General features: G+C 37.6%; 1 pseudogene; it reads right to left on the bottom strand.

The window, feature by feature from the left end:
- Positions 1-9,070: 9,070 nt before the first annotated feature.
- On the bottom strand, positions 9,071-33,166 carry LOC125838314 (uncharacterized; annotated as a pseudogene).
- Positions 33,167-56,317: the final 23,151 nt, after the last annotated feature.

Genomic DNA, 56,317 nt, shown 5'->3' with positions numbered 1-56,317 from the left:
TTTTCGAAAAACGAAACGGATTTTTTTTTATATAGCTAAACAAGTTTCCGGTAACTTCCGAAGCACATTTTTAAGAACTTTTTGGGTCATTTCAATATCTCCCCCTTGGGAACATTCGTCCCCGAATGTGGAAGAGACGTACAAGGCAAGACTTAGTAAGAACATATCAGCCCCAACATGAATGCAAAAATTTTATTTAAACATCACTTCAAGATTTCAAAACTTAGTGTAAAGCATCCATAACTCATCAATTTAAACATATATGCACATTAATGATTCAGGGGCTGAAATGTAAGACTCAATGGAGTACAAAGGACTTGATTTAATACCTTAGGCTTGAGTGGAGTTGAATAGATAAGGATAACGTCTTTGCATGTCCGCTTCGGCCTCCCAAGTAGCACTCTCCACTTGTTGATTTCTCCAAAGCACCTTAACGGACGCCACTTCTTTGTTCCTCAACCTTTTAACTTGTCTATCTAAGATCTGAACCGGGACTTCTTCATACGTCAAATTATCTTCTACAACACCCACAACCTCAAGAGGTACAATAGCGTTAGGATCACCAACACATTTCCTCAACATCGATACATGGAATACCGGATGAACTAATTCCATCTCCTTGGGCAACCCCAACTCATAGGCTACTTTACCAACCCTTCTTATTATCTCATAAGGACCGACATACCTAGGACTTAATTTCCCCTTCTTACCAAAACGAACCACACCTTTCATTGGAGAAACTTTCAAATAAACCCAATCACCCACTTTGAATTCAAGATCCCGTCTCCTCACATCGGCATAAGACTTTTGACGACTTTGGGCTGTTTTCAACCTCTCCCTAATCATCCTTACCTTCTCAAGATCCATGACCAGATCCGGACCCAACAAGGCCACCTCTCCAACTTCAAACCACCCAACCGGTGACCTACACCGTCTACCATAAAGTGCCTCAAAAGGAGCCATACCGATACTAGAATGATAACTATTGTTGTATGCAAATTCAATCAAAGGAAGATGATCATCCCAACTACCTTTCAACTCCAATACACAAGCTCTAAGCATATCCTCCAAGGTTTGAATTGTTCTTTCGGCTTGGCCATCCGTTTGAGGGTGGAAGGCCGTGCTAAGCTTTACCTTTGTACCAAGACCCCTTTGGAATGACTTCCAAAAGTGAGAAGTGAATTGGGCACCACGATCCGAGATGATAGACAAAGGAATCCCATGCAACCTTACCAATTCATGAATGTACAACTTGGCATACTCTTCAGCCCCGTAAGTAGTTTTAACCGGTAGGAAATGAGCCGACTTTGTCATCCGATCAACCACCACCCAAACCGAATCAAAGCCTCTTCTAGCCTTGGGTAAGCCCACTACAAAATCCATGTTGATTTCTTCCCACTTCCAAGTAGGTATCTCAATGTCTTGAGTTAGGCCACCCGGCCTTTGATGTTCGGCCTTGACTTGTTGACAACTATGGCAACCCGAAACAAATTTTGCAATGTCCTTCTTCATACCGCCCCACCAATACACATCCCTCAAGTCTCTATACATCTTTGTTGACCCCGGATGAATAGAATAAAAAGAATTATGAGCCTCATCAAGGATTCTTTCCCTCACACCATCCACACAAGGAACACATAATCTACCTTGGTACCTAAGGGCACCATCTCCCCCTTGGGAGAAAACCTCCACCTTACCACTACTCACCGAAGCCTTTAATTCTACCAAAGAAGGATCAAGATCTTGCTTGACTATCACCTCATCAACCAAGGAAGACCTTGAACCATCAACAACAACTACTCCTCCACTATCCACCCCTTCTAACCTAACTCCCAATTTGGCCAACCGATGGACCTCCTTAGCCAACTCTTTACTACCTTCCTCCACATGAGCCAAGCTACCCATGGACACTCTACTCAATGCATCCGCCACCACATTAGCTTTCCCCGGATGATAGTGAACACTCATATCATAATCCTTAAGGAATTCTAACCACCTCCTTTGTCTCAAGTTAAGATCTTTTTGCGTGAACACATATTGGAGATTCTTATGGTCGGTGAAGATATCAACATGCACCCCATACAAATAATGACGCCAAATCTTTAAAGCAAAAACCACGGCGGCCAATTCAAGATCATGGGTTGGGTAATTTTTTTCATGAACCTTAAGTTGCCTAGAAGCATAGGCTATAACCTTACCACTTTGCATCAACACACAACCCAAACCAATACGGGAAGCATCACAATAAACAACAAAACCTTCTAACCCATCCGGAAGTGACAAAATAGGAGCGGACACAAGCCTTTCTTTCAAAGTTTGGAAGCTTTCCTCACACTCATCCGACCACACAAATTTAGCCTTCTTTTGAGTCAACTTAGTCATAGGAGAAGCAAGAGAAGAAAACCCTTCCACAAATCTCCTATAATAACCCGCTAAACCCAAGAAACTCCTTATATCCGACGGGGTCAAAGGTCTAGGCCAATTCCTAATAACATCGGTCTTCTTAGGATCCACCTTAATACCATCCCCCGACACCACATGGCCTAGGAAAGCAACTTCCTTCAACCAAAACTCACACTTTTCATATTTAGCGTACAACTTCTCTTCCCTCAATCTTTGGAGTACAACCCTCAAGTGACCCTTGTGCTCTTCCTCACCCCGAGAATAGATCAAGATGTCATCTATAAACACCACCACAAAAGAATCAAGGTAGGGTTTGAAAACCCTATTCATCAAATCCATAAAGAGAGCCGGAGCATTAGTCAACCCGAAAGACATCACCACAAACTCATAGTGCCCATACCTAGTACGAAAGGCCGTCTTGAAAATATCACACTCCCTCACCTTCACTTGATGATACCCTGACCGAAGATCAATCTTAGAGAAGTGACTAGCCCCATGCAATTGGTCAAATAAATCGTCAATCCTTGGAAGAGGATACCTATTCTTGACGGTGACCCTATTAAGTTGTCGATAATCAATACACATTCTAAGAGACCCATCTTTCTTCTTCACAAACAAAACCGGAGCACCCCAGGGAGAATGACTAGGTCTAATAAACCCCTTCTCTAACAAATCTTTTAATTGCTCTTTCAACTCCGCCGGGGCCATACGGTAAGGGGGGATAGAAATAGGTTGAGTATCGGGAAGGAGGTCTATACCAAGATCTATCTCCCTTTCGGGAGGGACACCGGGAAGGTCTTCTGGGAAGACATCTAGAAACTCATTAACAACCGGAATAGACTCAATAGGAGGGACTTTAGACTCCACATCATTGACTCTCACAATATGGTACAAGCACCCTTTGGAAATCAACCTATGGGCTTTAATGCAAGAAATGAATTTCCCCTTCACCACAACATCCCGGCTCTCCCACTCAAGGACGGGTTCATTAGGAAATCGGAACTTGACTTTACGAGTCCTACAATCAATAGAAGCATAATATGCATGCAACCAATTCATCCCAAGAATAACATCAAAATCCACCATGTTCAACTCAACAAGATCACAAGGCAACAACTTATTTAATATGCAAACCGGACAATTTCTATACACTTTTCTAGCAACAATAGAGACACCAATGGAGTGGATACTTCATATGACTCATGCAACAATTCTGACTCGACAAGAAATTTTCTAGCAACTAAGGGGGTAACAAAGGAAAGGGTGGCACCCGGATCAATCAAAGTATAAACATCAAGATCAAAGATTTGCAACATACCAGTCACCACATCCGGAGTCTCATTAACACCTTGTCTACCATGCAAAGCATAAATCGATTGTTCCTTGGGGCACCACTTTGAGAAGCACCTCTACCCAAAGGAGTAGTGTTAGCACTTCGGACCTTGTTGCGGATCTTGGGACACTCAAACCTCTTATGACCCACTTCTCCACATTCAAAGCAAGCACTCGAACCCTTCATGCAAGGACCACCATGCTTCCTCCCACACTTAGGGCATACATCTATAGAACCCATTTCACCTCCCCCTTGAGGCCTAGGAACATTGATAGCAAATCCCCGGTTGACATGAGGGTTTCCTCGATCTTGATGAAATCTAGCACCCTTAGGGAACCTATTCTCCAATCGGGCCCTCTTGGCCTCGTGCCCCCTTCTCTTCCTCAATTTCTCCTCCTCCATTTGCTCGGCATAAGTCATCAACCGAGACAAATCCATATCTCCAATGAGCATAGCGAACCGACACTCCTCGCTAACCAAGTCGGATACACCCATCACAAATTTGTTCATCCTCGACCTAGAGTCGGCCACCAAGTGAGGTGCATACTTGGAGAGTTGGACAAATTTGAGGGCATACTCCCTAACACTCATAGCTCCTTGCTTCAAGTTCATGAACTCCACCAACTTTGCCTCCCTAAGCTCAAGAGGGAAGAACCTATTAAGGAAAGCAAGTTTAAACTCCTCCCATAACACCACATAGCCATTACCTTTCTCACCCTTCCATTGATCAAACCAAATTTGAGCAACCCCCTTGAGTTGGTAGGCCGCCAATTTCGCCTTCTCACAAGCACCAACATCCATAATGGTCATGATTTTGCATACCTCATCGATGAACTCTTGCGGGTCCTCACCCACCTTTGAACCATGGAAGACCGGAGGGTTTATCCTCATGAAATCTCTCACCCTTTCCCCCACGGTGGTAGTTCGAGGAGCTTGGGCTCCTTGTTGCACTTGGTTAGCTACCACTTGTGCAAGCATGGTGAGTGCATCACGGAGCTCACCATTGGTGGGTGGCTCTTCCGGTGATCGGGCCCGCCTTCCCCTCATGTTTGGCATGATGATCTAGCAATCCAAAGAACAAGCGTTAAGGAGGAATCACCTTATCGCACTCTAAGCACGACATAGAACATGAAGAAGGGAAACCTTTCCTAAAACATTTTGTAGCCTCTCATTCATAGTCGTGGCACGCTTCACAACCATGATTAGGACTCTACTCAACACGGTGTGTTGGACTCCGAGGATTTAACAACCTAGTGCTCTGATACCAAGCTTGTCACGACCCAAGCCTAGGGCCTAGACGTGACATGGCGAATGAGGAACCTGAAGGAACCCCAAACAAGCCTCTCAAACTTGTCATCACACTTCATCGGTCGCGGAAGTACAATCAACATTAATTAACAGGAAATAGGGACTAAGGGCAAACCATTTCAAAAAGACATCATAGAACAAGAGTCAAGCTCATTTACAAAATACTTGTCTAACGCACACCTCTACATACATAGATAGAACGGGGGCCATGACATACTACCAGCTCCCCTCATAGTCAAAATACAATTGCAAGCTAAAGTCTCAAAACATAAGAGTAGGAAACATAACATAGCCCTCGAATCATTGAGGACTCACCAACAAACTCGGATAAGCACCGTACTAGCCACGTGAATGGAGAGAAGGATCAACAGTAGCTCCGGTCCCTACATGGTGACATCATGTAGGCAAAATATGCGTTAGTACTTAGAATGTACTAAGTATGCGGGGTGCAACACAACAATAGACAAGGACACAATCGAAATACAAGAAATAGTTTCATAGGCATTATGAATAACAATATGAGGATGCATGATCAAAGTGAAGTCAAAACATGTTTAAGTAAATCTATACTAATAGTAGATATCATATATATATGCATGATCCAACCAATCTATAACCCCAACTTAGGATGGGGGATGCCGTTCACACCCGGACACCCTGGTGGCAAGGTATAAACCCCTCACATGGTTGATGTTGGTCACACCCCAAGCATCCTAGGTGGTGAGATATAAGCCTCTCACATGGTTGATGTTGGTCACACCCCAAGCATCCTAGGTGGTGAGATATAAACCTCTCACATGGTTGTCCGGTTCTTTTCCCCCGGACCGGGCATGGTCATGCAACACTTTATATAGGAATTCCCATTAGGCTCTAATGCAATCTCACGTATGGAATGAACATATACACAAACTTAGTTTGTCATCAACACATCTCTGGATTGCCATACATCTCATAACTCAAGCTTTAAAGCATCGATTCATCAATTCTCCATAGTTGGACATTTTGTCAAACACCTTGAAGGCATGTAATGGAATCAAAGAGCATGGAAAATAGGGTAGTAATTATGCAGCCAAACCAGTGAACAACCTACAACAACACCTTTTAACACCCACAATACCACATGAAAATATCCACATCCATTCCAAATTTAGATTCAAGTTCTAGAGTCACAACATGCTCAAAACAATCACTTTTCATGTTTAAAATTCAATGTGCAGGAAATTATTACAAAGAACAAGACTAATTTATGAATCTTAACTTAAACCATGAATTAGTGAGTAGAATAGAGTCTAGGATCTATGGGTGGAAGGACCCATGATTTCAACACCACATACCTTGAGTTCTTATGAAGGTCTTGAGAGTGTCTTCAATGGAAGCTTGGAACTTGGAGCAAGAGTCTCTTCAATCTTGAGGAAGGTTTTGGATTAGTGTTCTTGAGAGAACTTGAGAGAAAATGTGTCTAAGTATGGGAGAGGTGTTTTGGGAAATGTTTTAGAGATGGGAATTGAACTAATGGTATATAGGAAATAACATATGCCCTTTGGAAAAATGGTCCAACACTTAGAAACAAAAATGAGGCGGGTGAACAGTAAAAACGCTCACTGGAAATTGCATTTCCTGCCGGACAGATTTTACGAAAATGGGAATAACTTCTTCGTCCGAACTCCGAATGAGGTGAAACGAAGTGCGTTAGGTAGCTAACTCAAAGGGCTTTCCATGGATATGTTATGGGCCACCCAATTATTTGTGTGCTAGGAGATATGACCCTCCAAAGTAGACCCTCGAAAAATGTTTCACTTGAAAATTTCGGATTTTGATACGGTTGCTCTAAAATTTGGGTTAGACCCATTTCCCACTCAATTTGACCCTCTAAACAAGAATATGAAGTCGGATTTTCGAAAAACGAAATGGATTTTTTTTGATATAGCTAAACAAGTTTCCGGTAACTTCCGAAGCACATTTTTAAGAACCTTTTGGGTCATTTCACAATACTTGCTTCAAATGCAAGTTTAAGCTCAACAAAGGTACTCAAATGCCCTCACAACAAAGATGATTCCATACTCACCCACAATTTTTCAACACTTTATAGCTCCGGAATCACTTACAACTCTCAAACTCATAAAGATGAACACATGCATGACTTCACCCATAGGTTTGCCCTATTTTCCAATCAACATTTGTTCCAGCTCACTGAAGATCAAAAAGGTCTTTTCAAGTCTTGTAACGGGGTTGAGTATAAAGGTATGGTCATTTACGCTCAGTAGTTGCTATCCTCATGAAATGTGCATTCTCAAAATTCACCCCATTATTCAATTTCAATGGAATACCGGACACCCCATTTCTTTTTCACTTTCACAATTTTACTCCACAACTTTTTCATTCTTTTTCTTTCTCATTCCTCTTTTCTTTTTTCTCTTCTTATTTTTTTTTTGTATGGAGGGGTTCCATCTTTTTCAAGTCCATGGATCAAGGGAAACTTCTTCACACTTCTTGATTTTCCTCGTCTTTTCACCACACCCCCAACTTAGGTTTTTGACCTAAGTTGTCTATTCAAACACACCACACTTCATGAGGATTATGGGTGAATGGATAAAGAGAGGTTACAATTGCGTCAAGTTTCTTCCAAGAAATGGACAAGGCTCAAGGGGGTTCAACAAAGTTCACACACTCAAAAGGTTGGCCACAAAAGATGTATATTGTCAAATGGTTTCACTCTTCAAAATTGTTGCCTAAGATCATTTCAAGAGCTTGCATCACTTAGTCAACCGGACCATTGGGGAAAATTCTTGGTGTCATCACACAAGGTTCATGGTAAGCTCATCACACAAGGCATTGGCACCAATATCAAACAAGACTCCACACTTTCGCTAGTGTGCAATGTTCATCACAGGAGACTCATTCGATAATCGGCTAGTTACAATGAGATGCACAAAGTTCACACATTGTCTATGCAACTTCATTTGGCCTTATCGTAGCCGTGCATTCATTTTTGTTCGATTAGGAGCACTATTCAAGTCATCGGTATTGATCATGACCGATACTCAAATTTGCACAAGAACAACCACAATCACGCACAAGAGGTGGAATTATTTTTAGAAAGGGTCAAAAACCATTTGTATTCAAAACAAGGAGCCATAAGCTCAAACATCCACAACACACTATCAAAACACAATTTAAACACAAAAACCCAATAATATATACAAAAGATGGTCACAAGAGGTAGGTATGGAAATACCTCACCCCACTACAAATAGAAAAGCAGTTGTCCTCCAATGCAACAAAATAATAAAAGTCAATAAAAATGACAGAGAGGGAGTAAAGGAAGGTCATGTCTACACAGTCACTCTATTTGTTAGGGCATCAGTGCCCGGTGCAACATCAGCACTACTGGCTCCACTAGGACCAGCCATGGGTATGTCTGACAATGAGATCTGCACAGCTGACTCCACTATAGCCTCCTCAACTTCTGTAAGGCCCTCATAAGTAGCCTCTTCATTGACACCAAGCTACTCCTCATTAGTCTCAGCCTCGGACTCTGCAGCGGCCACCTCCTCAACTCGAGCATCATCTCCGGTGATAGCCGGAGGCACATCCATGTTTGCTGGCATATCGGGGATTTCCACAGTCCCTAAAATCATGGACATTTATGTAGACTTCAGCTGGTCCATGTCCTTCCTCAACTCAGTAATAGCGGCTTTTAGAGCCATCACCTCATCAGTAGCCTCCTGGCCTTGCTTACACACCGCTATCTATGCCGCAAGGGCATCAATAGATGCACTAAGAGGTGTCACAGCAGCAGTAAGGGCCCTCTCAATCATCCCAGGGATTGTGGCCTCAAGCCTGGAGGCACACCTATCAGCAGAATGGGCTAGGTGCCCCATCCATAGTAACACAGTCTGGGTGAGTGGAGGTCGGGAAGCAGCAACAGTAGACCTAGGAAACAGGGGAGCTGTACAGGAACTGGAAGTCACATAAGGGACAACACTAGATATACATGAAGGTAGGGGCCAGAGTAGGTAATGTTTCCTATGCAGGTAGTGTCTCAGTATCAATAACAACCGGGGTTGCCTTCTTCTTCTCAGCCTCATCTTTCAGGTACTCGGCCTCAATCTGCCAGATGTCGATACAGGATGTGGGAATCACTTCCACATCCTTCTTGTCATCTCGAGGTATTCGGGCTCGTCTTCACAGCTCGGTGATCAACACCGAAAAGGGAAGAGAAGTCTAACGCTGCTTGGCCCTCATAGCCATTTATTGGCCAATGATCATACCGAAGTTTTTCCTTGTTCCATCAATGATGCATCCAAGGTAGGCTCTTTCGCATGGTGGAGGATAGACTCATTTTGAGATGGTATGATAGAACTGTTGATGAAGTGAAACCAGTACTTCGCTGCTACATTGAGGTCTTTCTTTTCTATGGGTGCTCTTGCCTCGATCCACCTAGGAGTACCATCAAATAACAGAGGGGCCAACTAGTTTTTCATATTCTTCAGCATTGTTGTCCAGATCATGTGTTGACAGTCATCCTCAATATCTTTTGTACATTCTAGAACTGCATTGATAGCATCACTATCACACTTCACTTTCTTGCCCATAACACCCACAAAATCAACCGGCTTGAATTTAGATGCCTGCTTCTTTCCTTTTGGTACTAGGGCTCCATAGGTAGTGTAGATTTCCCAGACCCAATTTGGAATTTAAGGGCCACAGGGTCTAGTGAATATCTGGAACTTGTGGGACCTCATGTAGCCCCAAATCTCTGGGTATTTATCTATGACTCCATCAGTAGAAAGCCTCTTCTCCTCGACGATGGTCCTCAATCCCTCAGTCTTTAGTCTGTTCATAGACCGGGGAGGAGGACCCTGTGCAGGTGGTGCTAAGACCACAGCCTGGTCTGGGACAGGAGGAGGAGTAGAAGCTTAGGATACCCAGATCCTAGATGGATCATGCATCCTCTTGGAGGGTAGTTCAGCAGTCTGGGCCATTAGTAGCTCATTATCCTCAGGCTCAGAAGCTGCAGCCTGAGGGTCCTGGTGCTCACCCTTACTCTTAGAAGTGGTGAGTTGAGTGGCATATATGCCCTCACTATTAGAGCTGACCTCCGGTGATGTAGGAGCAGGTGCCTTTCCTTTCTATTTGCCTTTACCACAGGTGGTAGGCAGCTTTGTGTCTGTTGCTTTGGATGCAGATGCATCCTCATTTATGATAATTCCCTTTGCCCTCTTGCGGGGTGGCATGTCTCAACCTTCCACTTTGGTCTAGCCATATCTACAAAACACACCAAAATAAGTTAGAACAATTCAAGAAAAATGCAGAAAATAAACTACTGAAAAACTTGCCGAACCGATCAGCGAGTCGTCGAATCACTTTGGCGAGCCAGATCGGGCTCGCCGAAAGGATTACCACAAAAATGTCCCTGAAAAATGACATGTCCGCGATGAGACGGGACTTTCGGCCAATCACCGACATCATTCAGCAAGCACAGAAAATCCCGCTGAAAGTTACAGTGCATTTTAGGGGTTATGGGCGCAGAAACAGCGATCAACGAAAACTTTCAGCGAGTCGCCGAGTGCACTCGGCGAGCTCAGGCTTCACTCCAAAAGTTACAGAACCAATCTCAACAAAAGCATGAAATTAAAGGCAATCAAAGGTGATTTTGATGAACTACCGAGTGGTTCGGCGAGCTCGACCCAGCTTGCCAAATTACCCAACTGCATATTCTCAACCCCAACTTCAAAAATCAACCCTTCAGCCCCCGAAAATAATTTCAAAATATACACATTTTCAATTAAGCCCAGACCCATTAGACCTATGCCACCGGGGTACTTAGGCTTCCCCCGGTTTGGCCAAAATTGGTCATTTGATGACTTTAGCCCTTAAAAATGACGTCAAACGCTCCATCATTGGGCAAAACACGTCATTTAGCACAAATTGAGTTACTCAAAGTTCACCCGACTAGACTCAACAAAATTAAGCACAACCCACAAGATTACGATCATTTTTAAAGCACGAAATTCAAGAAATTAACAATTTAGGCACGATACCAAAACTAAAATAGGCACACAAACACACAATTACGATATCAAAGAGGCCCAGCACACATCAACACAATATATAACAATGCATTTGAGTTTAACCGCTATTTTAGAGTTTGGGGTTCAGAAAATCAACCTTTAATGTCAAATATATGAATATGTAAAGCTAGAAGGCAAAGAATTCCAATCCGAACACACGAATGACGACTAAAAAGCAAGAAAATGCAAAAATATAGGAAATTTGAAGTGCGGGTGTTATTGTAATGAAGTTAAAAGTGAGGGAATGTAACAGAGTTTGAAAGTTTAAGCCTTTGGCCTTTTAAAACCATTCAATTCGTGCCCTTTCGGTGATGTTAGTCGACCTCGCCGAAGCACTGGGCTTACTTACCTCGCCGAGTCTTACAGGACCTTCAGTTAACTTAGGGGTCCAAACGGCGGACAAAGTCAGGCTCGCCAACCTGTTCGGCGATTCGCCGACTTGTCCATGGGCCCGCCAAGTTTTCCAAACTCCATCTTCATAATTTCTTGAGTCCAACAGCGGTCCAAGTCTTGTTCACCGACCACTTTGGCGAGTCACCGACTGGACATTTTTTCTGGCCAACCTGCACTTTTCAAACATATTCTACACTTTAACATGCACAATCAACACACGTTATTCCAAAAACAAAAAGAAAGCAAATAAAAACTTGGGTTGCCTCCCAAGCAATGCCTTAGTTAACGTCCTGGCACGACGCAAGTCCTTGCTCAAACTTTATTCTTGGGGTTTCGCCATAGTATCACTAGGCAACCCCCCACCCCTCTTTTTTGTTTTGGGTAGAGACGAGACAATATAGGACCCATTTGGGTCTCCAGTAATTGAATAGACATGGAATGTGAGGCAATCATCTGATTCAGCATCGTGACATTCTGTTTTATCTCTTTCAACACTTTGTAGTGATTTTTGACTTTGTGAAGAATGAGTAATAACACCTCTTCTATCTACCCACCCTCGTACTCCTTGGGCTTTCTATGCGCATGAGGGGTAATGTACCTATCTTTCGTTTTGTACGGTATTTTCAATTTCATTATCTTTCTGGCCAAGAGATCCAACTGAGTCAATAGTGTTGCCAAATCCTAGTTCTTCTCTGTCTCCTTGTTGGTCTTAGTCATGCGATCAAGGAGTTGGGCTACTATTGCATAGGGTTGTCGTATTAGACCACCCGGAGAAAGTTGGTCAGCCATTCCTCTATTCTCAGGACCAAGACCTCTATAAAAGCAGTCCATTAGCATTTTATCTAGGATTCCATAAGTTGGGCATTGCAGCAATAGCGCCTTAAATCTCATCCACAACTTATGGATTGTCTCACCCTCCAATTTCTTGAAATTTAGGATGTTAGTCCTAAGAATCATCATTTTTTACGGAGGGTGGTCTACTTGGTTACCACTGCTACAATACATGTGCATATCCTCTGTTCAATAAGTAACACCATAAACCAAAACTAAAAGTAAGTAGATTCAACTACGACTAAAAAGAACAAAATTCAACTTCACCAAAAGAATCTCAAACAACACCACTCCCTGGCAGCGGCGCCATTTTGATTAATGCTTCAAGGACACTTCATCCAATTCTAAGTGTCAACGATCGCTAGTCAGTATAAAACCCAACTAAAGGAGTTAGGGTCGAATCCTACAGGGAGCGGTAGGTGTTTAAGATTCAATAGGGAAGCATGAACATGATCAAATCAGTCATAGAAATAAGAGTTATCGAATAAAGACATTATTCAAATTAAGGAGTGACATGAATGTCAAATAGGGGGTTTTAGTTTGGAATTATCAACTACAAACAATGGCAAACAATACGAAATAATAATAATGAGACGGGTTCTTGGGATGTGATTCGATTATAGGCTAATATAGACAAATGGGTAATTGCAACTATTAGAAAATAGTTAGATATTAGTGAGTAAGCTAGGCTATAGAGGATATAAACTTTCTCTGGAACAATTTACCCCGAATCAAGTTGATTTCTCTCGAACATCAACAAGCATGCAAAATAAAAACAACCCACACCTTAGTCTATTCACTCTCTCGAGTTGAATGTGTGGAATTGGGTTTAGGATTCACTCTCTCGAGCTGAACCCAGGTCAACCCAATACCCACAGACCATCAATCAATAAGTTTAGTTTTAAAACCTCTCTCTCGAGCAAGCCAAAAACACAAGGGTAGAACTGCATTTGTAACTACAATTCTTAAATTAAACCACAATTAATGATTGAAGTCACTTCTAAATAGCATTAAACTAACAATTAGCAATACCCATAAACTAAATCAGCCTATAATCACATAATCACACTTCAAGAATTGGGGTTTTAGCTAGACATCATAAAAAGGTAAAAACAGTTACCAAATTGATTATCCATCAACTGGGTAAGTGTAGATTCGTCCTTATAATGCTCCAATTCAAAGAATCTCAAAGACGCACTTCCAATTTCTCAAAAGTGAAAAAACTTCAATTCTTCAAAACTTAGGAAAAACTAGAGAAAATTGTCTCCCCAGTTCAAAACTCAATAATAGACTAAAAATATATGAGCTAAGATACTAAACTAAATGTTCAAAACTGTATTTATAGTCGCCAAAAATGTGTTGTGAAGAGTCACTCAGCGAAGTAAGTCGGGCTCGCTGAACCACTCGGTGAGCCGCCCTTTTGTCATTTCCATCGCCCTTCTACCTTGGCATTTAGCATGCCCGAGGTCTGTAACTTCGAGCGATCCAACATTGCATCGTGAAACCACTTGGTGATCCGCCGACTGCTCCTTTCTCTCACCAACTTGGTTTTTACCTTCAAGGCTTTGCACACTGGAACTTTAGGCGGTCAAGTATCCATTCGGCAACTCGCCAAGTGCACTTGGCGATCACCAGGCTTTCTTTTCTTCATTCTTTCAACTCGCTTTGTTACTTTTTGCAAATTAGTGTCCTTGCTTTATTCCTCAATCCATATACCTGGAAATCAAGGGTTTTACATCAGTTATTGGCACAAAATAAACATTTGAGGACACTAAATCCATTTAAGTAAAGCCCTAAATGAGTGCAAATCTCTGACTCATCACGCGTCTACCTTAATATTGTCCTTCCTTAAATAATACTAAATGACCACATCATAATCCTTGAGTAATTCCATCCATCTCTTGTGTCTCAGATTCATATCCTTCTGAGTGAACACGTGTTGTAAACTATGGTGTTCAGTGCATACCTCACATTTGACTACATAAAGATAATGCCACCAGATGTTGAGAGCAAACACTACCGTTGCCAACTCCAAATCATGGGTTGGGTAGTTCCTCTCATGGACATTCAACTTCCTAGAAACATAAGCTATAACATTCATGCCCTACATCAACATAGCACCAAATCAAAAATGTGAAGCATGACAATAAGCAATTAAGTCCTTACCTTCTACTGCTAATACCAGTGAAGCATCACAATGAACAATAAAGTCCTTACCTTTTCCTTATAATGTCAGCATAAGTAACATATTCAAAAGGTTCTTGAGCTTTTGGAAAATCTCTTCATACTTATCTAACTACTCAAATAGTGTCTCATTTTGAGTCAACCTGTTCAAATGAGTAGCAATAGAAGCAAAGTTTTCACAAACTTGCAGTAGTAGCTAGCAAGACCCACAAAACTTCTAACTTTTGTCAAAAAGATAAGCCGGACCCAATTCTTAACTGACTCAATATTTTTAGGGATCTACCATCACCCGTTCTTTCAAAACCACATGCCCGAGAGAGGCAACTAAGGGCAGCTAGAATTCACAAACTAGTCAAAAAAATCATCTATATGTGGTATAGGGCACTTGTTCTGGATTATAACCTTATTCAACTACTGTGAATCGATGCACATTCTGATGCTACCATCCTTCTTCTTCACAAACAACATAGAAGCACCCGAATGAGAAGCAATAGGATGAAAACAACCATTATAAAGCAATTCTTGAACCTGAGTTTTGAGTTCTCTTAACTCAGTCAGAGCCAGACGATAGGGAGGAATAGAAATTGGTCAAGTGCTCAACTTCAAATCAATACAAAAGTCTATATCCCCATCCGAAAGCATACTAGGCAGATCTGTAGCAAACACCTTCAGAAATTCTTAAACCATGGGAATAGACTCAAGCAAAAGAGACTTTGCACTAACATAATGGAGATGGGCCAACTAGGCCAAACAAATTAGCCCCACTAGTCTGCTAGCTTGAATCAAGGACACGATCTTTAATGTCTTAGGCCTCCATACCCTTTTCCCATTCAAATCTTTCCATAGCCAAGATCTCTAGAGTCACTGCCTTAGCATTATAGTTTAACATAAAGAAATGGCGAGACATCCAAGTCATACCCAAGATAATATCAAAATATAGTATATCCAATATGGCTAAATCTTCCCAAGTTTGCAGACCTATAAACATCACAAAACAATCACGATACGCATGGGTTCCCACTACAAATTTCCAAATAGGGTAGCAACATAGATAGGGGCATTAAGGGTGTCACAACTTAAAACAAGTCCCATAGAAAAATTAATAGATACATATGAATAATTAGAACCCAAATTGAACAACACAGTAGTCATCCAATCACATTCAAAAAAAATATATGTTATCACATCATCTGATGCCTTAGCCTCTGATCTACCCAAAAAAGTTTAACACTGAGCTCTATCGTCAGCGCGAGCAACCCCCTTACCAATATTCACTTCTCCCCTCCTTGCATTACCATTTCCTTGGTCTCCACAGTCTTCCTGATTACCTCATTGCCTAACCTATGGACGTTCTCTACCATTATTGCTTCCCCTTGCTGGAACCATTGTTCTAGTCTCGTACATAAAGTGGCCAATAGTCTATCTCTAACGGCATTCCTTCTTAAAGTGTCCCAACTCACCACACTAAAATATCCATAGTTAAGTGAGGGCATATAGGCTTAGGCATAAAAAGTTCCTTGACCGCCCTGAGTTAGAGACTATTATGGAACCCATAAGTGACTACCTATAAAAGAGGTCAAAGCCGACTGAATCGGACGAGCTGAATACACCTATGGACTAGAAGCCTTAGAATATGAACCACATTAATTGCCCATACTACTGGACCTCTTAGGAAATTTCTTGTCCTGTTGAGCTTGTCGAACCCCCTTTATATTTTTTACAAAATCAATTAGCTTATTGAAGCCCTTACTTGCATAGGTCATGTGCCAAAAAAAACATAAAGTCAGAATTCAAACCTTTGACGAAAAAGAGAATAATCTCCTTCTTAGTGTATAGTAACCACGTAGCATAATGAAGCAAGGCATGGAACTTAGCCTCATAAGCAACCAAAGTCATGTTGCTCTGCTCAAGGTCCATAAAGTCATTTTTTTCAATTTCTTAGAGTACGAGTCACATATTTTATCAAAGAATAAAGCATGAAACAATGTCCAAGTTAGTGGAGGCATAGCTGATGATCGACATTTAACAAATTCTATTCACCATTGCTTTGATTCACCCAAAAGTTGAAAGTTACGAACTCAACCCCATGCGGTTGCAATATACCCAACTTATGAAGCCTCTCATAGCAGTTCGAGATGAATTCTAAGGCATCCTTACTCTCAAAACCATGGAAAGCGAGAGGCTTAAGTTTCATAAACTTGGTCACCATCTCATGTCTAGTGTTTGTCATCACCAGGCCAAGTAATGGATGGAAGAGTGTCTCAGTTTCCAAGTCTCCATCCCTCTAAGGCACCGTAGTAGCAATAGGACGAGTAATTGGAACATGTGTAGCTTGCACATTGGGAGTCACTCTAGTACCTACAAACCCATTTAAAAAGGCGAACACTTGTTGAATATGTTCAAAATCTATAGGGGGATGACTTACAACCCCCGCATACGTTCTCACCACTGGTTCAGCCTCATCCTTAATATCTATCTCTACCTCTTCTTCCACATGATCTTGAGCAGTGGCTGGGTCGCTTCACATGGTGTTTCCCAAGTAGGTGTTTCCCTTCTTCTACCCCTGACCTTGCCTCCATCTCTACCTCTATATCAGCCATGCCCTATCATTGTTGGTTCCACCATTGACACTATAATTGGAGCTACTACCCTTGCACCGTTGCAATTTGTGTTAACCATTAACAAATAGAAGATTGTAACAGGTTTGATACCAATAATGATCACCAGATATCAATTGAATAAAGTTATAATAGTACGAAGGAAGAATGATATAGGATTTTCCTAAAGTCCTGTAGCCTTTTGTAGAAAAGTAAATACGTCTTTGTACCGTTCCTTAGGACTCTACTAGAATCATTTTGGTACAATGAGATCAACACACCTAGAGCTCAAATACCAATTTTGTCATGATCCACCCGTCGTGAGTGACCCCTACACTAAACCACCCGGTGGTATAACCAACTACCAACCCAAAATTAACCCAACAAACAATCTTTACAACCAATTCATGATATAAATAGCAAGAGACAGTCGTAAGAATAAGTAACAATTTGAGTCCCTATAAACTCATTTAATAGTCAAACATTTGCAAAAATAAAACCCTTAGAAGTAAAAGTCATAGTACCAAAACACTAAATAAGTCAAGAATAGGAATGCAACCCCAAAACTTAGAAAACATGAACTATTAGTCGAATATATTTTCTTGAAAAGACAGGCAAGAAAATGTAGAGGAACCCATAGCAACATGGAAAAGTATCTCACCCTTAGATTTAGAGTCAAGCATCTTTTAACTGAGGTCTCATATCATACGCTGAAATATGCCAGTACTCTACAAGAAAAGAATAGATACAATATCACTACACAACCATAGTATATTGATAGGATCACGCGGTGAGTTCATAACATAAATGTAAACAGAGAACCATAACATAGTAAACATTGTCAACACATAACATCAATAAATATGAAACAACCCGAACTCCCGATCCTTATCCTAAGTGAACATACATATGAAACATATCTCACATGATTACATACAAGCCATACATGAGTCCAACTCACCTTGCAAGCAACCTATACCACTGAATGAGTCCAACATACTACATTATATTATAAAAAGGTAAACTTACTTCACTCATGGAACCACAATTACACATACTTGGTTTTCTTAAGGAACCCATACAAAAAGTGTTAATGTAATGGCACGATAACTGAAACGACCCCAAAAATGCCCGAAAATGTGCTTCGAAAACACCTAAAATTGTAATTTCCATATATCTCAAAATCCGTGCATCATTTCGGAAATTCAACTTCATATTATTATTCAGGGGGTCAAATTGAGTGGGAAATGAGTCTAACCCGAATTTTAGAACAACCGTATCAAAATTCGAAAATTGCAAAAAATGCGATTTTGAGGGTCAACTTTAAAGGGGCATATCTCTCAGCAAACAAGGAACTGAAAGGAGCTCAAACTATCAAAATTAAAGCTCTGTGAATTATCTTTCCAACGCAATTTGTTTCACCTCATTCCGAGTTAGGATGAAGGAGTTATGACCATTTTCGTAAAACCTGTCCGGCAGAAAATGCAAATTCCAGTAGCCGAAAACACTGTTCACCCGCCTCAAAAAAAATTTCTAAGTGTTGGGACGTTTTTATAAAAAGGGGACATATCCATACTTAGTCATTTAACTTCAAAACATCCAAAAACTCTCTCTAAACCCTCTCCAAAAATTCCACCAAGATCATCAACCAAATTCAAGGATCCCAAGCTTTAATTCCGGATTCAAGATTCAATCTCAAGCAATTCTCCATTCCAATCTTCATCAAGAATTCTCCAAAGTTGAGGTATGTGGGTTGATTGTGGAAACCTTCCTTTCCACAAGTCCAACCATTTATCCTCTATTTTACTTCAAGTTTATGGGTCCTTATGATCATTTATGAACTCTTGAATTATGGAATTATTACTACACATCCTATTATGGTCTATTTTTGTATATTATCATGAAATGGAATGATTATATGATGTTTATGGTTTTCATGCCTCAATGATCAAATTATGAAGGTTGTTATATATGTATATATATATATGTATGTTGTTGGTGGGCTGTTTTATATGGATTTTGAAATTGGTTGGACTTAGTACTCTTGAAACACATGATTTTATTTACATGAACAAGTAGCCCACCATATGTTTGATAAAATGTCATTTATAGAATTCTTATGAAATGGAAGGTCCAATGTACGTCCTATGAGTCGAATGATTATATAAGTATTGAAATGATGATGAAATGGATACATGTATATGATTTTCTCTATATAGTGTGTGAGTCGATCAAGCCTAGCTCGGGGGGTTGTAGGCCCGGGTAACCGTATCAAGGGGTTGGTACCTTGATTGCCTAGTACGGGGGGTAGTAGGCCCGTATAACCGTATCAAGGGGTTTGTACCTTGGTTGCCTAGTACGGGGGGTAGTAGGCCCGTATAACCATATTGAGGGGTTTGTACCTCTTTCGCCTCTCCAAGGGGGTGGTAGGCCTTGGAAATACTATATTGATGGTCACTCACTACACATATACTATGTCCTACTAAATATGATTTTTATATAAGCATCATTATACATATCATCTCATTAATATGCTATCTATCGGGTACGATTATGCATTTTGCCTATGATGTCCATCCCTTGTTGCATTGCATTGCATCCCATATACTTAGTACATTCAAACGTACTAACGCATACTCTATGCCTACATGATGTCACCATGTAGGGACCGGAGCACCGCTTGACCCTCGTCCTCCGCGTGGCTAATACGATTTTCTATCAAGGTTATTGGTGAGTCCTCCATTCCGGGGACGTTGCTTATGATCTTTTGCTATGTATAAGACTTTTCCTTTTAGTTATGTTTTGACTATGAGGGTGAGCCCAGTTGTTTGTCTTGGCCCCCGCTAAAGTACCTATGTTTAGAGGTGGTGTTGGACAAGTTGTGTATTATGTTTGAGCTTGATTCATCTATGGTATTTATGTATCATTTCTTCTTCTTTTTTTCTTGCTCCCTTAGTCCCGATTTCCTCCTTGATTATGCTTATCGCTTATGGTCATTTTAATTGCTTCCGCGACCAATGATGTGTAAGATACGCTATGAGGCTTGTTTGGGGTTCCTTCGGGTTCCCCATTCGCCGGTCACGTCTAGGCCCTAGGCTTGGGTCGTGACAAACTTGGTATCAGAGCACTAGGTTGATAGATCCTCGGAGTCCAACACACCACGTTGATTAGAGTCCGATTCATGGTTGTGTTGTGCACCACAACTATGAGTAGGAGGCTATGAGACGTTTTAGGAAATGTTTCCCTTCTCCTTTTTCTAAGTCGTGCTGTAGAGTTGAATTAAGGTCTTCCCTAACGGTTGTTCTTTGCTATGCTAGATCATGCCTAATACAAGAGGAAGACGAGCCCGAATTGTTGCGTGAGTCATATAAGGTGTCTACTCCTATTGGTGCATATATTGTTGCTAGGAAGGTCTATAGAAATTGTCCTATTTGCATCTTGCATAAAATATTGCCTTGTGATCTTGTTGAGTTGAACATGGTCGATTTTGATGTTGTTCTTGGGATGGATTGGTTGCATGCATACTATGCTTCCATTGATTGTAGAACCCGTAAGGTCAAGTTCCAATTCCCAAGTGAACCCATTCTTGAGTGGGAGATCCAAAATGTGGTAGTCAAGGGTAGGTTCATCTCTTGCATTAAAGCCCGTAAGTTGATCTCTAAGGGGTGTCTCTATCACCTTGTGAGGGTTAGGGATGTGGAGTCCAAAACCCTTCTTATAGAGTCGGTTCCGATCGTAAATGAATTCCTTGATGTCTTTCCTAATGACCTTCCCGGTGTTCCTCCCGAAAGGGAAATAGATTTTGGCATAGACCTCCTCCCCGATACTCAACCCATTTCTATCCCCCCTTATCGTATGGCCCCGGCGGAGTTAAAGGAGTTGAAGGAACAATTGAGGGACTTGTTGGAGAAGGGTTTTATTAGGCCTAGCCAATCACCATGGGGTGCACCGGTGTTGTTTGTGAAGAAGAAAGATGGGTCCCTTAGGATGTGTATTGATTACCGGCAACTCAATAGGGTCACCATCAAGAATAAATATCCTCTTCCTAGGATTGATGACTTGTTCGACCAATTGCAAGGGGCTAGCCACTTCTCTAAGATTGATCTTCGGTCCGGGTATCATCAAGTGAAGGTGAGGGAGTGTGACATTCCCAAGACAGCCTTTCGGACTAGGTATGGGCATTATGAATTTGTGGTCATGTCCTTTGGGTTGACCAATGCACCGGCTATCTTCATGGACCTAATGAATAGGATCTTTAAACCCCACCTTGATTCCTTTGTTGTGGTCTTCATTGATGATATTTTAATCTATTCGCATAGCGAGGAAGAACATATGGGTCACTTGAGGGTTGTGTTGCAAAGATTGAGAGAGGAGAAGTTGTATGCCAAGTATGAAAAGTGTGAATTTTGGTTGAGGGAGGTTGCCTTCCTAGGTCATGTGGTGTCGGGGGATGGTATTAAGGTAGATCCTAAGAAGACCGATGTGATTAGAAATTGGCCTAGGCCATTGACCCCGTCGGATATTAGGAGCTTCTTGGGCTTAGCAGGTTACTATCGGAGATTTGTGAATGGGTTTTCTTCTATTGTTTCTTCCATGACTAAGTTGACACAAAAGAAGGCTAAGTTTGAGTGGACCGACGAGTGTGAAAGGAGTTTTCAAACCTTGAAAGATAAACTTGTGTCCGCTCCTATATTGTCACTACCGGATGGGCTTGAGGGATTCGTTGTGTATTGTGATGCTTCTAGAGTTGGCTTGGGTTGTGTCCTAATGCAAAATGGTAAGGTGATAGTCTATGCGTCTAGACAACTCAAAGTGCATGAAAAGAACTATCCTACGCATGACCTTGAATTAGCCGCGGTGGTGTTTGCTTTAAAGATTTGGCGTCATTACTTGTATGGGGTACATGTTGATGTGTTCACCGATCATAAGAGCCTCCAATATGTCTTCACCCAAAAAGACCTCAACTTGAGACAAAGAAGGTGGCTAGAATTTCTTAAAGATTATGATATGAGTGTGCATTATCATCCCGGTAAAGCTAATGTGGTGGCGGATGCTTTGAGTAGGGTGTCTATGGGTAGCCTAGCTCATGTTGATATTGGTGATAGGGAAATGGCTAGGGAGGTGCATCGGTTGGCTAGGTTGAGGGTTAGGTTGGAAGAAATTAGTAATGGTGGTGTGGTCGTTGTTGATGGTGCTAGGTCTTCCTTGGTTGATGAGGTGATAGCAAAACAAGATCTTGACTCTTCCTTGTTAGAATTGAAGGCCTTGGTGAAAGAGGGTAAGGTGGAAGTTTTCTCCCAAGGGGGAGATGGTGCCCTTAGGTACCAAGGTAGGTTGTGTGTGCCTTGTGTTGATGGTTTGAGGGAGAAAATTCTTGAGGAGGCTCATAATTCTTCCTACTCCATTCACCCCGGTTCCACCAAAATGTATAGAGATTTGAGGGATGTGTATTGGTGGGGAGGCATGAAGAAGGACATTGCCAAATTCGTCTCCGGTTGTCATAGTTGTCAACAAGTCAAGGCCGAACATCAAAGGCCGGGTGGTCTAACCCAAGACATAGAGATTCCTACTTGGAAGTGAGAAGAAATTAATATGGATTTTGTAGTTGGTTTACCCAAGACTAGAAAAGGTTTTGATTCTATTTGGGTGGTGGTTGATAGGATGACAAAATCGGCTCATTTTCTACCGGTAAAGACAACATATGGGACGGAAGATTATGCAAGGTTATATATTCATGACTTGGTAAGGTTGCATGGGATTCCTCTATCCATCATATCGGACCGTGGTACTCAATTTACTTCACACTTTTGGAAGTCCTTTCAAAGGGGTCTAGGTACGAGAGTTAAGCTTACTACGGCCTTTCACCCGCAAACGGATGGACAAGCCGAAAGGACTATCCAAACACTTGAGGATATGCTTAGGGCTTGTGTATTGGAGCTTAAGGGTAGTTGGGATGATCATCTTCCATTGATTGAGTTTTCCTATAACAATAGCTATCATTCTAGCATCGGTATGGCTCCTTTTGAGGCTCTCTATGGGAGGCGTTGTAGATCACCGGTTGGGTGGTTTAAGGTTGGTGAGGTGGCCTTGTTAGGACCAGATCTAGTTATGGAGGCTCTTGAGAAGGTTAGGATGATTAGAGAAAGGTTGAAGACGGCCCAAAGTCGCCAAAAGTCCTATGCCGATGTGAGGAGAAGGGCTCTTGAATTCCAAGTTGGTGATTGGGTCTATTTGAAGGTGTCACCCATGAAGGGTGTGGTTCGTTTTGGTAAGAAGGGCAAGTTGAGCCCAAGATACGTGGGTCCTTATAAGGTGATGAGGAGAATTGGCAAGGTAGCTTATGAGTTGGAATTGCCTAGCGAAATGGATTTGGTTCATCCGGTATTTCATGTGTCTATGTTGAGGAAGTGTGTGGGTGATCCGAATGCCATTGTGCCTCTTGATGTTGTGGGTGTTGTTGAAGATAATTTGACCTATGAAGAGGTTTCGGTCCAGATTTTAGATAGACAAGTGAAGAGGTTGAGAAACAAAGATGTGGCTTCCGTTAAGGTCCTTTGGAGAAATCAACAAGTTGAAAGTGCGACTTGGGAGGCCGAAGCGGACATGCAAAGGCGATATCCTTATCTTTTCCACTCCACTCAAGCTTAAGGTATTTATCTAAACCCTTTATAAAATCTCAGGTCTTAAGTTCAGCCACCATGTTATTGCATACATTCATGTTTAAGTTAACAAGTTCATTGTGGTGTTACAACTATGTTGAGGTTTTGAATAAGGTGTAAGTGCATTGTTGCATCCTTATGTGGGCTGATATTGCCACGTTTGTGTCCCTCATGTACGTTTCTTTAACATTCGGGGACGAATGTTCCCAAGGGGGAGATATTGAAACGACCCCAAAAATGCCCGAAAATGTGCTTCGAAAACACCTAAAATTGTAATTTCCATATATCTCAAAATCCGTGCATCATTTCGGAAATTCGACTTCATATTATTATTCAGGGGGTCAAATTGAGTGGGAAATGAGTCTAACCCGAATTTTAGAACAACCGTATCAAAATTCGAAAATCGCAAAAAATGCGATTTTGAGGGTCAACTTTAAAGGGGCATATCTCTCAGCACACAAGGAACTGAAAGGAGCTCAAACTATCAAAATTAAAGCTCTGTGAATTAACTTTCCAACGCAATTTGTTTCACCTCATTCCGAGTTAGGATGAAGGAGTTATGACCATTTTCGTAAAACCTGTCCGGCAGAAAATGCAAATTCCAGTAGCCGAAAACACTGTTCACCCGCCTCAATTTTTTTTTCTAAGTGTTGGGACGTTTTTATAAAAAGGGGACATATCCATACCTAGTCATTTAACTTCAAAACATCCAAAAACTCTCTCTAAACCCTCTCCAAAAATTCCACCAAGATCATCAACCAAATTCAAGGATCCCAAGCTTTAATTCCGGATTCAAGATTCAATCTCAAGCAATTCTCCATTCCAATCTTCATCAAGAATTCTCCAAAGTTGAGGTATGTGGGTTGATTGTGGAAACCTTCCTTTCCACAAGTCCAACCATTTATCCTCTATTTTACTTCAAGTTTATGGGTCCTTATGATCATTTATGAACTCTTGAATTATGGAATTATTACTACACATCCTATTATGGTCTATTTTTGTATATTATCATGAAATGGAATGATTATATGATGTTTATGGTTTTCATGCCTCAATGATCAAATTATGAAGGTTGTTATATATGTATATATATATGTATGTTGTTGGTGGGCTGTTTTATATGGATTTTGAAATTGGTTGGACTTAGTACTCTTGAAACACATGATTTTATTTACATGAACAAGTAGCCCACCATATGTTTGATAAAATGTCATTTATAGAATTCTTATGAAATGGAAGGTCCAATGTACGTCCTATGAGTCGGATGATTATATAAGTATTGAAATGATGATGAAATGGATACATGTATATGATTTTCTCTATATAGTGTGTGAGTCGATCAAGCCTAGCTCGGGGGGTTGTAGGCCCGGGTAACCGTATCAAGGGGTTGGTACCTTGATTGCCTAGTACGGGGGGTAGTAGGCCCGTATAACCGTATCAAGGGGTTTGTACCTTGGTTGCCTAGTACGGGGGGTAGTAGGCCCGTATAACCATATTGAGGGGTTTATACCTCTTTCGCCTCTCCAAGGGGGTGGTAGGCCTTGGAAATACTATATTGATGGTCACTCACTACACATATACTATGTCCTACTAAATATGATTTTTATATAAGCATCATTATACATATCATCTCATTAATATGCTATCTATCGGGTACGATTATGCATTTTGCCTATGATGTCCATCCCTTGTTGCATTGCATTGCATCCCATATACTTAGTACATTCAAACGTACTAACGCATACTCTATGCCTACATGATGTCACCATGTAGGGACCGGAGCACCGCTTGACCCTCGTCCTCCGCGTGGCTAATACGATTTTCTATCAAGGTTATTGGTGAGTCCTCCATTCCGGGGACGTTGCTTATGATCTTTTGCTATGTATAAGACTTTTCCTTTTAGTTATGTTTTGACTATGAGGGTGAGCCCAGTTGTTTGTCTTGGCCCCCGCTAAAGTACCTATGTTTAGAGGTGGTGTTGGACAAGTTGTGTATTATGTTTGAGCTTGATTCATCTATGGTATTTATGTATCATTTCTTCTTCTTTTTTTCTTGCTCCCTTAGTCCCGATTTCCCCCTTGATTATGCTTATCGCTTATGGTCATTTTAATTGCTTCCGCGACCAATGATGTGTAAGATACGCTATGAGGCTTGTTTGGGGTTCCTTCGGGTTCCCCATTCGCCGGTCACGTCTAGGCCCTAGGCTTGGGTCGTGACAATAACCAAGCCAACTAGAGTTATTATTCATACCAGGTGTGGTACCTGAGCCTTTCCTTAGTCTTCCTATATCGGCGTGGTACCCAAGCCAACCAAAAATCATGCACAATCATAATCACAATGAACAATAACACTTGAAACCACAAGTAAAGTACACAAGTTCATTATATAAGACTATCAATATGATGTCATTTCATATGATCCCTATGATTTCCTCGAAATGCATTAAAAAGTGATACTATAAAGCAATAGACATTCATACATACATAAATTGGAAAACATACAATCATCACCTACCTCAAATCAAGCCTCTTAGAAACTCTAAAGGACTCGATTTTTTTCCTTTTGAAGTGTCTTAGCTTGTTCTTGGTCTAAAATAATCAATAGACACAACAATCAATCACAAATGTCCTAATTATATCTGGATTATCACCAGTTCCTAACCCCAAACGAGTTCATGGTCATTCCACCCAATTTAAGGTTTTTCTACCATTAAATCATGTCAAAACACTCCCCCAAGAGTAATATCCTAGATTTGTTAAGATTAAATATTTGGTGGAAAATTAAGTGTGAACAGCCTTTATTCTCCCTTCTCAACCTCAAGAACAATTTTGCAGAAAATACAAGGTTTTGGGACTTTTTCTGCATACAATCTTGACTTACCTCGTTATAGTAGCTCAACCTGCTATAGCGCTTGCACGCTACCGCTATAGAGATCCGATGTATGCTATAGTAGATTACACAAACTTTAGAGCATCAGAAATTCCTAAATATCCCATTTTTCACAATATACATTCTTACCTTAACGTCCAAAACTATTTTCTTCACATTAAAATCGATTCTGGATTTTTTCTCACCCAAATTCAATTTTGTGAAGCCCTATTGGTTCCTTAATGTATTCGCTATTAGCAAATATATAACAAACCTAGAGAATTCATCCCACTCATTCCTAGATGGACCTATACCTTACCTCGCTTAGATTCTATATGAGACTAGCGTAGCCTATAATTTTTAAGTCACTACCCGGAAAGCTTTCTGGCCCGATTTCCTTCACCGTGGCCTAGTCATAACAATTAGGATGGGTCGTTACAAAATATTATACCAATAAAATAAACATATATTTAAGATGAGTTACTCAACATGTATTTTGATCCAAGAGAAGCAAAATTTTAACTTACAAATTAAATAATTGTATAGATAAATTCTAGAAGATATAAAGTAGATAATAATTCATATATACAATGTGGGAACATACATTGCACCAATGAAAATAAAGGATCTTAAAATGGGTTGAAATGTGAAATTTAATTAGACTCAATTGAAAATTCTTTTAAAATGAGTTAAGACTTGAATGGGTTGATATTGAGCCAATTAAAATTATTTTAAGCTCAACCCATAAAATTATGGATGGAATTTCTATATTTGGGCTCATTTTGACATTTCTACTTTTAGTGACCATTTTTGTGGTTGTTGATAGCCATTTTCTTGTAAACAACAATAATTCCCTCGCTTTTGGTATGGCAAGTCGGAATTTAATATATAAATCGATCAATCCCGCTCTATTCAACTGATCGCCCTACACCGAGTGAGATTGGAGTGTACCGAATCAATAGCTAGATACAGATAAAAAGGATTTAAATACATATGATGAGTTACAACAATTAATACAAAAGTTCTTGACCAACAAAAAAAGTTTTTTGTACCGGTCTTTTAGGTTAGGAACCTACCATGATATTATATGGTCAATACTTTTGACTAACATTAGAGAGTAGTTCTTGTTAATTTATTTTTCCGAGAGGGGAAAAGCATATTGTATAGCTAAATTAGTAGATCATTTTGCTCAAGGATGAAACTTTTATATTCTTGTCTATCATATATTTATGATTTTGTTTTAAAAAAATGAAATCTCAATTTTAGCAGTAATTATTGAATTTGAATGTTTACATATTCGTTCTAGTTTAGTTAAGTATTTCTTAATCATGGAAATTGTTATTATTAATATTAGAGCCTGGGTAAATGACACATAACACTTATAAGTTGAACACATTAGGTATAGTGTTTACTAAACCTCTGTAATGTTTAATAAGACGAGTCATATGTTGGTCATATTTTTGAATGCTAATACATAAATAAATTTTATAAAAAAAACTTGAAGACGAAAAAATATTCTTATCTAAATCATAGTTAAAAAATCTAGTTTCAACCTCAATTCATGAAATCTTTCAAGCTCAATCTTTTTCTTGTAGCTGGATTTTTTAAAGCCTCATTACATTGACTTACAAGTATATAAGTCCTTTATTTGTCTGTGAATTATATATACACAAAGAATAAGTAAATATTTATGTATTTTGATATGAAATAAGAACTTAGTAGAAAAACTAATGACATTCTATATCAAGCATCATCAATTCAGTTTAATAGAAAAAAATAATATTTTATTCATGATTTACTTGAAGTAGAAAATTCGTACATATTCTCATAAATATAGATCAACATTAAAAGAGAAAAGAAAATTAAAGAAATATATGTTTTTTTCTTTTCTCCCAACATTTTCGTTATATCTCTCGGATTTACCCATGTTTCAAGCATCAAGAGTCTCAATTTTGACTGTCTTGGTACTATTGTTAAAACAAAATAAATGTGCATCGCCATAGTTGGTTAATGTTGGATAAACTCTAGATGTAATGCATGTTTTTCCATCGACACTAAAGCTCTCTACTATAGAGTGTTCAATCCGATCAATAACGAATTGTCAGCGTGACACATAAAGAGAGTTAAAATATGAGTTTAAATCCATTTTATAGAAAAAATAAAGTACCAAAGAAAGCTTACCAAGCTCTCTAGGGATAATATTTTGTCTATTAAATTTAGATCAACATATCCAGCAAATAAAGATTTGTACAGTTTTTAATAATTTCTAACGCTTGACCTATTGCAAAAAAAATGGAATGATAAAGTTAGTTGATTGCAAAATCATAAAGATAACAATATTTTTATGTTTATTATTATTTGACATTCAAATCTCATTGGCCTAACTAACTTTAATTTGTGTCACATAAGACCCATTAAATAGGATGAATGTTTCCTATAAGTATTTTATCATTCCAAAAGTTTAAATCCAAGATTTCCCTAGTTTAAGGCGAGATATTCTTTCTGAGAAGATAAGTGTGCTTAAAAGACAAATTTTTAGGCATCGGAGCATATTAGAACCTTGTATTAATCTTCGGTCTTAAACACTGTGAAGAATAAAAGTGTATACTTTTTCAAATTTTCAGAAGGCAATGTTAGGAGTCCAATTGGACCAAGTCCACCTTGAACGGTCCAACCCCCTAATGGCACATACATCTTAGGCATAAAGATAAGCCCAATTAGGATCAAATTCTTCTGCATTTTCCAAACTTAAAAAGAATAATGTAACTGAACATCAGTCTGACCTTGTATTAACACTCATAAATTAGATTTAAATTTTTCTTTTCACAAAAACCTTTTACAAAAGATCAATTCAGATCATAAAATATCTTGCATTATTGCAAATTTAGGAAAAGGTTACATGCCAAGCGAAATGATATAGGATGTTCTAACAGAAATTTTAGTGTGTTTTAATGGCTTGAACATGTAACTTATAGATCTCAATAATTTCATAAAGATATATTTATTTTATAAAAAATAAAGTCACACTGGTGAATGTGTAATTCCTTGAACTTCCACATTTTCTCCTTTTTCAATTTGTAATGTATTAGCTCGACCTTTTACTTTCTCATGATTTATAATTATTTAACGGCTCATTAGACCAAATATTGGCCACTAGGATCGATTCAAAATTTACAAGAAATAGTCTGAAATGCAAACCATCCTTTGTAGTTGGCCTATGTTGCAACAACATTTGATTCATTGACTCATATCCATAAAATTCTTCAATTCTTGCTAGGATCATAAAAAGTATTTGACGTATAAAAACTTTCATAATTCATGTTCAATTCATGTCATCCATCGATTATTAAATCGTTCAGAATGTACCTATCATTTTTTGTGTCGTGGGTATTAATTGTGTAGTAGTTAAACCTAATATTAAATCCATCAAATAATGTGTCCAAACCATCTATATGCTCCAATGATACTGGAAAAAAATAAACACACTTATAATTTTCAGTATTAGCCGATGAATGAGCGGGCGTTAGGCTTTGGCCCACTTCATAATGTTTTTACTTTTGTGCAATATTGGTAATTCTCGCTGGTTTTTAAGGCTTCCAACAAAAATTCTTCAATACCCATCTTGTCCTAACCAAGTTGTATTTGGATCATGAAATTTGATCTTGTTGGTACTTTTATCAGCGACTATTAATAGATTGTTATCAGACAAGATCAACTTATGAAAAAAAGAATCAGAAAATTTAGATGATATTTCATAATTTTATACTTGGTTTGTTTTGTCATCCACTATTAAATCGTACAGGATAACATAGTTATTTTTTGAAAGAATAGTGATTGATTCGGATCAAGTTTCACATTCTTCGAATACTTTGAATGGATGAATTGTGGTCTCTAAGTTGATTCAATATATTAATCATGTCAATGGACTAGTGATATATATATATATATATATTGTAAATAAACATTTTTATTAACCAAAGTGAGAATTACAAAACACTAAAGAAAATCAGCATGTAATCTCCCAAGACTGTATACTTCCAACATCTATCCAAACTATCGTCCTGACTAACACAGGTTCTATTATTCTTCTAAAAGATCCTCTGGTTTCTCTCCTGCCAGATGTAATAAACACTAGCTGCAAGTGTTATGCGAAATATTTCAGCTTCTAGTAGCTTCCCTTTATACTGATCTTGTGCCCATATTTGTTCCTCATTCCATCCTGATGTCTGCCTTTTGATAGCTTGTCATCTTAAAACCTTTTGCCAAACCTGGCCTGAGAGTGACAGTTGAAGAACAGATGTTCAATGTTCTCATTTCCAGCATCACATAGAATACACTTGTTTTTCTCCACACTACCCCAAGTAAGTAGCCTTTCCTTTGTCGGGAGCCTCCCATTCAATGTTAAGAATAAGATAAAACTCCATTTTGGAAATGCATAAGTATTGCATATCAGCTTCCTCCATTCTACTTTTGGGTATTCCCCTCTCATTAATTGGTACACCTGTTTAATCGAGAACTTCTCCATTTGTATCACTTGTGTTTCATTCCATCTCACAAACTCCAAGACTTTATATGTTTGTAGGATATTCCTCACCATTCATGAGGCCTGGTTTTCTTGTATATACCATACTATCCCCTGTTTCTCATAGTACATGTGCACCCATTGTACCCATAGCTTGTCTTTTTTCTTGCTCAGATTCCACAGAAGCTTGCAAATGGCTGCCTTGTTCCACTCCTGGATACTTACAATATTTAAGCCTCCTGCAGTCTTTGGTTTACACAGCTGATCCCATGCAACCAATGTTTTTTTGAAAAATCTTCCCCTCCAGTTCATAGAAAGCTTCTACATAACCCTTCAATGCATTTGATCGCTTTCTTTGGTAAGATAAATACCTGTGACTAGAATACTTGAATAGAAAACAATACACTTTTGATTAGCTAGACCCTTCCTCCATATGATAGGAATCTAGCTATCCAGCTTTGTATCCTTCCTAGAATCTTATCAATCAATTGTTGGCATTGCACCATAGTTATTCTCTTAGTACTTAGGGGAACTCCCAAGTATCTAAAAAGCATTGTACCTTGTGAGAAATCTAGCTCCTGCATTATGGCCAATTGCATTTCAGTTGGTACTCCTCCAAAATAAATGGAACTTTTATCTACGTTTGCTTCCAGTTCAGAGGCTGCTGAAAAAACTTTAAAAATCTCATCAACTTGTTTAACAGATGTGAGTTCCCCTTTACTAAATAAGAGAAGATCATCAGCAAAACTTAGTTGGATCAACTATAGTTTAGCACATCTTGGATGGTACTTGAAGCTTGGAGATTTTTTCAGCTGTTTCAATAGTCTTGTGAAATACTCCATGACTAATACAAAGGGATAAGGGGATAGTGGATTCCTTGTCTTAGCCCCTTCTTTGCCTCAAATGGTTCACTGGGAAATCCATTAATCAAGACAGTGTAAGAGATTGTGCTTATGCATTGAATGACTACCCAATCCACAAATACACTAGGGAAAAGCAATTGGATCAGCGCCTATTTTAAGAACTCTCATTCCATTGAATCATACGCTTTCCTCATATTAACTTTCACCATGCATCTAGGTGAAATCCCTTTCCTCCCATAACCCTTTACCAGTTCAGTACTCAAGATGATCTTATCATTGTTCAATCTGCCTGGCACAAAAGCAGACTACCCTTTATCTATTAAACTATCCATCACACTTTGTGTTCTGTTAGTAATTACTTTTGAAATGATTTTGTACACAATAGTACAGCATGAGATAGGTCTATACTCTAATATTTTTGAAGGGTGGTCCACTTTGGGAATCAGAGTCACTGTAGTACAATTTATAACGGTTCCTTGTTACAAAAAACTCTTGTACAACCTCAATGATCTCTTCTCCTACTATTTCCCAAGTCTTCTTGAAAAAATATGAATTAAAGCCATCACAGCCTAGTGCTTTAGTGTCATTTATCCCATGTAGAGCTTGTACTATTTCCTCACTTGACACATGTGCTATCAGTTGTGCTTACTGGCCTCTATCTAGTCTAGGTCCATCTTTCATTGCTTGACAATTCACAGCTGGTAATTGAGTTGCACAAGTCCCCACTAATTTTTTGTAGAATCCAAGTATGTCAGCTTCTACATCATTAGTGCTTGTCACTATGTTCCCACTAGCATTGGTTAGACTAGCTATTCTGTTTTGAGCAAGCCTATTTCTCAATCTAGCATGGAAGTAAGTTGTATTTCCATCTCCCAATTTTAACCATTGTACTCTAGATTTTTGTCTCATGATGCTTTCTTCTACATTCAGCCATTTTTCCAAGTTTAGTTTGGCCTCCCTTTTTGTTTCAATCAAGCTTGTGGGTTGTCCTGGTTGCCTCATAGAACTTTGTATATCTTGTAGTTGCTGCCTGTACATTTTTATTCTAGGTTCCACTCCCTGGAACTCAGCTGTATTTAACTTCTTTAAAACTTGTTTCACTATCTTTAACTTTTGCCACACCATCAACATGTTAGTTCCTCATTCCCTTTCATGCGATGCTTGTTTCACAGTCTCCTGAAATTTCACATATTTTGCTAGGTGGTTTAAAAATTTAAATGCTCTGGATCTCAACTCAACCTGTTGAACAAAATTGATATTGAGTGGTGAATGATCAGAGCATCCAAGGTCTAGAATTTGTACCTCCATGTCAGGAATAGTCAACATTCATCTTGTGTTAACTAAAGCCCAATCTATTCTATTATATGTGTGTCCGTTAGTCTAGGTATATTCTCTACCAGTATGCTTTAGGATTGACATGCTTGTATCCCTCAGATATTCATCAAAATCTCTTATCTCTGAATCTTGCAAAGAAGACCCCACCATTATAGCTTCCCCTCTGTGAATTGTATTGTAGTCTCCCATTGTAATCCAAGGTGTATGCTGATTGTTATGTAATTTACAATTGAAAATAAAAGGATAATGAAAGTGTACTTGTACATGGAAATGATTGAAGACCCAAGAGAAGTGCACTTAGGCATCATTGTGGTCATGTAGAAAGAAGAAAATCATGTGTTGTCTCTCGCATGGTAAGGTTTTTATTACCAGATTCAGATTTAATTAGTTTATTTTATAATTAGAGGCTTGTCTTATACTTATAATATCGGGATAAGGCGCAATACCCCCCATAGATAATGACTGAAATCCCAGAGACACACTTTAACTAAACTAAGGTCATATTACCCCCTGAATTCATTTTTTTTTGGAATTTTATACACCTTTTGGCTTCCGTGGAACACTCTGTGACTCAACTTCGTTAAGGCACATGGGAGATATTTGAAGCCCACATAGGACAAAAACGTACAAAATTAAAAAAAAAAAAATAGGCTTCAATTTATTGCATGAGGCTATGGAAAAGGTTAACTTATTTGGGGAAGGTTGAAATTGGCTCAAAGTCTAAAAAAGTCTTATGCCGATGTTAGAAAAAGAGAGCTTGAATTTGAAGTTGAAGATTGGGTTTATTTGAAAATCTCACCTATGAATGGTGTGATGAAGTTTAGAAAGAAATGGAAGCTTAGTCCCTGATATGTGGGTCCATATCACATTATGAGGTGTATTGGCAAGGTCGCTTGTGAATAATAGTTGCAAATGATTTAGCATTGGTACATCTGTATTTCGTGTCTCTTTATTAAAAAAGTGTGTTGGAGATCTGATGTTCATTATGCCTTTAGAAGGTTTGGGAGTTAAGGAAAATATTTCCTATGAAGACGTTCCGGTTGAGATTTTAAATTGTCAAGTTCGGAAGTTGAGAAATAAAGAAGTTGCTTCCATAAAAGTTTTTTGGAGTAATCCATTTGTTGAGGGTCTACTTGGGAGGCCGAAGCCGATATGGTGTCCCGGTATCCTCGTTTCTTTCCCTACACTCCTATTCTAGCTTGAGGTATTAGTTCCTCATTGTTCATTCTTTCAGTTTCATGTATTTTAGTCATTCTCATGTTTCCATATGCATATAATTCATGAAAAACTTGATTTTTGATGTTATGATTTAGCTTAGAGTGATTCTCCATTATTATGCGCAATATGATGAGATTTGCATTTATTTTGGGTTTTAGTTTCTATCGTACTCTATTCATGCTAAGGTTGAGTCCTATTCGAGGATGAATGTTCCCAAGAGGGAAATATTGTAACATTTCAGAAAGATATGCAAGGGAAAGGAATTCAGATATTGGCATTGGTTGTGTCCTACGAGACTAGACTATGGGTCATAGAAGTTTCTACATGTCATAAATGGCACTCATAGGAAAGAGGTTGAGTTGATGAAAAATTCAAGTTTCTGAATTTGACGCACGAGTTGACAGAATGAGTCGTTGGAATTTGGACGAGCTCTAGGTGGCATTCGTAGAAATGATTCATACTTAGTGAAATTTTGGACTTGAACTTGGGTTCTACAGAAGGGGTCTACAGATCGTAGACTGAATGTTGAATCATAGATTGGTCTCGTGGAAATTTGAAGGAATTTTGGGTTTCTGAAGTTGGTTCTATAGTTGGCCAGTATGAGCCATAGGTCCATACCATAGAAGCCATCCGACAGTTATTCTTAAAGATATTTGAGTGTTTTCATATATGCATTTAATACCAATACTATTTCGTTTTGACCCTATTCCTAAGCCATATAACGATCTTTCAAATTCTAATTCTACCCAAACCCTCTCATTCACTCAAATCCCCAAGTCTCATCAAAGTTCATTCCCTCCAAAATATCTCAAGCATCAAGGAAGAAATTTAGGGTTCAAGCTTCAAGTCTGTTTTTTTCTTCATTGATTTTGGAATTTGATCATCAAGGTATGAGGATATTCACCAATGGATTCCATTCACCCTTGGGTCCCAAAATATTTCGAAGTTCCAATAAAATTTCATCTACTTTTGATTAGGGTTCATGCAATCTCCATAGGTCTTATTTGATTTTTAGTTAATTGTTCAATTTCATTTTTTTCTAAGCATGTTTAGATTCAGTTACATGTCTATCAATCAAATTTGTATAGACTCATGCATTATTCGTGATTTTTACTATGAATTTATAAAGTTATGAATGTGATTTATGAAGTTATTCTTATTTTATTAAAAAGGATGTTTATGATCTAATGTTGCTTTTAAGATAAGCATCAAAGAACTTGTGAAAGATTTTCTTACATATTAAGAATTTATGATTTGGTGAACAGTTATTATCACACATGCATAATTCATTATTCCAAGAGCTACACTATGATGAATTTATGATTAGGATTGGTATAATGGTTATTGTCTACCCTAATATTATATTTTGATGATTGACTTTATCTATTCTGGGGATTTAACTTAGCACCGAGAGAACTTGAGATGGAGGCTTTTCAAGATGAATTAGCTTGGTTATGCATATCATATTTTCCTTTACGTCGCATTTACGATCATGTTTCATATTTCTATGCATTTCTCATACTTAGTACATTACAGGTAATAATGCATACTTGTGCCTTCATTGTTTAATAATATAGGGTTTGACGCTTCTTCTACTCCCGCTTATGGCTAGTTGATTAGGTGATCATTGAAGACTTGGTGAGTCCTCATGTTTCGAGGACCGTATAACTTTTACTATACTTTCATATGTATTTAGTTTTCAGATGTTATACATGGTTTTGGGTTACATCCCAACCACTCTTTTGATGTAGTAGATTGGCTTGTCAGAACTATTATTAGACTTCCGCTTTTACGTCAAACTCTCCTATAAGATAAGACTTTCTACTTACATTATCTTTGTGTGTGTGTGTGTATATATATATATATATTATTGTGTTGTATGTATGTCAAGTGGCTTAAGTAGGACCTCCCGGGGTCTTATACTCCATGTCACGTCTAGGGTGTACTTTGGGCAATGATAAACTTAGTATTCAAAGCACAAGATTATAGAAAGGTCCTAGTATGTCTGACAAGTCGCATTGAGTAGATTCTTGTTCATGAGTGTGAATTGTGTCACATTTATGAATAAGAGGCTACAAAACATTTAGGAAACTTCACTTCTTTCACTACTCTAAATTTTTCCATAGAGTTCATCTCTATAAAGGTCCTTCTCCTAACTCTTATCCGATGTTTTTCAGGATATGGCTCCCAAAGAACTTATGTGGGAAGGAATGCGGATGAGAATATGGAGCCCGAGGTTCCCCAAAAATTTAGTTGATCCTTAGACCTAACAAGTGACTTAAGCCAAGTTCCAAGCCGTATTTCAGGTAATGGCTCAAGCTATGATGACACAAGCTAATAGAGAAGTCATTTATCTCGTGAACCCAAAATTAGGTTTGGCAGTAACAAGGATAAGGGATTTTACAAGGATGAATCCACAGGAGTTCTACGGTTGATAAGGATTCTAAAGATTTCATTGATGATGTCTATAAGATAGTGGGAATTATAGAAGTGTCAACAGTGGAAAAGGCGGAAGTGGATGCTTATCAACGTAAGGTGTTCTCTAAAGTTTGGTTCAACCAATGGAAGGAATAAATGACAGTTGATGAGGGTCCTCTTGATTGGGACAAATTGAAAAGAGCTTTTCTTGATTGATTCTTTCCTCTTGAGATGAGAGAAACAAAGGTGATTGAGTTCCTTAATATCCATCATGGAAATATGAGTGTGAATGAGTATACTTTCAAGTTAACTCAAATGGATAAGTATGCTCCGACAATGGTTGTCGACTCTAGGGCAAGAATGAGTAGGTTCTGGTCAGGTGTTTCCAATTTGGTTGTCAAAAAATGCTGAACTGCTATCTTGATTTAGGGTATGGATATCTCATGTTTGATGATACATGCCAAACAAATTTAAGAGGAGAATCTAAAGGAGAGGTCTAGGGAGCCCAAGAAGGAAAGGAGCGGTGATGATGACTTTTCTTATTCTAGGTCTGGTGGACATGGGCATCCTCAATTTCGGCAAAAGTTTTCCGATCAAGGTTCTTCTAAAGATTCGACCTTTAAGTACATCAAATATAGGGTGTCTAACCCTAAGCCTCAAGGAAGTGGTGGAAATGGATCTTCTATTTCCGCTTGCAAAATGTGTGATAAGACTCACTCATGAATATGTTTAGGATAGTTGCTTTGGTTGTGGAAAGAGTGGTCAAAAAGTGAAGGATTTTCCATTTCAAGCTTGCAAGGGTAAGGATGGTATGCAAGATCAGGCTAGTGGTTCTGGTTTGGGTGCTACTCATTAGAATAGATTTTATTCTCTTCAGACTCGACTGTATCATAACGGTTCACCGAATATTGTAACTGGTATGTTGAAATTTTTTTACCTTGTTTTATATGATTTACTTGATCCAGCTGCTACGTTATCATTTGGTACTTCTTATGTGGCTGTGAGATTTAATGTTGGTCCCAAAATCCTATCTAATCCCTTTCATGTTTCTACTCTCATTGGTGATTCTTTTGTTGCTAAAAGAGTTCATAGAATTTGTCCTAATTTCATTTCTCATAGAGTCACTCATGTTGATCTTGTAGAGCTTGATATGTTAGATTTTGATATTATTCTTGGGATGGATTTGGCTTTATGCATGTTATGCTTCCACAGATTGTAGTACTCAATTGGTCACATTCAATGTTCCAAACAAACATAGCATGTCATGGGAAGGGGGATACTATGTTCTTAAGGGTAAGTTCATATATTGCCTAGAAGCTAGGAAAGTGATTTCTAAGGGTTTCGTTTATCATCTTGTTTTATTAAAGATATAGATTTTGAAACTCCTACTCTTGAGTCAGTTTTGATTATAAATGAGTTTTTGAAAGTCTTTCCAGATGTTGTTCCCAGTTTTCCTCTCGAAAGGAAAATAGACTTTGGTATTAACCTTTTCCCAGATACGAAACCTATCTCTATTCCTCCTTACCTAATGGACCCAGAAGAACTTAAGGAATTAAAGGATCAGTTAAAAGAATTATTGGATAAAGGTATCATTAGACTGAGTATCTCACCATGGGGTGCTTCGATATTGTTTGTTCGAAAGAAGGATGGTTCTTTCCAATTGTGCATTGACTATCGATAGTTGAATAAGGTTACCATTAAGAATAAGTATCTTATTCATAGGATTGATGATATTTTTACCAACTCCAAGGTGCGAGTTGCTTCTCTAAGATTGACCTTCGGTCGGGTTATCACCAATTGAGGGTGAAGGAAAATAACATTCCACCTACGGCTTTTCAAACCCGGTATGATCATTATAAGTTTTTGGTGATGTCATTTGTTTGAAATAATACCCCATCGATATTCATGGATTTAATGAATATGATCTTTAAGATATATCTTGATATGTTCGTAATTATGTTTATCTATTATATTTTGATTTACTCACGAAGTGAGGATGAGCATGTTGAGAATTTGAGGATTGTATCGCAAATTATCAAGGATCTTGAACTGTATGCTAAGTTTAGAAAATGTGAGCTTGGTTTAGGTATGTTACTTTCTTTGTCCATATTGTCTCCGGTAAAGGTATTCAAGTCGATCCTAAGAAAATTGAGGAGGTTAAGAATTGTCCTTGACCTTTGTCCACTTCAGATATATGGAGTTTCTTGGGTTTGGCTGGTTATTATAGAAGATCTATGGAATAAATTTCCTCTATTGCCTCGCCTTTGATAACATTGACTAAAAAAAAGGTAAAATTCCTATTGTGAGAAGCTTATGAGAAGAGTTTCCAAGATTTGAAAGATAGACTCACTCCATCCCCTATATTGACATTACCTAAAGGATTGGATGGCTTTGTAATGTATTGTGTTGCTTCACGGATTCATCTTAGTTGTATTTTTATGCAACATTGGAAAGTCATTGCTTATACTTCAAGGCAATTGAAGGTGCATGAAAAGAATTATCCGACTTGTGATTTGGAGTTAGCGGTGGTAAAGTTTGCTCTAAAGATTTAGAGGCATTACCTATATGGTGTTCACATTGATGTGTTTACCAACCACAAGAATTTAAAATATGTTTTCACTCAAAAGGATTTTGAATCTTCGCCAAATAAGTTGGCTTGAAATATGAAGGATTACGACATGAGTGTCTTCTATCATGCGGGTAAAATGAATGTAGTAGTGGAGATTCTTAGTTGGCTATCGATGGGTAGTGTTGTTCATGTTGAGGATGGTAAGAAAGAGTTACCTTGTGATGTTCATAGATTGGCCTGATTGGGTATGTGTTTGGTTGATTCTAATTGAGGTAAAGCCATTGTTCAAAATGGTTCAGAATCGTCTCTTGTATCGGATGTGAAAGCAAAGCACGATCTTGAACCGATATAAGTTGATATGAAGAAGTCAGTTTCTGAAACACCCATTGAGGCTTTCACCCAAAAGGAAGATGGTGTCCTTGATACCAAGGTTGGTTATGTGTTCCGAATGTTGATGAGTTGAGAAATTAGATTTTGATAGAAGCTCAAAGTTCTCGGTATTCTATTCACCCAAGAGCCACCAAGATGTACCATCACTTACAGGAGCTCTATTGGTGGAATGGGATGAAGAATGATATTGGAGAATTTGTGGCTAAAAGTCTGAATTGTCAACAATTAAAAAGTAAGTATCAAAAACTAGGTGGCTTGGCTAAAAACACTAGCATTCCTACATTGAAGTGGGAAGATTTGAATATAGACTGCATTATGGGTTTACCTCGTACTCATCTTCAGTTCGACTCGATTTAGGTTATTTTGGCCCGTAATGATGAAATTGGTTCACTTTCTTCCCGTAAAGACTTCATTTTCAGTCGAAGAGTATGCCAAGATTTATATTCGGGAAATGCTAACATTACATGTAATTTCCTTGTCCATTATCTCCGATGGTGGTACTTAATTTACACCTCAATTTTGGAAGTCGTTTCAAAAGTTCTTGGTACGCAACTGAAACATAGCACAATTTTTCATCCTTAGACCCATGGAAAATCCAATCGTACTATTTAGACATTGGAAGATATCTTAAGAGCTTTCGTGATATATTTCAAGGCTAATTAGGATGATTATTTACCTTTGATTGAGTTTGCTTATAATAATAGCTATTATTTTAGCAATGGGATGCCACCATTTGAGGGTCTTTATGGTAGGGGTGTAGGTCTCCTATTGGTTGGTTTGAAGATGGTGAGGTCACTTTGATAGGGCCTGAGTTGGTGCATGAGGCTATGAAAAAGGTTCGACGTATTCGAGAAAGGTTGAAACGGCTCAAAGTCGACAGAAGTCTTATGTTGATGTTAGAAAAAGAGAGCATGAATTTGAAGTTGATGATTACATTTTGTTGAAAATCTCACCTATGAAGGGTGTGATGAGGTTTGGAAAGAAAGTGAAGCTTAGTCCACAATATCTGCGCCCATATCATATTTTGAGGCGTATTGGCAAGATTGCTCATGAATTAGAGTTTTTTAATGATTTAGCACCGGTACATCCAATATTCCATGTCTCTTTATTGAAAAAATGTGTTGGAGATCCGGCGTCTATTGTGCCTTTAGAAGGTTTGGGAGTTAAAGAAAAACTTTCCTATGAAGATGTTGTGGATGAGATTTTTGAACATCAAGTTCGGAAGTTGAGAAATAAAGAAGTTGCTTTCGTGAAAGTTCTTTGGAGGAATCAAATAGTTGAGGGTGCTTCTTGGAGGCCGAAGCAGATATGATGACCTGATATCCTTATCTCTTTCCCCCAATACTAATCTAGCTTGAGGTATTATTTCCCCATGGTTCATTCTTTTGGATTCATGTGTTTTAGTATTGCTCGTGTTTTCATATACATGCATGTTCATGAAAATCTTGATTTTTGATGTTATGATTTATCTTAGAGTGATTCTCTCTGATTATGTGCATTATGATGAGATTTGCATTCATGTTGGGATGTTAGTTTCTCTCCTAATCTATTCATGCTAGCTTGAGTCCTATTCACAGATGAATATTCCCAAGGGGGAGATATTGTAACATCTTAAAAAGATTTGGAAAGGAAAGAACTTCAAATATTAGTATTGGTTGTGTCCTACAAGACTAGTTTAGGGGTCGTAAAAGTTTCTATGATTCGTAGATGGAACTCATAGGAATAAGGTTGAATTTAGAAAAACTCAAGTTTCTTAATTTGACTTACTAGTTGAAATGACGAGCCATAGGAGTTTGGACGGGCCGTAGGTGGCCTCCATAGAAGTGATTCATACTTGGTGAAATTTCAGGCTTGAACTTGGGTTCTACGAAAGGGATCTACAGACTATATATTTAACTATGGATCGTAGATTAGTCTCGTTGAAAGTTGAAGGAATTTTGGATTTCTTAAGTTGGTTTTATGGTTGAGCAGTACGGGCCGTAGGAAGTCCTATAGACCCTAGGTCCAAACCGTAGAAGCCATCTGGTAATTATTCTTAAGGGTATTTGGGTCTTTTCCCATACATTTAATACCTATATACTATGTTGTTTTGACCCTATTCCTAAGCCTTACAACTACCTTTCAATTTCTAATTCTACCCAAACCCTCTCATTCTCTCAAATCCCCAAATCCCATAAAACTAGATTCCCTCCAAATTCCATAGAGCTTCAAGGAAAAAATTTAGGGTTCAAACTTCAAGGCTCATTTTCCTCCATTGCTTTTGGGCTTTGATCATCAAGATATGAGGGGATACACCAATGGATTACATTCATCCATTGGGTCCCACAATATTTCTAAGTTCCAGTTAAATTTCATCTAATTTTGATTAGGGTTCATGCAATCTCTATAGGTTTTATTTGATTTAGAGTTAATTGTCCAATTTCAATCTTCACATGCATGTCTAGATTCAATTAAATGTCTTTCAATCGATTTTATATAGACCCGTGCATTTTCATGATTTTTACAATTTATTTATGAATATATAAATTTCTGAAGTTATGAAAGTGATTTATGAATTCTTCTTATATTATGAAAAAAAGGATATTCTTATGATCTAAGGTTTCTTTTAAGATATGCATTAAAGAACTTGTGAAAGGTTTTCCCACATATTAAGAATTATAATTTGGGAAAATATTTTCTCCCACATGCATGATTCATGATTCATGATTCAAGGAACTACTCTATGATGACTTTATGATTAGGATTGGTATGTTGATTATTGCCTACCCTAATGTTATGTTTTGATAATTATCTTTATCTATTTCGTTGGAATTTAACATAGCACCGAGAGAACTAGAGGTGGAGGCTCAAATTGGGTAGTCTATACTAGGAACTTCTAGTTCCAAACTACGTACCCTTGTAGAATTTTCTTAAATGAACTACCTAGTGGATCCACAAATAGTATATGAATGAATGATATGGAGTTCTACCTTTGCAGGTAGACTCTCCCTTCTCGGTGTGGGAGTTATATCAGATTCTATGTTATAGCTCACATGGTCTATTATCGGTTAAAGTTATACCTCACAAAACAAACTAAAGCTACGTCAAAGGTTTTATGAAACTTTCATTAAGTTTTAAGATGCATTGATCATGTTCATGATTTATTTCCTTAAAGGATTTTCAAGATGTTTTATCTTGGTCATGCATGTCATGTTTTCCTTTACATCCCCTTTAAGATCATGTTTCATGTTTCTATGCATTTCTGCATACCTAGTACACTCTATGTACAAATGCATACTTGTACATTTTTCAATCAAAACATGAAGATTTAAGCTAAAATCAAATTTGTAACCTTGATTCACAAATTAAAACATCATAATTAGCTTAAACCCAAGCAAAACTATATAAAAGGGGCAATACACACTATTCCACCAAATTAATCCATACTTATAGCCATTTTCACAACCTTAGAATTGGGGTTTTAGCTAATCATGATAATAATAAAAGATAAAATACCAAAAACATTATTGGTCATCTTTATTTGTCAATTACAACTTAAATTTCAAAGACCAAATAGAATTACTTCAAAAATGCAACACAAAATTGTTCAACAACCTAAACCTATGAAGGTTCAATTGTATTATAGTTCAGGAAAGTTCAAGATACTTTTTTGTCTTTCTTTTCAATTATTAATATCTTCCCCAAAACTTGGCTGAAATTTCAACACGTGACTCGATTGACGAGGTTAGTCACACTCGCCGACTTTGTTTCTTCTTGCCCTTTCTTCCTTCATTTTAGCTCAAGTGGACTGTCAATTTAGGTTAGCTTGTTTGAACTTATCGATTGAGTTTAGAGAGTCGCCGATGCATCCATATGCTTGCCTTATCTTCATGACTTTTTAGGTTAGCTTCAGGCATTTTTTGTGTAACACCTAGGAAATTGGAAAGTCAAGTTGGATAGAAAAAGTGTAGAAGGTTTACTGAAATAGTGGTGTACGAGACTGACCTACAGACCATAGGAAGTGAATCGTAGAACCTAGAGATGAGTTTTGAAACAATTCAAGTTTCTAAAGTTTGACCTACTAGTGAACAGGACAAGTCGTAGTACGTTTGACAGTCCTAGGATAGTTCTGTGAGAGTGACCCCAACGTAGAGAATATATGGACTAAATGTTGAGGACTATGGATAAGGTCTATGAACCGCAGAAAGTTTGACAATCCATATAAGGGTTTTGTGGAAAGTAAGGTGAAATTTTGGTTAGGAAGTTGGTTCTACGGTTGATCAGTACGGGCCGTCGAAATCCTATGGACCGTAGGTTCAAACCGTAGAAGTGATCAGGCAGTTATACTTAAGGATATTTAGGTCTTTTCCAAAGTATTTAATGCCTATACTATGTCGTTTTGACCCTTATTTTAACACTTAAAACTACATTTCAACTCCTAATTCTACCCAAAGACTTTCATGTCTTCAAATCCCCAATTCCAATCCAAGTTTATCCTCTCCAATTCTCTCTCAGGATTCAAGGAAGAAACCTAGGTTTCAAGCATCAATTCTCATTTTTCTCCATTGTTTTTGGTCTTTGTTTATCAAGGTATGTGGAAATTAACTAATGGATTTCATTCATCCATTGGGTCACAAAATATCTCAATTCCCAAAATTCAATTTCTCTTAATTTAATTAGGATTCATGACATCTCTACGGGTCGTATTCGATTTGGAGATAAATGTCCAATTTGAATCTTCCTATGCATATTTAGATTCAATTACATATCTTTCAATATATTTTATATATACTCAAGCATTATTCATGATTTTAACAATGAATTTATGAAGATATGGATATGATTTATGAAAGTTTAAGCATCAAAGAAATTGTGAAAGGTTTTATCACATATTAAAAAATCATGATTTGTTGAATGGTTTTCTCACACATGCATGATTCATGATTCAAGGAGCTACTCTATGATGACTTTATAATTTGAATTAGTATGTTTATTATTGTCTATCCTAATGTAATGCTTTGATAATTGACTTAATCTATTTCATTGAGATTTTATTTAGCACCAATAGAACATGAGGTGGAGGCTCTAGTTCCAAACTATGTGCCCCCGTAGAATTTTCTTAAGTAACCTAGCTAGTGGATCCACAAATAGCATATGTATAAATGATACAGAGTTCTACCTTGGTAAGTAGACTCTCCCTTCTTGGTGTGGGAGTTAAATTGTATTTCATGTTATAGCTCGTATGGTATATAGTCGGTTAAAGCTAATATCTCACAAAATAAACTGAAGTTACTTCAATGGTTTTATAAAACTTTCATTATGTTTGAAGGTGCATTGACCATGTTCATGATTTATGATTCTTCCTTAAAGGTTTTTCAAGAAATTTTAGCTCGGTCATGCAAATCATGTTTTCCTTTGCATCTCCTTTACGGTCATGTTTCATGTTTCTATGAATTTACCCATACTAAGTAGATACCATGTACTAATGCATTATTTAATAATGTAGGTTTTGATGTTTCTTTTCCTGTCGTTCGTGGCTAGTTGATTGTGTGATCATTGAAGTCTTGGTGAGTCATCATGTTCTAAAGACCGTGTCGCTTTAACTATGCTTTCATATTTATTTAGTTTTCAGATGTTGTACGTGGTGCATGGGTTATGTCCCAACCACTCTTTTGATGTATTAGATTGGCCTGTCAAGACTATGATTAGACTTCCACTTTTACGTCAAACTTTACTATCATATAAGTATTTCTACTTACATTCTCCTTGTTTATCCATTATATTGTGTTGTATGTATATCAAGTGACTTGTGTAGGGCCTCTGAGGGTCTTATACATCATGTCACGTCTAGTTTTTATTTTGGGTCGTGACAGACGCGGAGCTAGACGTGAACTAGGCAAAGAATTATGCAAGGCAGGCCCGCAATGACTCCGTGTTGCGGACCTGCAGTAAGATATTTTCACGTGTTTTCTTGGAGGAGAACTTATTGAGCTAAATATTACTCATTTTAGGATTCGTTCCTACTCTTTTTCATCTTTTAATTTCTTGAATGATTATAGAAGACTTAAACTTTGAGAATCGAAATATGACTAGCTAAATCCCATCTTTCTAGGGTTGAGTCTACGAATGTCTGTGTAGTATTAATCTTTAAATGAAGATGGGTTACCATACAAAGTTATCCTTATGTTATTGCCTTTACAATTTAATGCTTGATCACCATTATAATACAAAAAATATATTTTCTTGAACTTGGGAGAGGAATAGAGGAATAGAACATGGAGTTCAAGGAGAATGATCTCTCTTTGTCGATAAAATATATTGATCTATATCTAGGATAGGGATATATCTAGTTTACCATACATTGGTTACAAAATGAGATAAAAGCTTAATTCTCCATAATTGGTTGAATCTATCCCCGTTCAATAATTTAGTTAGATTATCAATTGTGGTTGGTGATTAGAGGCGCAAAAGACCATAATCATATTATTAGCCTTGCAAATCAGTAATTTGAGGACCCGTTGGATTCAAATATGAAAAAATATTCATAACTCTTGTTAAAATTGTAGCCGTGGAATTTCCCAAGTCATTGATAAAACTCCAAGTGAAATCGAATCATTGATAGTTAGTTTTAGTTAATTTATTTATTGCAATTGTTAATTAGAGTACATCATTCAAACCCTCTTTACACACTTGCGTTTAATTATACTTAAAAGTGAAATTGGATATTTTCTAATCATAAATCATTTGGATTCGATAATAGGGCTCTTAAAAGTCACTATACTACTTATTTGGCCACATACACTTGTTTGTACATTTGGACGCAACATGTGCAGAATTAGGTCCTAAATTAAAAGTTGGTTATTAGGGTAGGGTCTTGGTATTGGTATTGGGTCTCAAGTAGGGTGTAAGAATCAGGTCCTATATTAGTTATCCATGTCAGGTGTCGGTATTGGAATCAGGATCTTATCCTAATTTAGAGGTTGGATATGGGTTAGGAGCTGGGGTCACGTCTCAAGATGGATGTAGGGGTTGGTCCACTTTAAAAGTCGAGTCTTGATTCAAAAAGTGAATCCTATATTTTGAGTCAGGTAAGGTTCCACTTTGGAAGTCAGGTCTTGGGTCAGGAGTGGGGCTTGGATCTTGGAGTCAGGAGGTCTTAAGTTGGAAGTTGAGTCCTACATCGGTCTTCAAAGTCAGATCCTACTTCAGAAGTTGGGTCTTCAGTTGGAAAGTGAGTCCAAAGCCAAGATTTAGGCTAGGTCCTAGTCATGAGTCAAGGTTAGATCTTGGGTCAAGGTTGGGAACCAAATTGGCTATCGAGTCCCGCATCAATTATCAAGTCGAGTCGTGCTTTAAAAGTCGGGTCCTGATTTAGGTGTCAAATATTGAATCAGGTTTAGGTGTCAATGTCGGGGTCAAGATTAAGTCCAATTTGAATGATGAGTCTTAGGTCAGGTGTGCAGTCAGGTCCCAAATTTAGTGTCTGCATCAAATTCTAAAACGTCCATCGGGGTCTATTCAGGTTCAGGTTTCATTGTCACGGTCGGATCTCAATTCGACTGTTGGGTCTAGGGTGGGAAGTTGGGGTCAGGCCCTTGATCAAATCTCGGGATCAAATCCCCTATCGATCGTGGGGGTTGTGTCCCAGTTTGTGTGTCGGGGTCAAGGCTCATTTTGGTTGTCCGGGTTGTTTTGTAGGTTAGAAACTATTTCCTAAAATATATTTTCTATTCTCTACCAAAAAAATTCTAAAATATTTTTGATTGACTAATCAACATTGGAAAACATTTTTTGGAAAATATTTTTCATTCACGGACCAAACATGAGAAAATAAGTTCGAAACCAACTTGATTTCGAAGAAAACATTTTCCTTCATACCAAACACACCTTATAGAATGTTGGTCCAATAATTTATTTTTGGAAAGTAGTGGTTTTGAGTATCGACCACACTCAAGGTACATACTAAGAGCGTGACAAGAAGAAAACTTTGTTTATCACCAAGTATGAAACATATTGCTATAATTCTATGCCTTTTGGATTAAAAACTGCTAGGGCGACTAATCAATGGTTAGTAAATGACATATCTTTAAAATAAAAATAAAAACAATGAAAGTGTAAAATATGACATATTGTCCACATTGGTTTGATTTATACCACAGTAATTCATAAAAAAAGTAATAATTTATTATATTTACTAAAGAAAAGAATGACTTTGAATGAACTCCATAGTGCCAACCGTGCTAAGGGAACTAAAGAGATATTTGGTGAGTTCATTGTTGTTTGCCAAATCCAAAGAAGGAGAGTTGCTTCTCCTTTATCTCGCGTTGTCAAAAGTGGAAATCCACATCATTTTGGTCCGAGAAGAATAATGTATATAATTTCTAAATACTATGTCAATAGAATTTTGGCAAATATAGAAATTATTTACACGCATATAAAATAACTAGCCCTATCATTAGTAATGGATGTTATGACACACATACAATATTTTCAATGTGATGTATCGATTGAGGAATATAATGCATAAACCTAAACTATCGAGTAGGTTGGAAAAATGAGCAATAGAGGTCAATAGGTATGATGTCATGTCTAAACCATAGACAGTTATAAAATCTTAGTCTTAGCCGATTTTTCATATACAATTTTAGCTACACTATGGTGCTTGGGGTAATAAAAAGTGTATATAAAACCTCAGGCGCTAAACTCGGCATATGGAGACTTTGTATGAATAGAGCATCCAACATACACGAGTCTGAGTCTGAGCTAGACATTGTTTTAACGACTTCTTACAAGAAAGTCCTCAAGCAAGCCATCAAAATTATATATGTGACTACAACAAAGCTGAGAATGAGACATTAATTGCATATTTGAATTAAGCCTGAAATCTAGGAGTAGAAATTCTCAAAGAAAGATATGTTTCATGACCCAAGGTACACTCTAGCCATGACATGGTGATACCCCGAGAGGCCCTAAACAAGCCACTTGACATAAGCATGATGTAATAAAATACACTTCAAGATATATATAATATAAGTCTCAAATCATAGTATAACATAAGCGAATGAATGGAAAACTACTAAGTCTGACGTAGCCTTTATAACAATATAGAAGTGGTTGAGATGTAACCCGTACACCATGTACAAGACTAAAACCATAAAAAAAATAATGAAAGTATCTATGGATTTTCCCTTGAACCATGAGGACTCACCAATCTAAGGAGAGGAGCGTCAGACCCTATATTATGAGACAATATAGGCATAAATATGCATTAATACGGTGATGTACTAAGTATGAGTAAATGCATAAGAACATAACATGATACTATAGTAAGCTTAAACATCATATGCATGACTAAGTGAAATGTAATAAAAGCCTTTAGAAAGAAAATCATAAATCGTGAACAAGGTCAATGCATACTTGAAATTCATAAGGAAAATCTCTGAATGGACTTTTGAAGAAAATATAGTCATTACTGAGATATTTAGACTTAAACAATAATAAGACCATGTGAGCTATAACATGGAATCTGGCATGCCCCTGACACTGAAAAGGGGAATCTACTTACCAAGGTAGAACTCCGTCTCATTCATTATTGCTATAGTGAATCTGCTAGCTAGGTCATTTAAGACAATCCTATGGGAACATGAACTTTGAGACAAGGAGATTACTTCTAGACCTGACCTTTACTAATGTGAGAGCCTCTATCTCAAAGTCCTCTTGATGCTAAGTAAATCTCAATGGAAAAGACATAATCAAATTTGTAATGACCTCTAGGTAAGTTCTGTGATTATGCCTCTTCTTTGTTGTTTAGAGCGTTCATATAGTTTGGGACTGACATTTTGGTCACCTGGTCATTTGTTCAGTTTTTATGTGAGTTTTAGTATTTGAAACCTTTTGAACCTTGAACAGTTAGATGTGATCAAAAGTTCAAGAATATGACCTTAGAATCCAATTCTGACGATTCCATCTCCTCTGGGAGGGTAATTTTAGCCTAGTAGCATGGTCGGCATGACTCCCGAGGATTTCAGTATGAGTCAGTGCAATTAGGCATTTTAACTTTAGAGTTAAGGCCTAAGTTTAACTTTAGTCAACATTTTGAGTAAACGAACTTGGATGAGAATTGTGTTAGTGTGGTTAGCTCCAGAATATTGATTTTTGTCTAGAACAACTCTTCATTTGGATCCCGAGGCTTCTGGGCTAATTCAACGCCCCCCTTGTGGATCTTAGCTTAAAATGCAGTTTAGAGGTGGGACCCACTTCTTGCCGAAATGACAATTTCTCCCTTGTTTCAACTCCGATTAAGGTGATTCAAAGTTCAGTGTGATCATGGAGATTTTGGCTACGTATGTGTCTGATTGGAATGTGTTGGGGAACCTTTGTTTTAGGTTAATTGGTGTTTTTCTTGGCTGTTTTAGCTTTTTCTCTTTTAGCTTTAATGGTGATATTTTGCATGTGTTGATTGCTTGTTGTTCTGAGTCCTGAATTGTGTTTCATTTCAAAACACAAGTTTGGGGTAGTTACACCGATCAGAATGTCACCAAACTAGAAGTGGGTGACATTCGGAGGGGGGACAACAAGCCTTCACTTGCCTTTAATAATCACTTTGTTACTCATGAATAATGCCAGGTGTTATTTCTTTATTATTGATGTAATTTAATTAGTTCTGAGAACGTGCATTGCATGTTTATCCCAAAATACTTCATATAAATTTGTATTGCAAATAACATATTTTATTCCCTTCAAATCTTTTGGTATCTACTAAAAAAATCACCATTTTTACGATAGAAAGTACATATATCTTCCTAATAAAAAGAATACATCCTTGATTATAAATTGAATAAAAATGTATAAAGTAAAAATAACTAACTATTGTTCAAATACAGTATTCAAATGAGGATACTAAAATACCACATGCTAGGCTAATGAATATAAAACAACAAACAAACTGTAAATTCTCAGCAATAATAACAACAAAGCAATATAAAGTTATAAATAACAACAAACAAGAAATATAAATATTAAACAAAAAAAATAAAAAAAGACAAAAAAAAAAGAGAGCATAGATTTTCTCTTCTTTTTTATTCAACGGTTTAAGACTTTAAGTGTGTACAATATTATGTCAAATGTCACTATTTATAGGATAAGATTGAGGAACACCAGAAATTATCATGAATCAATTTATATAATAAAGGGAATCATAGACAAGGTGATGTGACATATCTCTATGGTCCCCATTTGCATTGATCTTTTTTCTCTTTTTTGACATTTTTTTCTTATTTAAATTAATTATTATTGTATAAAAGTAAATTACTTAATTTATTACAAATAAATATTTTATTAATGGAGTAACATTTATAACAAAGACCATTCACATCCTTTTTTTTCTTTGTTAGTTTCACTTCTAATCATAAAATGATGATATATTTTAATATTTTAAAAATTAAAGAGGTGCAGGTCATGTGTAATTACTCCTTGTAAATAAATTAAATAATAAAGAGAAAAACACTTAAAATGTTGATATATTTTAATATTTTAAGTGTTTTTCTCTTTATTATTTAATTTTTTTAGAAGTAGTAATTACACATGACCTACACCTCTTTAATATTTATTTTTAATAATACTCAAGACTCTCATAATTTTCATGTCCACAACCTCCAAACATTAATTTGTAAGTTTATGATGTCTTATGGTATTCCTCTATTTTGCCTATATAAATTGATATTTAGTTTCATGGATATTCACATTCAAGATCATCCTTTTTCTTCTTCATCATATTGGTTTGTGAATTAATTAGCATGTAAGAAAACAGAAGTATATCAAGGTGAGCAATATTTCATTCTCAAATCTTTCTTTTCATTTTTATGCATTTTGCCTATATAAATTCATATTTAATTTCATGAAAATTCACGTTCAAGAATATATTCTCTTCTTCATCATATTAGTTTGTGAATTAACTAACATGTAATGAAAAAGAAGGACATGAAAGGTAAAAATATGTCATTCTCAAGTCTCTTTTTATTTTTATGTATTTAGACATTCTTTCTTAATATTTTATTTATGTATGTTTTATCATTCTCCAAACAAGTATGATAAAAAAAATCTTTGTTATAATGAACAATGTGTTGTAAGTATGTGATTGTTCTCTCTTATAGTCAATTTGCGGAATATAATATAGTTTGATTGCAATTTTTGTTAGATTTCAAGAGATGATTATTATTTATTGTTTGTACAATTGAAAAAATGATTTACAAGTATATTACATATAGTTTAGATTTCTTTCTTGTGGTATAATTACTTTCAATTAGTATGATATTTTATTAATTCATAATTATGTTTCTTTTATTTCAATTGGTAGCTTACGATGAAGAGTTTGACATAGGGAACACAGAATATGACAGCGGATCTACTTGCAAAGAAAAATGATAGAAGAAAAAAACTTTTTTTTGAAGCATAATTAAGGATGTTTTTGTTAGATTTTATTTTTTTTACTTTGAATTGTATTGGTAAGGTAGTTACTTTTCTTATAATTTTTTTAACTTTAGTTTGTATAAGTAACTTAACTACTTATATTGACAATGCTACTCATTTGGTTCTTTGCTATTCTTTTTTTTTGTGGTTATGAAACACAATTAATACAACTCTCATTTCAAACAAAAATTATGGTGATGATGAACTTCATTTTTATTATGCTTACAAAAAAATAATTAAAAAATAAAATACTAATACTATGATGCTTTTTTTTTGGTATGTAACAATTTGTTTTCATCACTATTCTTTTATATTTGAAATGTATTTAAATTTTTTATGCAGTCACTAATTAATATTTTTTTTGTTTATTATTGTATTTCTATCCCTTATTGTAACGATCCGAACCGTCGTTATTTAGGAGGAACAAAAATCCGGGGAAATTCTAGGCCACTGTCCCGCCACAGCTGGCCTGATGCCTCTAGGACGGCGGCGCCACGGCGGGATAAGTTGACGCCATAGCGGGATAGGCGAGCCAGAACGTAAATTATGAGAAATCCTATTTTCTCCATCTTCCTAAAATGCCTAAATAAGTTGTAAAACACCCTAAAAATCTCAGAAAAGGTGCTCTAAGCTTGGGAAGGAAGGAGATTATAGGCGTAAGGATGGTGAAATCTTGCAGATTCTTGGACAAATCTATCGTCACGAAGCCCAAAAAACCTGGATCAAAGTCAAAAACTCTGTGCAACTGCTTGGCGCCCAGGTAGGCTAGGTTTTATGAATTGAGCAGTTTAAATCTGTGGTTCCCACGTAATATATGTAAATCAATGGTAGGATTTATGTGTAGACCTTCGTGCACCGAGTGAATTCCCTAGGTAATTCCTAGAAATCAAAGTAATTGGGTTTATGCCTTAAGAAGAGAAATTGATGACTTGTTAGGGCTTCTAGAATTGCTATCTTGGATAGAATTGTTTTCAAGAATAAGAATATGGAATCATAATGGAACTAGAATTATGAACGTATGCTAGACCATAAATTGGGGTGATTGATTGAGCAATTATATAAATTGTGATTAAACCCTAGAAAGAAGTCTTAGATGATAAACTAGGGCTAAGCATGACAAATTGCGTATGTTGATAATGTTGCAGTGTTGATCACACTTGTTGTGAATAAGATGGGGTGAATTATCATTGACATGAAATCATGATTTAAATGTATGATCTTGAGGATATACTTGTGTTTTGTTATTGTGATGTGTTGAATGGATCGGTTGCCACGTTCTGGCATAACTAACTTGGATCGGTTGCCATGTTTCGGCATAACTATTGGATCGGTTGTCACATTCCGGCATAACTATGGGATCGATTGCCATGTTCTTGCATAACTAACTTGGATCGGTTTCGATGTTCCGGCATAACTAACTGTTTGGGTTTGGGTTCCATTAGAGGACCAATGATGTGGCTTAATTGTGTGACTTGAGAAAGGTGTTAGTCGTTCGTAAATATTGATGATATCGTATATGTTCGTTATACATATGATTATATTGTTCTTTGACTTATACATGTTGGACTTGTTGGGTATAGTGGAAGGGTTAAGTGTTTGAGGGGCGAGTAAAAGATAGTAATGGTTGTTCGTGTGTTGTAATGGCGAGAAGTAGAGGAAGCATGGGTGATGAAATATGCATAGGTGGATTTCACCTTGGGGGAAAGAGATTGGGTTTAGTGTTAAGGGAGCTTGTTGTAATGTATTAGGTGACTATGGTTGGGTAAGGTGACTAGGAAGTAAGGGTACGACGTGAACGGTTAGTTGAAATGTTGGTGGTTGTGATGAGTCCACAATTTGGACTCATTTAGGGCTTCATTTTAATAGAATTAGTGTCCTCAAATGCATATTTTGCCTCAATAGTTGATGTAAATCCTTAAGTTTCAGGTATTTGGAGTTTGAGGCAAAGCATGGATACTACTTGGCAAAAAGGAACTAGGCAGCTAAAAAGACGAAGAAAAGAAGGCATGAGGATCGCCTAAAGCATTAGGCGAGTCGCCAAATGGCCTTAACCTCGCCCAAAGTTCCAGTGAGCTGAGCCCTGAAGGAAAAGATCAAGTCGGCGATAAAAAAGAGCAGTCGGCACATCGCTGAACAGTTCCGCGAAGTAGTACTATATCGCCCAATGATCCAGAACGCGAAGATGCTAAAGGAAACAACTAAAAGGCGATGAAGCAGACCAAAGGGAGGATCGCCGAGTGCATCGGCCATACCAACTAACTGTGCCAAGTGATCCTTCACAGTACATTTTTTGACAACTAGAAATACTCATTTGAAATTTTATCTTAGTATGCAATTTCAGATACAACATTTTATTTTCTAAGTTTCAAGTAGAGAGACCTTGTTCTTAGGTTTTGAAGATTTGAAGACTTACAATTCCAAGAAATTGGAAGTGAGTATTAAAGATTCTCCATCTTAGACTTGATTGAAGTGAATATAAATCATACCCAGTTGATGTTCCTTCGATTTGGTATCATTTCTTCCTCTTTTCTATGTCTAACTAAAACCCCAATTCTTGGGGTGTGATTTTGTGAATATGGGTTAAATTTCCTATTGGGTATTGTTATTGTTAGTCTATTTGTTGTTTAAATGTAATTTCATTTAGTAGTTGTGTTTGAACTTAATGGGATTGTAGTTGCAAATACAATTTCATCTTAGCGTTTTTGGATTGCTCGAGAGAGAGGTTTTAAAACTAAGACTACTAAATTGATAGTCGATGGTTATTGGGTCGTCGTGGGTTCAGCTCGAGAGAGTGAATCATAGGCCCTCTCCCACACTTTCAGCTCAAGAGAATGAATGGGCTAAGGCGGAGGATGTGCTTAAATGCGGTAACTCGGTGTTCGAGAGAAACCGAGTTGATTCAGGGTAAGGTGCTCGAGAGAGAATTTACTCCACTAAAGTCTAGCCTAGTTACAAATATTTAGCGATGTATTATCAAAAGAATCTACCCAATAGTGTCTTTTATCCCATAGTCCTATCACTTCCCAAGAATCTCGTCTCCCTATACTCACATCTTTGTATTTTCGTTGTTTTAGTTGTTAATCACTAAAAAAACCCCATTGATAATTGGCATTCATGTCAACCCCTTAATTTAGTATGTTTTTATTCGTTAATATTTACAGCTATGATTGATTAGAACTTGATTTTACTTTTCTATTAATTCTCGAAACCACTCCCTGTGGGAATGATCCCAACCCTTGGTTGGGTTATATCACTACACGCGATCGTTGGCACTTGAACCGAAGTAGTGTCTTGATACGTGAAGTCAAAATGGCGCTGCTTCCGGGGAGTGGTGTTAGTTGAGAATTTTTAGTTTAGTAAAATTTTTGTTCTTGTTAGTTGTAGTTCTACTTACTTAATTTGTAGTTTTGTTTCGATTGTTTGTGTTGAAAGCAGGAAGCATTAGTGTCAATGGCAGCAACGGCAGTCAGGTGGGCCACCAAAACGACATTGAAAATCTCAACGATGTCCAAGAGCCCAACATTAATGACCCCCATCTCATGGGAAGTATTGGGGCCATCTGTTTACCTCCAGTTTAGGGAAATGCAGTGTTCCACATAGCGAGCACTATGTTGCAACTCTTGCAACTAAAGGAACTTTTCAGTAGATTGGCTCATGAGGACCCTCACAAGCATCTTCAAAACTTCATGGATGTGTGCGGCCCATTCTTTTTCAAAAACATCTCTCAACAGTCATTCCAATTAAGGTTATTCCCTTTCTCGTTGATGGGAGAGGCGTGCAAGTGGCTGGCTGAGTTGCACCGCGAATCCATCACTTCTTGGGAGGAATTGGTAAACGCATTTCAAGTGCGATTTTTTCCCTTCTTCGAAGATGATGACTCTTCGGGACATCATTCAGAGTTTTAA

This window comes from Solanum verrucosum, unplaced genomic scaffold (genome assembly GCF_900185275.1).
Source record: "Solanum verrucosum unplaced genomic scaffold, falcon-dt-bn FXZP01000110.1, whole genome shotgun sequence".
Lineage (NCBI taxonomy): Eukaryota > Viridiplantae > Streptophyta > Magnoliopsida > Solanales > Solanaceae > Solanum > Solanum verrucosum.
Note: the sequence above shows the minus strand (reverse complement) of the source record. Positions and strands in the feature narration are given on the sequence as shown.